The 60,948-nt window shown below is 36.3% G+C and overlaps 4 protein-coding genes across 6 annotated transcripts; 3 read left to right on the top strand and 1 right to left on the bottom strand.

Moving 5' to 3' along the window:
* The first annotated feature begins 257 nt into the window (after window positions 1-257).
* On the top strand, window positions 258-5,876 carry LOC133822451 (sphingosine-1-phosphate lyase). The gene is made up of 15 exons (XM_062254790.1): window positions 258-597; window positions 672-717; window positions 1,474-1,625; window positions 1,727-1,786; window positions 2,275-2,499; window positions 2,576-2,717; window positions 2,938-2,988; window positions 3,081-3,172; window positions 3,458-3,584; window positions 3,808-3,823; window positions 4,562-4,669; window positions 4,788-4,842; window positions 4,931-5,077; window positions 5,192-5,270; window positions 5,616-5,876. Exons 1-15 carry the CDS (start codon window positions 392-394, stop codon window positions 5,736-5,738), a joined length of 1,629 nt encoding a protein of 542 aa, XP_062110774.1. The 5' UTR covers window positions 258-391; the 3' UTR covers window positions 5,739-5,876.
* Window positions 5,877-9,432: 3,556 nt separating this feature from the next.
* Window positions 9,433-12,498, top strand: LOC133821035 (uncharacterized). Of its 3 annotated transcripts, none has more exons than XR_009887271.1 (3): window positions 9,433-10,540; window positions 10,658-11,478; window positions 11,577-12,498. XR_009887271.1 is itself a non-coding variant. In XM_062253568.1 (2 exons), exons 1-2 carry the CDS (start codon window positions 10,415-10,417, stop codon window positions 11,085-11,087), a joined length of 579 nt encoding a protein of 192 aa, XP_062109552.1. In that variant the 5' UTR covers window positions 9,437-10,414; the 3' UTR covers window positions 11,088-12,498. The 3 variants fall into 3 exon arrangements, 1 of the variants encoding a protein (XP_062109552.1); XR_009887270.1 differs by having other exon boundaries at window positions 9,437-10,540; window positions 10,635-11,478; XM_062253568.1 differs by having other exon boundaries at window positions 9,437-10,540; window positions 10,635-12,498.
* Window positions 12,499-53,075: 40,577 nt separating this feature from the next.
* On the top strand, window positions 53,076-56,413 carry LOC133822449 (pentatricopeptide repeat-containing protein At1g71490). The gene is made up of 4 exons (XM_062254788.1): window positions 53,076-53,295; window positions 53,444-55,728; window positions 55,875-55,953; window positions 56,103-56,413. The coding sequence occupies exons 2-3, from the start codon at window positions 53,589-53,591 to the stop codon at window positions 55,889-55,891; spliced, it is 2,157 nt and encodes a 718-aa protein (XP_062110772.1). The 5' UTR covers window positions 53,076-53,295; window positions 53,444-53,588; the 3' UTR covers window positions 55,892-55,953; window positions 56,103-56,413.
* A 200-nt stretch (window positions 56,414-56,613) lies between these two features.
* LOC133822450 (protein LAZY 1-like) lies at window positions 56,614-59,344 on the bottom strand. The gene is made up of 5 exons (XM_062254789.1): window positions 59,194-59,344; window positions 59,052-59,118; window positions 57,556-58,337; window positions 57,177-57,465; window positions 56,614-57,004 (listed from the first exon to the last, which is right to left on the bottom strand). Exons 1-5 carry the CDS (start codon window positions 59,197-59,199, stop codon window positions 56,985-56,987), a joined length of 1,164 nt encoding a protein of 387 aa, XP_062110773.1. The 5' UTR covers window positions 59,200-59,344; the 3' UTR covers window positions 56,614-56,984.
* Between the last annotated feature and the right edge of the window lie 1,604 nt (window positions 59,345-60,948).

Raw genomic sequence — 60,948 nt, 5'->3', positions numbered from 1 at the left:
ATTAATTGATCATATATTACCGTTGAAAATTGACCATTAATTAAATTTAATTAAAGAAAACTAAATAAACATTTTAATTAATAATATTGTTTTTTTTGTGAACCGACTCAGATCTCAACATTGTGTGAAAAGACAATGAGCCATATGGTGATATTTTAATACAAAAAAACAAAACTAATTATTGGGTAAAGATTACAATTGATACAAAATGTTAAAAATATAATAAAGTTCATATAACTTATACGCTACGACTTCTAGTCTTCTGCTATTATATTCATTTTCGCAAACACTTTCTCTTCATTTCTAAATTCAATTCAATCACCATCGTTATCATCGTTTTCCCTTTTTCCATTTTTATGTATGTTCTGATTCCGCACTCACAGAGCTAGCTATGGATTATTATGATTCTCTGAATTCTCTATGGATTCGTTTTACAACTCTTGCGAATTCGTACTTATCGCAATATGAGCCTTTGGTTCTGGTTTCGGCTCCTCTCTTTGCTCTCTTCCTAGCTTCTGTACTCCAATCGCTTATTTGCGTTGTCCATGGGAAAGGACTCAAAGCTACCGTCTTATCTCTTTTCATGAACACCATCAAGTAAGCTTTTTATTTTATTTTATTTATTGGAATTATGAGTTTTGGTCATTTTGGTTCAATTTTGTATGAAACAGATTGGTACCAGGTGTAAAGGGTTATATCGATGCCGAGAAACAGAAGGTTGGATTTCAATTCCCTGGAATTGTGCATTAGTCTTATAATATTTCCTTTCATTGTAGAATGTTGTTCGAATTTATGATTTTACGTATGTACTTCTGATTATGAGTACTGAGTGAGACTGTATGAGAAGCATTCATTGCGTATAAGCAACCGTCCCAGTATTTGCACAACCTATTATTTGTGTTTCCCCACATTATTCAATGCTCTTTGTTCAGAGGTTGATGTGGGTCTAGGTCTTGGAGTATTTATTTATTAATTTAAATGAGGAATTTAAAGAACTCTTAAATCAAAGGCTCAAATGGAGTGAAAAGGTTCCAGCGGTCTGATGGGCCCCTCTCTATCAGCTTTACTTTGATGACAGTGATTGACACTCAATTGGACTTTGAATTTGAAGCACTAGAATGGGCAAAAGTGAAGTCTGTGCTGAAAAATTGGAATAGTGGCTTATTACTCCAGGAAAATAGTTTACTTTCATTCATATTAAGCTTTCAATCATGTTTTAGTGACATTGCTTAGTAGATAATTTATTTTAATGACAATTTTTGTGGATGACCCATTACTTTATAATTTTTTTTATTGGTTATTGGGAAGCTATGTGAATTCCAAAATGTTTGCTTGAATCAGTCAAAGGGTTAATCAATTTACATTTGTAATTTTGTGTACATATATTCTTTCCCCAAATTTTCAGTTAGATTGATTTAATTGCTTCCTAAGATTGCATTAATTTTCTGGAATTTGTCCTCAATGAACAAACAGGTTGTAGATAAATTAAATTCGGGTGGTAAATCTAAAAGACAAGGTTGGAGGACTGAGTTGCCAAGTGTGGGGATGGGAGCAGGAGTCATAGACAGAATGAATGATGAGAAAAGAAAAGATGTAGCTTGGCAAGGAAAATGCTCTGGTACAGTGTATGTTTAGTAATGGTTTGCGAACTTGTACTTTTAAATAAATTGAAGTATATTACGCCTTTTGCTGCCGTGATCATCAACATTTTTTTGTTGTTTTGCAGCTATATTGGCGGAAGTGAAAGTGAAGGGCACTTTTCTCTGATTAATGAGGCATGCTCAATGTTAGTAAGCCTAGCACATCCATTATATAAAATATTCTTCTGAATATTCTAATATTGTTACACGTGTTTCAGTTCTTTAACATCAGCTCATTTTTTTCCTCCTAATGATGAGAGTAGTTTAGGAGGAATTTTGTTATGTCTACTGGATATACTTAGGACTCAAGGGAAAAAGATACATATAGATACTTTATAGAAAATTGATATGTATAATTGGTCCCTTTGTTATTGGTTCTTATTTAGAAAATATAAGGGGTTTAGATATGTCAATTTGGACTTGCAGTTTTCCAATTCAAAACCTTTGGAATTAAATAGAAATCCTGTTGTGTATTGGCAACTTGGTATGCTGTTTGTGGAGCATTAGTGAGCCAATAAAGTTCGTCAGTGGTGCTTTTTCTATCTTCACAACAATAGTTGCTGGCTTTTAGTATAGCTTCTCTCGTCCATATACATGTTTTTCTTTTGTCTGAACTTGTTCATGCTTCATTCAGGTTTGCACATACAAATCCATTACATTTGGAGGTATTCCAAAGTGTTGTACGGTTTGAAGCTGAAGTGGTTGCCATGACTGCTGCATTTCTTGGCAGTAAAGAAAAATCTTCTGGAGGGCAAATATGTGGAAACATGACTTCAGGAGGAACTGAGAGTATCATATTAGCTGTGAAATCATCACGTGACTATATGAAAGCTAAGAAAGGAATATCGAGACCAGAAATGTATGTCTACAATCATAAATTAAAGTTCCATTTTTGTTTCAGTATTTTACATGGTTTGAATTTTTTTCAAGCTCAGGATAATACCTGAATCTGCACATTCAGCATATGACAAGGCCGCGCAATATTTTAACATCAAGTTGTGGCGTGTTCCTGTAAATAAAGAATTTCAAGCAGATGTCAAAGCAATTAGAAGATATATCAGTAGAAACACTGTTTTGGTATACATTGAAGATTCAGACTTTTTGTTATCTTATTTCATTTATTTTTCCATATTTTCGTGCATTGTTTTCCTAAGGATCATTATACTTTTATACCCACTTTCACAAAAATAGATAAGGAACCATGGATGCCTCTTGTGTAGTCACTAGTGTAGATGATTTCCCATCTAATAATATCATGTTTATCAGTTGAATTTGAGCTAATTCTTTTATACTGCAGATTGTTGGATCTGCACCTGGTTTCCCTCATGGAATAATTGACCCTATTGAGGTGAGTGACAATATGGTTTTGCACTTTTGTGGGAAAGTTATTTCATTTTTGGATACAATAATAATTAAGAAAGTCTGGAAACAACTTTGCAGGAACTTGGTGAATTAGCTTCTAGCTATGGGATATGTCTACACGTGGACCTCTGTCTTGGTGGATTTGTATTGCCTTTTGCTCGTAGACTAGGGTACATATTCTGAATCTTTTATTACCTGACTCTAGCTGTTAAGTTTAATTTTGGTATAGTAAATTTTCTTGTTACCAAAATTCATTATTTTTCATATCTAGCTTTGTAGGAGATTTTTTCATTATTGTCTCTTGGTGATATCTGCATGTCTACCATATATCCTCGTAACAAGATCAACATGTACTTGCAGTCATAATTATGATATTTTATTGCATATCTACATGTATATCTGCTGCTGGAAATTCTCCTCACTGGAACTGATGGTGATAGCTATTTCTTTTCCAGGTATCCTATCCCCCCTTTTGATTTTTCCGTCAAAGGAGTGACCTCAGCATCAGTTGATGTGCACAAGTATGGATTGGCTCCTAAGGGAACTAGTGTGGTTCTGTATAAAAATCATGATATCAGAAAGGTAAGACTCTTGGTTTTGGTAGAAATGTCCATCAAAATTTACAGATGATGAATTGGAGGCTGGTGTTGTGTCACTCGTAATGTCTCAAAATATATTACAATTATGTTGCTTTTAGTTTTCTTCGTATGCTGTTTTGTACAAATAGATTCTAATGTCCTTTTTCTATTCATGGCATCTTGGTTGCTGGGAATGTTGGCTTTATTGGGTTTCTACTTTTGAGCAGCATCAATTTGTTGCCGGTAAGTTACTTTGATCAATTTAAATTTCATTGAATGTGACTTCCTTTTAGTCCTCTTCACCCTGAATATAGTCACATTGCTCAAAAGATTGAACTTGTCATTTGCTATCTATCCTTTGTATCATAATGTCAAAGTTATATTTGAATTTGCCAACCCAGTCCTTATTTCATAGTTGTTCCTGTATATATTCACTAAAATCTGATAGACCTCCTATCACATGTGTACACAAGGAGAGGTAAGGGTGAGAGAGTGACACGTGGCTGAGAGTTAGTCATGTGGGAGGGGTTTGTATGGGAGTAGGGTGCATGGCTTATGATGTACCAAGAGAATTAGTAATTAAGTGGTGTGAGTTAGTAGAGGAGGCGTGAAGAATTTTAGTAGCCGTAACCAGCTTTGGGAGGGATTCCTGGCTCTTGAAATCCAGGGTAGCTAATACTAGAGTTCTTTCATTATTTTGTTCTTCCATTTTTGCGGGAGAAATTCCTAACAAAATCATGTGTTATGTAAGAATGGAGTTGAATTTGGGAAATTACTCAGCAAAAACAACTGATATGAATGCTTAATACATTTGACTGGGGTGGGGCTACAGCCTGCATATTGTGGTACTAGAAACAATTCCTGATTTTTTTCTAATATTCTAGATACGAAGGCCAATGACAAGAACTTTTTTCTTTGATTTCTTGTCTCAGTTTACGGATTTTAACATATGCTCATGGTCTTATATCTGTCATGTTGCAGTAACGGAGTGGTCAGGTGGCCTCTACGTGTCTCCAACCATAGCTGGTAGCAGGCCGGGTGGTTTAATAGCTGGAGCTTGGGCAGCCATGATGTCTTTGGGGGAAGAAGGTGATAAACTCTTTTGTATTACTATTATTGCTAATTTAACATCAATGTATGTTTTTGCTATTTTACTTGCTTGGCAAGTGGGTTTCGTTGTAATCCTGTGCCATTCTAATATTCATAGGGTACTTAGAGAACACAAGACTAATCATGGATGTATCGAAGAGAATCCAGAAAGGGTACGCTTTTTCAGTTTTCCTCTCTATTCAAGAACTTATTTTTTTAAAGGGTGGGAAAGATGCAACTTCATTAATTTAATCGTTGCAGGATAAAAGAAATTCCAGAGTTGTTTATCGTTGGAAGGCCAGACATGACAATTGTTGCACTTGGATCTGATGTTTTGGACATATTCGAAGTAAATGATATAATGTCATCTAAAGGCTGGCATTTAAATGCACTTCAGAGACCCAACAGGTGCTCACAAACACACACTATACATTTTAACATGTTTGTTAACTTAAATGGATAAATATATACATTTTGTATGAGCAGAAATCTAATTATTTTTTGCTTTGATATTTAAACCAGCATTCATATATGCGTAACCCTTCAACATGTACCAGCTGTTGAGGACTTCCTTGGGGATTTGAAGGAATCAGTTAAAACAGTGAGTGATTTTTAGGCAAAATCAATAAATAAATGGAATATACCATTTGTTGTTTTACTTAATAATACATGTTTTAACCTTCTATTCGAGTCTAAGGTATTTTTTTTATTGTATAGTAAAACACTGGATACTAAATTGAGTATTATCAATAATATATGGTTAAAAATTAGTATTAAGTCAAAACATAGAGTACCAAAACAATATATTCCTACAGATAAATATCAAACAAATCCATTTCAGCATAAGTTTCAGCTTTTCCCAGGAAGATGGTGATTGGTTTCCAGGTTTATTTGGTGCCATCAATCTGAGTTTAAATTTTTTTGTTTCTTCTACTGATATTTTCAGGTGAAAGAGAATCCCGGTCCGATAAACGGCGGGCTAGCTCCCATCTATGGTGCAGCAGGGAGGATTCCAGACAGAACCATGGTTCAGGACTTGTTGGTAAACTACATGGATGGTGCATGCTAGTTCTAATGTGTGGGCATTCGTTTAGACTCTTGATTGGTTCCAAACGTTTTTTACTCGATTTTTAGCCTAAATTATTTGGTTTGAGGGCTGTAAAAGAAATACACTATTATTTATTTAGATTCATAAATCGTTGGATGATATGTGGTAAAATAAAAAAGTAATTCGCAATTTACTTAAAATTCAATCTCTATTATCTCAAAAATTATATAAAAAGAAAATATTAATTGTCAATCAAGCATAAGAAAGTTATAATCAATGTCAAAACATTCAAATCTAAGCACTAAAACAAAAACAGATTCAACACTAATGAAATACCAAATAACAACAGAAATCAAAATGACTTTACATAGAAGGGTATTTAATTATATTTATTTACATGTTTAGAAAACCATCAAATTCTGTTGGACAACTGTTTATCACTTCAATCGTCAAATATTTACATAGGATTTTAAGAAAATTCATAGTAAATAAAATTCGATACCTTCTATTTCAAATAATTAATAGATACTCTTTGTTTGTTTATTTGATTTTCAATTGTTTTTATTATTTTAAATATATTTTCAAAATTCATAAAATAAAATAAATGTTTAATTAAAACTTTAAAATAATTTTAATTAATTAAAAAAATTGAAAAATTAATTAAAATTTTATTAATTAACTTTAAATAAATCTAAATTTTAATTTAGTTAATAAATCAATTCAACTTTGAAACAACAAAAAAATGTAGGTGAGAATGGGAAGGTGGGGAACTCAGATGGTGAGGGTAGGATTGGGTGAAATATGAGTTTTTTTTTATTAATTAAATTAAAATTTAGGTTTAATTAAAGTTAACTAATAAGATTTTAATTAATTTTTAATGTTTTAATTCCAATTTTTTTTTATTTTTACTTAATTAAATTTTTTATTAAAAATATTTTAGAGTTTTAACTAAACATTTATTTTATTTTATGAATTTTGAAAATATATTTAAATCATTTAAAAATAATAAAATAATTGAAAATCAAATAAATCACTAAAATTAGGGGTAATTTGGGAATATTAAAAATTTAATCACACAAATAGTACCAAACTATGTAATTTTTACAAATAAAGAATATCAATTAATAATTATTATAAATAAATATTACAAAATTTATATATCGATAAAACATGTCATATTAAATATAAACACATGACAATACCTGTTATCTAGGCTGGGTATATGTATTTATAAGTACGCCACATTAATTAATTTAATTTTTAAATTTTATGATTCCTTTTCTTTTTAGAACAGATAAGGAAGTTCTCTTTCACTTTATTTATATATATTTGATAAATAATATTAGAGTAATTGGTGAAAAAAAAAGACCATTTTTCAATGATTGTAAAATATATTTTTAAATATAATTTTTCAAAAAAATAAAAAAATTTCTAGATATGTGTCAATAATTTTGGACTGAATATTGAGGTGACAACGGTTAGTCTTCTTCATCATTTAAAATATATCATAGAAACCCCAATTTTTTTTTATTTTATATTATACCATACATTAAATATTTTATATTTTATCATTTTCATAATATATTTTTTATACATATATGTTTACCGAGATTTTCGGAAACTATATTAAAGAATATTATTTAAGAGTAATGATAAGAAAAGTAGAAGATTAACACGGGATTTTTACGTGGTTGGACCTTAATGAGCCTTAGTCCACGAGTCAGTAGTATTAGAGCTTGGAAAACTTTTTACAATAGAGTTTCTCTCTATATTTTGACAGAGTAACTGTATACTAGTTGAAGAGAGATCATTTTTCCAGTGTTCTATAGCCTGTATTTATAGGCTTATGGGAACACTGGGTCTGGGCCGGGTATGACCCGGGCCCATCAGAGATATGGATACTCTTGGCCTTTCTAGTGGGAGCCCAATATAAAAGATAAAACATACATGAATTCCAGACCAGTTAAGGCCCAATAAGTTGGCCCAAGAACTATATTTCGCCCGACAAAACGGTGCTTTTGGTCTGTACACTTCGAGTTACGAGGCAGATTCAGGGGACAAGACCAGTCAGAGTACTTGGCAGCGCAGATCTGAAACAACGGCGTGCGATCTCGAGGTGGCCTTTTCCGCAGGTGAAAAGTAGGGACAACGCCCACGCGGAGTGGGGCGGCTTCAGGGTCCTGGACGCTTGGTCCCACCAACCAGGGACGATGTGATCCGGGTTCGTTTACCTTTGTCCCTCTTCATTTACCACAGGCCCGGACCGTTACCAGGGTGCGGGACCAGGACGCGTATGTCGTGGCAGGTTCGAACTGTCTGCACGTCTCCCGGATGACTGTCCCGGATGACCATACCGGACCTCCTTGTGGGCCCAGAAGTGCACCCAGGTTCGTGCCCCTCTTGGACATTCCCGTACCAAGAGGCCTTGGGCCGGGCCCACATGTTGAATAGCCCCTGACCATGGGCCTGGACGAATGTCCCGGGTCCACGCAGGAAATGGGGATAACAATATATATTATACAATAATAAAATATGAATAAACTAACATTAAAATATTTTTCAAGTATGAATAGTATTTGGGAAATTTCAGGACATATGCCATTTAACATAGTTAATTTTTTAAAATGTCAACATAAGTTACTATCTCAAATATATGACGTTTCCAATTTTTTGGACAAAAACACCCCTAGCATTCAAACAGTTTCCCTCTCTCTCAGCCCAAACTCTTTCTCTCAAACGAAACATCTCTCATTTCTCTCTCAGGCGAAACTCTTTATCTCTCTCTCTCTCTCTCTCTCTCTCTCTCTCTCTCGTAGACCCCTCACATTTTTAGTCTCTCTCTCCTCGTCACAGCCAGCACGATGTTGTCGCCACCATCTTCTCCGTCAACGGCAACGGTAAGCTCGTTTTTTGTTTTTTTCTTAAATTTGAATCGTAATGTATAAAATCGATGAAATGGGTTTGATTTTAATCCTAATGTAGGATTTTAATCTCTATTTTGCAAAAACATAGCTTGAAATGGGTTTGATTCTATGTGCATTGTTTTGGAAGATTGGGTTTAAATTCTGCAAAATTTTGATCGGACGATGTTCATTCGATGCCATTTTAATGCTTAAACAATGGTAATTCGATGACATCCAGTGCATGTGTATATTTTTTAATAATCGATGTTGTGTCATCAATGCTCAATCGATGAATTTTTTATGGATCATTAAATAAAAGCGATAATAAATTGATGCTATATCGATGAAATATTTATGCCATTTTGATGCTTGCATAGTTTTTCAGTTTTCATTTTGTATAAAATTGATGAAATTTTGATGCTGATTCGATGGTTTTTTAGTATTAGTTGTTATTTGTTAAATGTCTATCGATGCAATTTCAATTCTAGTTTGATGGTACTTCAATGCTTTCTTGGTTTTAGAGTTCTTTTTATATATCTAATAATTTCGATGCCATTTCAATGGTTGTTCGATCCCATTCATTTAAATGGTGATGCATCGATGCTATGTCAATGCGATGTCGATGGATTTTATATATTACTTGTTTGAAAGAAATTTGATGCATAATCGATGTTATTTCGATGGAATATCGATAAATTGTCTCTTGATTTTATTTTGTATATAATCGATGCAATCTCGATGCTGATTCAAGGGTGGCTTAGTTCAGTTGTTATTTGTTAAATGTATATCGATGCAATTTCGATGCCATTTTGATGACATATCGATAATTTGTTTGTTGATTTGTAAAATCAATTTTGATGGTATATCGATGGTATTTAGATGCATACTTGTCTATGTTGATTTTTTCTTTTTGCTTGCCAAATCGATGGTAATTTGATGGCGTTTTGATGACAACAATAGACTGATTATTTATTTTTTTGTAAATTTAACTAATTCTCTCTCTTTTTTTTGGATATTTTGCATATGCTACTCAAACGTATCTCACTGCTTGAGATCCCCATAGAGGATCATTATGTCGGTCGTATGACCTATAGGGGTTCCGATAGGTTAACTAAATTGAAGAAAAGGTTTGAGGAGTAGGGATTGTTGGGGAGGGTGAATGAGTCTATTTTTGGGTCATTCTTCACAATCCCTGCCTTTTCGTTCTCTGGGGAATTGGTGCATACACTGCTTTTGAAGAAGGTGAAGTCTCCGCGTGATGATGAGGTGCACTTCTTGATGGGCCCAAACTTATGTAAGTTTGGGGTGCACGAGTTTGCCATTATGACTGGCCTAAGCTGCTCCTGTCCACCACTTGCCGCTGACATTCAACCTCACCTTACATCCTCCCGCCTACTCGATACATATTTCAATGTGGAACCCGAGAAAGACATTAAGTTATGTATGTTGGAACGAGCTTTTAGTATGTGCGATGCACCTAATGATTTGTACAAGCTCGGTTTGGTTTACTTTGTGAAGGGGATACTATTGGTCATTGAGAACGACAATGCTATTTGACGAGATTCATTGTCGATGGTCGAGGATTTAGAGTATTTTGAGAAGTATCCATGGGGATCTCTTTCATTCGATACAACTATGAAACAATTCAGTAGAGATATGAAAGCGATTGGTGCTACAATACATGGTAAGAAGGCGTAGAAGACCACTGAGGTGGAGTCTTCTAAGGGTGTTTAGGTGGAGGCAAAGTACACCTGCAAGGGGTATCCACCAACCTTGCAATATTGGGCATACAAGATGATTCTTGATTTGCACAAGGAATACCCCAAGCCCTGTGGATTTAAGTTCCCTAAGATCCTACAGTGGGAGAGCACAGGCCACCCGAACCATTCGCATGTGAAGGATATACTTGCGAGGAGACGTGTAAGTTATTTTAAATTTAAAAAATCCAAAATTTTTTGCCTTATACCTATCAACTTATGTCGTTTGTAATTTGCCTGTTTTGTTTCCATTATAGTTGTCATGCATGTATATCCTAAGGCCTCGACCAGACGAGCGAGATTTCTTCGACATCATATATCAGAGGACAGAGGGGGATGCTCCTAGGTATGTGATGCTGCATAATATGATCCAGCATGCGCCAGAGGATGGAAGACCTTATGATCTTGAGGTAGAGGCTGTTGCGGTGGCTGAGATAGCCATAGAGGCTGGCATATTTGTGGATGATGCCCCAACGGACGAGGTTAAGGCTGCTCCAAATACTAGTGCAGAACCTACTTCTGCTTCTGCTCCTGGGGCTTATGAGGCTATGTTGGGTAAGATGTCCAGACTATCAGGTGCAGTGGACGAGGTTAAGGCCACTCTAGGTGTCCTCCTTAAGAATCAAGAAGTTATATTGGAGAAGATGGCAGCACTTGGTGGTATCCTCCCCACTCCAACTCTTGCACCCACTCTAGCAGAGAACGTATAGAACGATGTCCTCCCCACATGTTACGAGCCTCCTGTTGAAGAAGCCACCCCTCCTCAGCCAGTGTAGATGACCTTAAGTACTACTAATCCATGAGTTACTACATTTTTTAAAAATGAAATAGATTGTTTACTAATTGCTCCTGTTATAGGTAAGCGCACTAGACAGAGACCAGTAAGGTACAAGGACTATACGTCAGCAGTTAAGAAACCAAAGTTCAAGGACCCAATTATGATCCATCCTTTAAAGGTGTTGGATCAAGATATGTTGAAAAATTTTAACCGATGGGTACTCGATGAGATTGACAACAGCAGACCGAGGAAGTTGGAAGGTTGTGATGGCACCCTTGTTTGGTTCCTGAAGTTGAAGGTGGTAAAAGAATGGTTGGCAGACTGTAAGTCTTTTTGTATTCATTGTTAACACATTCATCTCATTTTAACAATACTCTATTTTAACGATACTCTATTTTAACGATACTTTGTTTATTTGCAGCATCTTGACGCTGCAAATGATCTTATACGGAGTCTAATTTTTAGTTTCTAAATTGTACCCCGTGAAAGCCACCGTACTTGATTTATCATTTGCACAATATTCCTGCTAGATATGAAGACTTCAAGAACAAGAGCAGAACTAACCAATGGGATGAGGATATTCTTAATTTCACGAAAGGAGATGCTAAAAATACAAGAAGCCTTGGGGTGATTGCAATGAGATCTACTTCCACTGGTGCCTGGAAAATCGTCATTGGGTCCTTTGCAAGATAAATTTGACTGATTGGATGATCACTGTATTTGACTAAGATCATTCCAACTTTAGTCATGATAAGTTGACTGAGTTGATGGAGCCTTGGACTAGGATGCTTCCATCTTTACTCAGTGCTTCCGGTATGTTTAAAGGACACCCCAAGTTGAAAATAGCTAGACCGAAGATCATCGTTCCAAACTTTGATTGGTGGCGCATGTCCACTGATATTTTCCCACAATCTAGAATTAGATATTTAGACGTACTAACTTCATTTTGTCATAATCATGTTCTCCTTTAATTTTCAATAAACTCACAAATGTTATTTCTTGATTTCAGCGAAGATTGCGACATATTCGCCATCAAGCACTTGGAGTTTATTCTTGGAGAGATTCCATTATCGTATGCCATCGAGGACCACATTCAGTACTTCAGGAATAAATTATGCATAGACATTTTTTACAAGAATGTGTACCCTTGACTTTTTCTATCTGTTAGAACATTTATTTTGATGTCTCATTAGTTTTTGTATATAAACAATGTCGCATCGATATCATTTCGATGGTAACTCGATATTATATTTTTTGTAATTAAAACTGTTATGTGATATTTCAATGCCACATCGACGCCATTTCAATGGCATATCAATGGAACACCTCCATTAAAAATTTCATATTTCCATTTCAATGCCACGTCGTTGCTTATGGCTAAATGATTAAAGAACAGTGCATTTAGACATGTCGATGCCACATCAATGCCTTTTCAATGGCATATCGATGGTAGACCTCCATTAAAAATTGCATATTTCCATTTCAATGCCACATCGATGGTATATCGATGCCACATTGATGCTTATGGATAAATGATTAAAGAACAGTGCATTTAGACATGTCAACGCCACATCAATTCCGTTTCGATGGCATATCGATGGTAGACCTCCATTAAAAATTTCATATTTCCATTTCGATGCCACATCGATGGTATATTGATGACACATCGATGCTTATGGATAAATGATTAAAAAGATTAACAAAATCCATTAGTACACAAATAAAAAGTCTAACATCGATGCCATAAATTTCAAACTCGAACTTTACAATTTGCCCTATTATGGCCTAGACATCCACATGTGATGCACTTGCATTCTACAACCATTTTTTCTCCATTGGAAGGATGGCGTTTCTTCTTAGGCCTACCTTGTTTCTTCTGGACGACCAACCAGATTTTTTTGCGTAGGTGTTCTCATTTTCATTGTCATAATGTCATGTGGAACAATACACTCTTCCTCGTTACCAGTAGGGGATATAGATTATGTGTAAGAGGACCTCCATGTCTCAATTTTATAGTAATCTGAACACATAGAATAAAAGTCCACCCATCTCTTAAGGGATCCAGATAGTGCATGAACACATGGAGTGCCAATAAGTTGAAACATGCCACATGTGCATGTCTTATTCAGGAGGTCGACTTCACCATTCAACTCACCATCTAACACATGGAACTCATGCCTCCCTATTGCATAAGGGATCAAGAACGAGCTTTCTCAGCCATATCCACCAAATCTTTCTCGTAGGTCGGTGCAAGAATTGTAGTAGTCTTCTCGCTAGCTTTTCTCCTATCACAAAACCAGGACTGAAGTATGAAGTGAATAAATTCAATGAATGTAGTTATCGGAAAGCTCCCAGCAGTCTTATTGTTGAAACTTTCAGTGTAATTGCGTGTCATTATATTGTACCTAGTTTCCAAGAAAACTAACATTTAATAGTAATGTACATTTACAAGATTTCATAAATTAAATTAGAATTCACAATGGCATACCTATTTCCAAGAAAGTAAGCATGAGACCACTTATCAAAACCCATGACTTCTAGGTACTATGCGATAGCTAGGTCTTTGATTTGATTTTTTCGAAGTGAGCGTGGAACTCAGATTTCCTAAAAGCATATGTCGCATTATACATCAACATATGACAATGATCAGTCTTGAATTTAGCAATCACATTCATACTAATGTGGTGGTAGCAAGCACCGTGATAGGGATCAGGGAAAATAGTTTCCAAGGCTTGTGTTGTAACACCCCACGTCACTATGGATGCTTCCTAGAATGATGACTGGCCCTGCAAAGCAACACGAGTCTTTCCAGCGTGCTTTGTCCTCACTCGCACGCTTCCTAGGAAAACTTCCCAGTAGGTCACCCATCATGAGACTACTCCAGGTCAAGCACGCTTAACTTTGGAGTTTTCAAGTGATGGTATACCGAAAAGAAGATGCATCTTGTTGGCATAGGTAGCCCTCATCAATCCATTTAAGCCATCTTCAACTGTGTAGTCCCATACCTACACAGTCTTAGAATCATCACACTTGACCTTCCCTAAGCGATGTGGGATTGCACAATTTTTACCCGGTCTTTCCCCCTGCGGATCGCAGGATTCTATCTGTCACAATCACCCCCCCTCGCTTAGGGGTCTGACGTCCCCGTCGGCCACACTTCCGACTGGGTCAAGGCTCTGATACCATTTGGAATGCCCCACATCACTATGGTTGCTTCCTGGAATGATGACTGGCCCTGCAAACCAGCATGAGTCTTTCCAAGAAGCAACCATAGTGACGTGGGGCATTACATGTGTAATACTTACATGACTGTCAAATACAAATGCTAGGTACTCAACTTCCCCAATCGCTTCCTTTAGCTTTGACATGAAATACTTCCATGAATCATGATTCTCATTATCCACAATACCAAATGCAACTGGATATAGATGGTTATTTGCATCCAGCACGACTGCACATAACATCTGCCCACCGTATTTTGTCTTTAAAAAAGTGTCGTCCACACATAACACATGACTCTTCAGCTTTTGCAGCCCTAATGGCATCATTATAATATTTTTCATTAAACAGAGTTCTAAACTCTTCCCAATCCAAGGTATTAATGTTTATGGTTTGGGATATCACCTCCCACCAAATTTGGGCATCCTCCCGAAACATATATGTGGCATAGGCCACCCTCTCATTACCAACAACCCTCATAAAATCCAGGATAGTGGTAACCATGCTCATCCACTGTTTGACCTTAGTCGGATTTGCACTACCCTCAAAGACTAGAAGGTGTTATTTCCTGAACCTTTCATAAAGAGGTTCCCATCTATTCCTAACCTCTGGCGGCTGATCTATTGTTGGCACCATCACAAGTGGTGCCACTAGAAAAATGTTCCCTGTTGGAACCTGTTGCTGTCTCAGGAGGCGGATCTCTTCTTCCTGCCTCAATAACATGGCTTGCAAATCAGCAAGCACTTGCTGCCAGTTCTTAGGAGCTGGTGGAGGGGTTTGACCCTAATTATCATTCTGACCCTGTCTATCATTCTGGCCCTGATCTTCCTAGCCAGCTGATGAATGTATCTGCCTTGGAAGCATACTTCCAAGTTTATACCATGCTACAATAATCAATTCGACCAGTTAGGTAGTGATAACTAAACCTCTTGTCACCTTACAGTCCAAGACCAAGCACAGAATCATTCACATTCAACAGTCATGCTAATAAGCATGTCGATTCATATTTATATCCAAGCATGGTGCTAATAAGCACATTCTAACAGTTATAACAAATAGTGATGATAATAAGCATTTTCTGACATTCATAACCAAATAACAATGTTAATAAACATTTTACAGCATACATGTTTCTATGACAACGCTAATGAGCGTGTCCTGACCTACATGTCCATATAACAACGCTAATGAGTGTTTCCTTTGCATTCACAAGAATATAAGTGCTAATAAGCACATCCTTTTAAATCATGTAGGAGTCAAGGGTCAGGCCCTATTAGAATATCTCATGTTATCTAATAAGCCAGGCAAATAAGGCATTTATATCCTATTTAAGCAGTTAAACACATAACCACATAAATAGTTACCAAACTTTGTGGAGTCTGTCTTTAGTGGCAAGTGTACATGCCCAACCTGTCTTCAGGAACCCCTAAACTTGACACACTCTGTTATATTATTTCATATAATATAATGTTAGATTAAATAATGTGACAAAATGTGATTTGTCACACCTTGTAACATATTATTGAGAGTCACAAAAATTAGACACATGTGTGTGCCCAAATGTGACATATTTTGGAGTTACAAAATCAGTTACAAATTTGTAACTCCCAAATATTACTCAATAATGTGTATATTATATGTTACACATTTGAGATTGAATTTCACAAATCCATGATGAAATATGGTTGTTGGAGACATGTTTTTAACTCCCAATAGGTGTTTGGAGGTTACAAAATCATGTGGGAAAGGATTTTGGACGTTTTGGAAAAAATGACTTTTTTGTGTTGAAAATGGCCTGTGGCCGCAACCACTGACTTTCAGTGGTCGCGGCCTGGGGGATAGAAGCCAGTGGCAGCGGCCACTGAAAAGTCCTGGGCGCGGCCAGTGAGGCTGACAGCCTATTTGGTTTTTCAGTTTTTTCCAAATTGAACGGTTCTAACATCTCAAATAACTCTCAAATCTCCATTTTAATTCCATAAATATCCAATTAAACATTGGTAACAACCATGGGGGTTGGTGGAATTTGAAATTCAAAAGGGTATCTCAAACTCTATAAATAGGAGCCTAATGCTCACTTGTAAGACACACCATTTTCCATCCACAAAGCACTTGGCTGGAAAATACACCTTGAGGCTTGATTATTCCAGAAAGCATTTCCAAAAAATCTGTGAGAGATCCCTTAGTGCTTGAGTTAGGGGGAAATAAGCTTTTGGACAAAGGTTTTAAACCTTGTTCAAGTTGGTGATCCCCAACCCTCTTCACTTAGGTTGTGTAAGTGAGAGTTTACTATTGTTTTGTTCTTACATTTTTCTCTATTGCTTTTCTTCTTATTTTCATTTTCTATTTACTTGTAACTTTTGTTTAGAGTTGTATTCTTCTTTTCTTTTGTTTCAAACACCTTTCTTTACTTGTAATCTTCTGTTTAGAGTTGTATCTTTCACCATTCTCTTCTTCTCCTTCTTCTTCTTCCTTTTCTTTGTTTGTTTGTATTTTCAGTTATAGAGTTGTAACACTCTTTTTAATCAATCATCTTGTCCATTGTATTTTTTGCATAGAGTTGTAATATTTTTTACCATTTCCATTGAAATAAAATATTTTCTCTAACACACTCTGATACCAAGTTGTAACACCTTGGCTAGCCAAGACCGTTACACTGTGTATTTTAAATAGTGCTAAACTCGTTAAATGAGTCATTTGGCCATAAACGTGCAACTAAATATAATTAACGGTCCAGGGTTAAAAATTTCGGTCAAAAGGGATAGATATTTCATTAAAACATTAAGCTGTACATGGGATCCCATAATAAACGTTTACAATGTTGTTTACAGTTCCAAAAGGGTAATTACAACTCAAAAGTTACAACTCGTCGACCTAAGCAGCAAAAATAGGGTTTAATCCTAGTTCCTCTGAGAAACCTTGGCCATGGTGGTCAAGTGACCGCATATGTACACGTCGCCCCCTAAGTTGTCCAACTCTGGCTGGTCCAACTTTTTTTCCCCTTACCTGCACCACATAGCACCCGTGAGCCAAGGCCTAGCAAGAAAACTTAAACATGCTCATAAGCAGTTAATAATACGTTACCAAGCCATAATAAGCCTGCCTAGCAGTAATAACCCTACTCATGCATGTATACTATTCATATAAATGACTACAACGTCATATGGGGCCAGTTTCCCTAATTAAATGATTAATGAATCATATTGGGGCCCGTTGCCCAAAACACATGATTAATAAATCACACTGGGCCCCAGCCCTAGGATATGGGACTAATAAGTCACCCTAGGGCCCACTGTCCTATCCTTTGTATAGCCAGTCTTGGAGCTAGCCCAGCGTACCTGGCGTTTACTTTTCTACGACCATTGGATCGGACAAGCGTATGATGCGCTCCTGATTAGGCCTAACCATATCAACCCGCACTCAGTGCGCTATTACCGCCCTTGACTAATAAGTCAATGCTTTTTTACCAGCACTCATCACTATTGTCGTCCTTGATTGATAAGTCAAGCCTTTCTTAATCAGATAATGCAGACATACATATATCATATACCAAATATCCAGATATAGAGCATTCAACATGCTTAATTAACAATCATAGACATAACAATAATCATGCACATATACAGGGCCCATGCCCTAATCAAAACTGTAACACCCTACTTCCTTAGAGCTGTTACTAAGTGAGTTAAAAATGTGCCACTAGCTTGCTAATCGAGGTTTCAGGTTAAAAGTGTGATTAAAGTAAAACAAAACTCGTTTAATAACATTATTAATTATAAAACCTGGATATTCATTGAAATTTTGGAAAAGTTACACAGTTGGGATCCCAAAATACTGTTTAGGAAATACTTTACAACCCAAAAATACAAGTATGGTCGACCTAGGCTACAAAACAACCAATACATAACATTTTCCCAAAATCACCCTGGTTGTGGCAGCTAGGCAGGTCGAACATGTACCCGCCGCTCCACGCTCTCCGTACTCATGGTTGGTCGACCTTTCCCTCGCCCTTACTTGCACCATAGAGCATCCGTGAGCCGAAGCCCAGTAAGAAAACTCAACATAAAGCATATAATCCATACATGACAATTCACAGTATATAACAAAACAGCCACCAAGCTAAGCACATAGCGGCCAATGCTGTCTCAAACGCTATACTAGGCCATGGGTTCGCGGTCTTTACCGAGAGGGTGACTGCAGCACCCTAGGAGGGTTTTGCCACAACGACCTGCGCTCTACATGCTCAACGCCGATCCCGGCCCCTTGCCGTTCCTACCTCTTTGCCATTCTCAGCCCCTTAGCCGCTCTTGGCCTTCGCTGTTCCCAGCCTTCGCCGTTCACTCACACACATGCGTCATATAGCATAACTTTGACAAATGTATAAACACATACTAAATATAACAAAATAGGGCTATGCCCCTCAATTCAAACAATATGGCCACACCCTGCAATACAAATAATAGGGCCACGCCTTGCTCTACGGGTACAACAGTTTTCTTACCTTTAATCCGAGTGCTAGTAGTCAGGCAAGCAATCACAACTTCCGAGAACGATCTTCTCCTGAGTCCCAGTGATAACCTAGTCACACTCCACAAGTAAGGTTCTCGCTACTACCCGATTTTATAATTGATCCCGAAACCAATCCTTTGCTCTCGGGACCTCCCATTTCCCCACATGGGGTGGTGAAATCATCCCTCGAGCCCCTTGGGCCTAAGCCCTAAAAACACAAATTTAAGGGCCCTGAAAATGGCCTAGCGTCACAGCTTAGCCATATAGGCACCACGACACCCAGCTAGGGCCCCCTGCCCTGGATCATCCCAACGTCGTGGCCCGGAAGAACAGTGTCACGACGCTCCTATGCGAACCCGGAAATTTGGGGTTTTTCACCATTTTTCCCAAGCCAAAACTCACCCAAGCCATGCCCCAAGTGTACCCAAGTCCCAAAGGGTCCCAGAACTCCAAATAATGTTAGAGAATATATTTTTATACTCAATGGAAATATGGAAAAACCAAAATACAACTCTATGCAAAAATACAATAGACAAGATAATATTAATTAAAGAAATATTACAACTCAATTGCTCAAAATACAAGTAAATAGAAAAATGTAGAAGAAGAAGATTACAAATTCAAAACAATAATAATACAAATAAATAAGATCAACAAGATCAAAAGAATGAAAATAAAACCAATAAAAAGAACAAACTCTCACACAACCAAAGTGTAGAGTAGTGGGGACACCAACTTGAACAAGTTTCAAAACCTTTGTCCAAAAACTTATTTCCCCCTATTCTCTAAGCACTAAGGGATCTCTCTAGGAAATAACTTTTTGGAATTATCAAGCCTCTATGGTGTATTTTCCAGCCAAGTGCTTTGTGGATGGAAAATTGTGTGTCTTACAAGTGAGCATTAGGCTCCTATTTATAGAGTTTTGAAACACCATTTGAATTTCAAATTCCACCAACCCCCGTGGCTGTTACCAATGATTAATTGGATGTTTATGGAATTAAAATAGAGATTTGAGAGTTACTTGGTTGTTGGAAACGTTCAAAATTGGATAAAATCGAACTTTGGAAAATGTTGTCAGCCGCTCAGGTCATGGCCTGAAAAACATGAGCCGCGACCCACGATGTTTTCTGCCTCTTGGGCCGCGGCTTGAAAAACATAGGCAGCGGCCCAAGTCATTTTTTCAGCAACCAATTTTCCAAATTTGCCAAAACGTTCCAAATTCATTCCCACTTGATTTTGTAACTTCCATACACATTATGTGAGTTAAAATCACATCTCTAACAACCATATCTCTTATGGCTTTTGAGAAATTCAAATCAAAATGTGTAATATCAAAACTACACATTATTGGATAATATTTGGGAATTACAAGTTTGTTTTTTTTGTAACTCCAAAATATGTCACATTTGCCACACACATGTGTCCAATTTTTGTGACTCTCAATAATATGTTACAAGGTGTGAAAAATCACATTTGTATGACAAATCACATTATGTCACATTATTTAATCTAACATTATATTATTTAAAATAATATAACATTCTCCCACTTAGATTAAATAATCACTTTTTGTAACACTTATTTAATCATTCAAAACATTATAATAAAATATAATATTCCTCCACTTGATTAAATAATCACTCTCTATAGAAACATTTGCATTCGTGCATAAAGTAAAATGTCTTTTGACTTGAATTTTACCTTAGTGTAATTACCACAAAGTTTGTTGAAATTTTGGTTGCTGAAGCATTGAACCACTATCCCTTGATAACAAACCGGTGATAACACACACCTTTGCTATGTTCACTTGAGACCTCAATGTCTCGCTTTTGCACCGTTAATGGACATGTGCACATTCTATTAATAGACTTTTCTTGAGAATGACTCTCAATTCTCATGAGGGGCGGCACCACCCCTAGGTCTATATAGGTAGAACTTTTATAGTATTTTGTTACCCTAAAATACTTGTCTTTTCAAGACTGAGTTCTATTAAAAACACCTTTCGGTAACACTCTAGTACTCATATCTCAGATAGGAAAAAAATTTGAGTACTACTACTATTCACTTGATTAACTTGTTATTACCTATTGAACCTAATACTAGTTTGGTTACTAGTATTAAGATAGGTTACCATCAACCGTGAATCTCTTTAGGGAGTCTAAGTCTCATCATCCCTTCAGATGTAGAAATGATTCCATTTGAATAATTTCTTTTCTCATGTATGCATACTTAGACACTCTCATTATTTTATTCAAACTTTTTTGCTAGCCATAGTTTGATTAAAATAGTTATCTCTTTAAAATAGTAATTTTGACCATAGTCAACACCCCCACTATTTATAGTTTAATATCCAAGATAAACATTTGAATATTAATTCTAGAAACCTTTTTGTTTCTAGAATTCTCCTTTCTGTTTTAAATTGATTCCTTCTTGAATCAAAATATTACAAAACAATAACTTTAGACACCAAGCATGTCTAAATTTGTTCATTCTATACATATGTAGCCAATATGATTTAGAATGTGGAATTCCAAATCACATATTTGATAGGATGACCAAATTAATCAATTGTTATCAACAAAATATAATGATTAACTTTGGAGCATCACCCCCACATTTCTCCCATAGTGATAATAAAATATCATTTTTTTTAAATAGAAATCTTTTCATTTCTATTAAGTCTCTTTTCCTCGAAGATAAATCTAGACTTATAATTCTCAAAGTTCATTATGAGTCATCTAAGACACATGATAAACTCTCAATAGATCAAGATAAAAACCTCAATGTTTTATCTTGATTTATTTGCTTTCTAAAGTAATGCACATTTCTTTCAAACCAACTTTCACTTAGTTTCTTTCTTTTATGTATTTCACAAAATAAAAATGTGAACACAAATGTAATGTGAGAATTTCTCAAACAAATAATCACAAATTTTCAATTTTAGTTGTCTAAATAATCTCAAAATCACTTAAACAACTTTTGTGTATTTCTTAAGAGTCTCTTTGAGGTTCTTTTGAAAACACCAATTTGACATCCATTGTTTTTCTCATCAAAATCAAAATGAAGATGTCAATTTTAAAACTCTTTAAATCAAAGAAAATAAACCCTCATTGATTTATTTAAACACTTTGATTTCTTTTGTTTAAAATTATCTCCTCATTGAGAATAATTTAAACATATCACCATCTTTTACCAAAATGAATAAAGTTCTCTTTAATTCATCATTGGTGTAAAAATTGTTTCTCCAATTTTGAAATGTCTCCTCATTGAATATTCAAGAATTATTGTCACTAAATAATTCTCAAATATATTTCATTTGACCACACTCTAGACTATAAGTCTATTGAGTCAATATGTCATCCCACAATTAATGAATCTACCTTGATCCATTTTTCTTGCAATGGCAAGACACAACCATTACAAGATGTAACCTCCTTAGGTTCATCTTTTCTTATCTCATAAAACGAGATGGTCAACACAAATGAGAAATTTAATTTCTCAAATAATTCTCTTTATTTACCAAATAAATGGCAACTCATCACATTTCAATAATATATGATAAACATATTTACATTATTATCACCTTAATAATCATATTATATGGCATATCATAATAATCATGATAATTCTCATTTTTAATTCAATATACATTTATATATTAACATAATTATGTCTCAAAGAAATTTCACACATTTGTCAACATATATCCATCATATTAGCATGCATTGTTAATCTCATAATAATATTGTAAATATATCACAAATATCATACAATAATTCACATATCCACATATTGATATATTCCATTGATTCACAAAATCAATATATAGGCATGTCATATAAAACTCATAAAATTGTCATCTTAATACTTTATCATTATCTCATAATAAGACAAATTCTATAACATGCTAGCATATTACCCAATAATCTACTAGATTATTTACACAATATGTTAATTAATCACATATAGCAACAACTCAAGATGTTGAATTATCTTCTAATCTAACCACTATATTTGAAAAACAAAGGAGATTAGAAAACAATGAACCTCATTTATAAAATTTTCTTCTTCTCATTTCTATCACTATATAAAAACCATTAGATCTTCTAAGAAAACTAAAGAAGAACATTACCTTATCTTACCATCTTTTCAAAGTTGGATCCTCACAAGATCTCTATGGTTTCTCCTTCCATTGAAAAGGAAAATAAGCTTTTTATTGTTAGAGAATATATTTTTATACTCAATGGAAATATGGAAAAACCAAAATACAATTCTATGCAAAAATACAATAGACAAGATAATATTGATTAAAGAAATATTATAACTCAATTGCTCAAAATACAAGTAAATAGAAAGATATAGAAGAAGAAGAAGATTACAAATTCAAAACAATAATAATACAAATAAATAAGATCAAAAGAATGAAAATAAAACCAATAAAAAGAACAAACTCTCACACAACCAAAGTGTAGAGTAGTGGGGATCACCAACTCGAACAAGGTTCAAAACCTTTGTCCAAAAGCTTATTTCCCCCTATTCTCTAAGCACTAAGGGATCTCTCTAGGAAATAGCTCTCTGGAATTATCAAGCCTCTATGGTGTATTTTCCAGCCAAATTCTTTGTGGATGGAAAATGGTGTGTCTTACAAGTGAGCATCAGGCTCCTATTTATAGAGTTTTGAGACACCCTTTGAATTTCAAATTCCACCAATCCCCATGGCTGTTACCAATGATTAATTTGATGTTTATGGAATTAAAATAGAGATTTGAGAGTTACTTGGCTGTTGGAAACGTTCAAAATTGGATAAAATCGAAGTTTGGAAAATGCTGTCAGCCGCTCAAGGCGCGGCCTGAAAAACATGAGCCGTGACCCACGATGTTTTTTGCCTCTTGGGCCGCGGCCTGAAAAACATAGGCAGCGGCCCAAGTCATTTTTTTAGCAACTAATTTTCCAAATTTTCCAAAACGTTCCAAATTCATTCCCACTTGATTTTGTAACTTCCATACACATTATGGGAGTTAAAATCACATCTCTAACAGCCATATCTCCTATGGCTTTTGAGAAATTCAAATCAAAATGTGTAATATCAAATCTATACATTATTGGGTAATATTTGGGAGTTACAAGTTTTTTTTTTTTGTAACTCCAAAATATGTCACATTTTCCACACACATGTGTCCAATTTTTGTGACTCTCAATAATATGTTACAAGGTGTGTCAAATCACATTATGTCACATTATTTAATCTAACATTATATTATTTAAAATAATATAACAAATAACACCATATACAAAAAATATATGCATTAAAACCCAATCCAAACTCATAGCTAAACTCAATCTCAATCAATGGTTTAAGATTCTACAAAAACTTAAACCAAACTAGAAACTTTTCAAAACTTGATGGAATCCTTACCTTTGGAATAGATTTTCAACCCTAGGCTACCTCCAATGCCACTCCAAGTTTTAATACTCAAACTCCCAAGCTCAAGTTCCCCAAAACTTCATCTCAAAACCCAAATTCAGAAATAAAAAATCATATTCCTCAAGAACAACATAAAAAGACCAAAACCACAGAAATGAAATCCTTACCTCCTCTTAAATTTCGAGATTTCTAAGTGTGAATGGCTGCTACTCCCTATCCACAACTTGAACTTCACTTCCAATTCCTCAAAACCCAGAATCCTCAAGCTTGTTGTTGGTTTTTCTCCTTCTAGAGCCCCTAAGAACCAAATGAGTATCAATGGGAGAGTGTTAAACAGTTATGGCTTTCCCTCAGCCAAAGGTTATCTAATTACTGCCCAAGAGACCATTCTACCCTTCCCCCTAACTTAGTTCTAGGCTAACCCACAAGGGTATCTAGGTCCTTTCACCCTTGTGCAAAACTGCCACCTTTAACTTATTATTTCAGTAACAACACCAATTCTAAGGTTACTAGCAGTTGCCAATCTCTCAACTAAACACCAATTCTGTGACTCTCTGCTAACACCGCGGGACAAGATCTCCTCATGCCGGAAACACCGTGCAAAGCGCAAAATCACACACTCAACAGGTTCAAATTACAAGTATGCCCCTAATAGCCAAATGGGGCCCACATGCATATTTAATTCACCTAAACATACATTTCTAATCACATAGTCATTAAATTCACATATTAACATAATTAAATCAAGTATTGCCCTCCCGGCACACTAATCAAGGCCTTAAGCCTTGTTAGTAAATTTGGGACGCTACAAAAACTATATTCGACAACCGGGCCAAGCCCTAAGCATGTACATCACGTATTGGGTGCAGTTTTCTTACCTCATGTCCGAGTGTAATGTAAAATAAGAAGGACCCTCGAGCATGATCCTGATCCTGAGCCCCTAGCGATAACCTAATCACAACAAAGTATAGAAACTCATCAATAACGAGTAAATAAAGGCTTCCGGACTGAGTCCTAGCCTCTGGGACGTCGAATCCTACTAAACCGGGTAGTAGGATCGATCTCGAGCCCTTAGGTGTTAGTTCTCGCACTCAAAACCTCCCCAAGGCCCAAAATCCCTTAAGCATTGCGGCCCCAAGCATTTGAGCCACAACCCACTCAAGTCAGAGGCCCAAAATCATCAAAACCCAAGTTACAAACAAATCAAAAACTAATCAAAACCATAAAATCCAATCAAAGCTTAAGAACTCAAAAACTCATAACTCATAACTTAAAGCTTAGATTACCTTTTGATTACGTTGTTTTCTAGCTAAATCTTCAGGCTATCAAGTTTCTAATCTTGCCAAGAATCGTTATGACTCTAACCTCGCCTGAATCTGAAGTCTAAAACTCAAGTTTCCTTCGAAAATGCTATTGAGCCCCAAAAAGAGAGAACGGGAGAGAGAACCAGAGATTTTGAATGTGTTTCTATTTCTATCAGGTTACTTCGAGCTCAAGTAACCTTAAGCAAATCCCAAGGCTCAGGGTACCCAAAACGCCCCCGAGGGTAAACCAGTCAAAATCCCCAGAACTCTCTCCTAATCTCACTAACTTCAAATATATCCTCAATTATTCAATCCCATTACTCAATATCTCAATAATTTGCTAAATACCCAAAGTACCACTTGACTTACCTTGTAACGCCCTAGATAACCCAAGATCTCCTTATTGTGTTCTTTAAATAGTGCTTAACTCGCTAAACGAGTCATTAGGTTATAAACGTGCATCTAGGTTTCATTAATACGCCAGGGTGAAAATCTCGGTCAAAAGGAATGGATATATTTTATTTAAAACATTAAATTGTACATGGGCCCATAAAAACATTTACACAGTTATCTACAGTCCAAAATGGTCATTACATTATAAAAGTTACAACCCGCCGACCTAAGTGACAAAAATAGGGTTAAACCCTAGTTCCCCTGAGAAACACCTTGGCCGTGGTGGTCAAGTGGTCGCATATGTACACATCGCCACCTAAGCTCTCCACTCAAGGCTGAGTGAGTTTTTCTTTCCCTTTACCTGCACCACATAGCACCCATGAGCCAAGGCTCAACAAGAAAACTTATTACTGCATGTATATAATATCAATAAATGAACATGTAATTATTCTGGGGCTTGCAGCCCTAACCAAATAGGTGACTAATGAGTCACACTCTAGGGCTTCGCACCCTAAGCCATGTGACGTTACAATCACCCGAGCCTTTTGGCTCTGGCTCTAAGTAACTAACCTTTAGACTAGACCAGCGCTTTAGTTTTCTTCGACCTTAGGGTCGGTCAAGCATTTAAGGCTCATGTTGATTGGCTGAGGATACTTATTCTTGATTGTTAACTTATTCAGTTCTCTATAATCAATACACATCCTCAGAGAACCATCTTTCTTCTTCACAAACAGTACTGGTGCATCCCTTGGTGAGAAACTAGGCCCAATAAAACCTAAGTCTAACAGCTCCTACAGTTGTACTTTCAGTTCTTTTAATTATGTTGGGGTCATTCTGTAAGGCACTCTAGATACTGGCTCCATCCCTGGTGCCATTTCAATCACAAATTCAATCTCTCTGTGTGGTGGCAACCCTGGCAAATCTTATGGAAACACATCCAGAAACTCAGAGACTAGTCAAGTCTTCTCTGGTCCCACTGGCATGACCTGAATGGTATCCACTATTGGTTTTTATTGATCAAATCAGAGATTATACGCAGCGGAACAACAATTGAATTGTTAGTTTAATCCCATAATATTTCTAGATCTACTTCTTCACATGCATATATATATTGAATCAAAGACATGAATAGAAACATTACCTCAGGTCCTTCCTTGCTGCTATCTTTTTGTATGGCTAAATCCTTGAGAACTCACACCAAGATCTTCCAAAATGTTCTCAGCACACAAAGAACGAGTGTGGGCTCGCTATACAAACAATATGCAAAAAACTATTTATCAGATGTTCTCAACACATGAGTTCTGATAAAGTTTGGACCTAGGTTTTGTGAAGAACGGTGACTTTGGTTTGTGTCACTGTTCTCTTTCTCTGAGAGATATTTCTAGATATTTTTCTATCCCTGAAAAGTTACGTTCTGTAAAACTGATATCCTATATTTAATATATCCCATATATTAAAATAAAATCTTAGTTATTTTAAACAATTTGAAAATAACTAATAAGTTATCATATTTTTGTTTAAATAATAATATTTTAATCATATTACAATTTCTCATTATTTATTTAATATTTAAATAACTAAAATTATGGAACCTAGAAATTGCTCACAGTCTCTTATGCGTGTAGCACAGTGACTGTGCACTGTGCTACACATGTACCACATGCCAGTGATGGCATGTGATTTTTCCCAATTTTTATTATTATTTAAATCCCAAAAATAAATTAATTCAAAATTAATTATATTTTTGTTAAATTAATTAATTACACATAATTATACAATAATTATGTTTGATACTTAGAAAAATATTTTACTTATCACATAAGTCCTTTTTGCTCATTTTTGTATTTACCTTTGTCATTGTTTGTTTGAGCCATTTCGGGGACCATGGACCTATAACATTAAGCTCCAATAAATTGAAACTAAATAATTAAACTCTTTAATTATAATAGTTAATTTATTAATTATGATATTTCTCCACTATAAATTCAGAATTGCACTCTTTATGTTAGAGATATACTTTTACAGAAATCTTATCTTAAGTCGTCCATTGATATAACCATCTTTCAATAGTTCAACCCTCTAATTAATTAGTTCATAAATTAGAATGGAAGAATTACCATTTTATATTTCTAATTTACTTCTTATTCCTTAAGTACCATTAATTCACTAGTGAATAATTAATCTATAATCTAATTATAGATTTGAGCTCAAAATCATTCAGTTCCAGAATTAACCCTTAAGGGAACTAATATACGATCCGTTAGGAAAGATTATATTCTGCATTGTTGATACATGTTCCCAACCATCCATGATATTAAATCTCCAAAACAAAAGTCATTAGCCTCATTCTTTAAAGAAACCTTAACGAATGAATCAAAAGATTTAATAAACATGTACAGAAGTTCATGAACACTCAGGATTTAGGTTGATCTATAAATGATCATCAGTTATGATATGAATTACAAGTCTTTATTATTAAATGGTTTTTGGATAAAGACTTTAATTCATATCGATCCATGTCATATATAATCATATTATATAAAGCACCTTTACCGAGATGTCTTTCCACATCAATAATCTGAATCTAGATTATTTGTATCATTATGATACTCAGTAAACCGTTCTTACAACTCCAATTAAAGAATTCCATAACTTTAATTTGTTGTTGTTGACTATTTTTATTCATTCGTGTGATCTTAATTCTCTCGTACTAATACAAGATCACATCCTCAATAATGAATATGGAATTTTTCTGATATTTACAAAATTATTCAAACAATAAATTAACAATCTAAATATAACAATAATAATAAACCATCGTATTTATTTATTCACGGAAAAAAAATTGTCTTTTACATGCTTTTAGGACACACTCCTAACAATCTCCCACTTATACTTAAAGCAAGTGAGGCATTTCTGTAATGCCCTGAAATCCCCAATGCGGTTTAATGATTGGATTAATAGGCCGGGAGGGCCATAACTGTTTAATTATGCCATTAAATGATAATATGCATGTTTATGTGAATTATATTATAATATGATGTTAAATGCATGCATGTGGGTCCACATTTCATGACAGGGGTATTTTGGTAATTTGGCCCGTTGAGGGCGTAATTGTATATTTGTATGCATGTTGGTGATATATTGTTGAGGCCACATTATAATGTGGATTTGTTCGAGCTATTCAACATGAGAAGATCTTTGAATATTAAGTAACGGTTTAGTCATAACAGGATTAAGTTCGAGGCTCGGGGTGGGTCTCGGGATGTTTAAATGATTAGAGTGTTGCCGGGAATAAAAGGGTAACGGGATATGAATTATTGGTATTTGGGAATATCGAGAATATCGGGAATTTGGAGAGCGTTAATTATGATTAACAAAATAGGTGAAAGATGATGATTTTACCCTTGGGGAGACTTTAGAAGCTTTAAATGACCTAGGGGCATTAGGGTCAATTGGCTTAGGATATATATGATTTTGGTTGGCTGTAGAAACATACAGAACAAAAAACAGAGCAAGGTTTCCTCTCCTGTACATCATCTTCCCTCTATTTTCCTTTGAAGTTTTTGGTCCCAAATTGAAGAATCAAGCTACGAAATCAAAGCTTGGAAGTTATAGACTTAGTTCATCTACTAAGGAGGATTAAAAACCAGCTTGAGGTAAGAAATTGTCCATGAATTCCAAGTATTACTCTGTTTTTCTTTTAGTTTTCAGCCTATAGATTTTAATGTGGATAGTTGGAATCAATGGGAGTTTTGTGTAACATTGATTGGGTTTTGGTGATGGGGTGATGTAGATGAGGTTTAGGGGTTGAATTGGATGTTTTGGTAAGGTTTGGGATTGGTTTGGAAGGTTGGTTTCAAGGAGAATCGCAAGGAGGGAAAATCAGAGGAGTTATTGGTCTGAAGTTGGTGCCCCAACGCCAGTCCTAGCGCCCCAGCGCTATGCAGGGCAGAGATTAGCCCTCTCTTTTTTTGGGGCAGCGCCCCAGCACTGGTTGGCGGCACCTAGGCGCTAGGTCAGTTTCAGGGAATGTTATTTTTAGGGCTCGGGATGGTTTTTAAGGCTCGGGGGTTGGTTCCTTTACCCCTTTTGAGTAGATTGAGAGTCCCGAGAGTGAGGGATTGATCCCGGAAGTGTGGTTTAGATTGTGAACCATTCATTGATTTACTTTATTGATGGTTTCTAATTGGTTATGATTAGGTAACCGCTAAGGAATCTAAAGGTTGATCGTTCTCAAGGGTCGTTCTTATATTATTTCTTGCTCGAACCCGAGGTAAGAAAACTGCACCCTGTGTATATGACATGCATGATTGTTGTTGAGGTATGTTGGTTGATAAATGTGGACATTGATTGCATATTAAATGCTAGCGAATATTGTTTACTTGTATATGGTACTGACTAGTCAGGGATACTGACCTAAGAGTCAGAAACGGCATAAGCGTCCTGAACGCAGGGCCGAATGAAGATTAGATCTAATCGATATCAGTGTTGAATGACTCTAAGGCATTAACGTTGGACCGACCCTAAGGTCGATGAATCTTATAAGCGCTTGGCTAGTTTAGGACTAGTTACTCAGAGCCAGGGCCAAAGGCCTAGGTGACTGTTTGTCACATGGCTAGGGAACTGTGTTCCATGGTTATGACTAGGGCTGAGTATTGGGCGGGTTGGTCGGGTTACAAGGCATTTTTACCCGTCCAATGTCATAATCGGGTTAGCAAAAGTGACCTGTAACTTGCCTAATTAAGAAAAAAAAAATTTTAACCCGTCCAATAATTTGGGCGGGTTGGTCGGGTTAACCCACCCAAACCGAAATTGTATTTTTTTTTTGGCGGGTTGGGCGGGTTGACCGGTCAACCTGCCCAAACAAATTGGTATTTTTTTTTTAACATTTTTGTAATTTTTTTCTTTTAAATACTAGTACTAATAGTGTGAAGTTTATATTTTTAAGCTTAAAACAATATTTTAAATTTATAGTAAAAAAATTAAAACAAAACTTAATTAATTTATATATTTATTTGAATATATTAAAAATAATAAATTCTTAATTGGGCGGGTTGGGTTATATTGGGCGGGTTGATAATTATTTTCAACCCGCCCAATGTAACAATTGGGCGGTTTAAATTTTGGTCGGTTTATTCGGGTTGCGTTTTTTGGCGATTTTTTCGGGTTGGTTTGGGCGGTTTATTCGGGTTGGGCGGGTTGTAAAATTTTTTGCACAGCCCTAGTTATGACTCTATGGTCATGAGGTAGGTTATGTTGATGACTAGACATCATGCACCTAACATGTTTAAGCTAGTGAAATGATCACTTATCTTTAAAGCCCCGGTGACCCTATCATCACATGGCTATCGGGAATTGAACCCACTTTAGTGACTTTTCCAATTGTCACTCCTCTATATGGACTGAAAGTCCTAAATGATTATTGTGATCATTGTTGATATTATATCATGTTATATTGTGTTTTCTTGCTGGGCCTTGGCTCATGGGTGCTATGTGGTGCAGGTAAAGGGAAAGAAAAGCTCATCCAGCCTTGAGTGGAGAGCTTAGGTGGTGATGTGTACATATGCAGCCGCTTGACCACCACGGCCAAGGAGTTCTCAGAGGAACTAGGGGGTTTACCCTATTTTTGCCGCTTAGGATGGCGGGTTTGTAAATTTGGAATAGTAATGACCATTTTGAGTTGTAAATAACTTGTAAAAGATTTTATGGGCCCATGAACAGTTTTATGTACTTAATAAAATGTATCCTTTCCTTTTTATTGGTTTTTCCACCTTAGTCTGTTAATAACACTTAGATGCACGTTTTTAACCAGAGGACTCGGGTAGCGAGTCAAATTTCCGGTTTATCGTTCACCGTAACTGTTCAGGGGTAACCAGGGCGTTACAATTTCTCTCAATCCCATATTACGTACATGACCCTCAAATTGCTGTACAAGAAGCATCTTCGTAAACGGGTCTTCTAGAATGTGTTCTGATACGACTTCAGAATGGACACATCTCCTCTATGTACTATTTCTATGACTAACTGGTATTTGCGCTCTATATGCTTTCCCCTCTTGTGGCTTCTTTGGTTCTTTAGAATTAGTCACTGCTCCACTGTTGTCACAATAAAGAATAAGTGGTTTCTCCACTTCTGGAACAACTTTCAGATCGGAGTAGAACGCTTTGAGTCACAAAGCCTCCTTAGCTACTTCACAAGCCGTTATATACTCGGCTTTCATGGTGGAGACTGCAATGCTGGTTTGCTTAATGCTTCTCCAAACTAATGCTCCTCATCCAACAATAAACACTGATCCAGAAGTTGATTTTCGACTATCTCTGTCTGATTGAAAATCAGAATCAGTGTAACCAGTGGGGTTCAGGTCTCTACTTGAATATACAAGCATATGATCTCTAGTATTTCTAAGATGCTTGAGAATATTCTTCACTGCAATCCAATGACTCAATCCAAGATTGGATTGATAACGGCTGACTATCCCTACTGCATAACAAATGTCAGGTCTTGTACACACATGGCGTACATCAAACTGCCTACTGCTGAGGCAAAAGGATATTGTCTCATGTCTTCCTTTTCCTGAGGTGTTTTGAGACACTACTTCTGGGAAAGGAATACTCCAGAATGGGTTGGCATATCACCTTTTTTGGAGTTTTTCTTATTAAAGCGTTTTAGCACCTTATCAATATAAGTTGCTTGAGATAGTGCCTAAGTTTTGTTCTGTCTATCTCTAAGAATCTTAATGCCCAGAACATACTTGGCTTCTCCTAAATCTTTCATTTGGAATTTGTTAGCCAACCATTTCTTTACATTTGATAATGTCTCTACATCATTCCCAATGAGTAGGATATCATCAACATAAAGAACGAGGAATACTACTATACCATCTTTGATTTGTTTATAGACACAAGGATCGTCAACATTTTGTTCAACAACCAAATGTTTTTCTTGTGTCATCAGATCTAAGATTCCAAGATCTAGAAGCTTGTTTGGGTCCATGAATGGACCTAAGAAGCTTGCAAACCTTTTGCTCTTGATCTTTTAATTCGAACCCTTCTGGTTGAGACATGTAAATGATTTTGTCAAGGTAGCCATTCAGAAAAGATGTTTTGACATCCATTTGCCAGATCTCGTAATCCATGCATGCAGCTATGGACAAGAGTATACGAATGGATTTTAGCATGGCTAATGGAGAAAAGGTTTCTTCATAGTCAACCCCTTCTTACAGGAGAAAATGTTTCTTCATAGTCAATCCCTTCTTTCTGTGTGTAACCTTTAGCTACAAGCCTTGCTTTGAAAGTCTCTACTTTCCCATCCGCTCCTCTTTTCTTCTTGAATATCCACTTGCAACCAATGGGTTTGATATTCTTAGGTGGATCTTCAAGAACCCAAACAGAATTGGAATACATCGATTCCATTTCTTGGTTCAAGGCTTCTTGCCATTTTTCCTTGTCAGAATGATTCATTGCATCTTCAAATGTCAATGGATCGTCTTTGTAATGCCCCAAATTTCCTAATAAGGTTTAGGACCTTGATTAGGAGGCCGGGAGGGCCATAATTGATTTATTATGATATTTAATGACTATATGCATGTTTATGTGAATTATATTATTATATGATGGTGAATGCATGCATATGGGCACATATTCTAAATGCAAGGGCATTTTGGTAATTTGGCCGTTGGGGGCATGATTGTGTAATTTTATGCATATGGGTGAATTATAATTTTACCACATTATATGTGGATTGGTTCAAGATTTTCGACATGAGACGATCATGAGATGTAAGTGTTCGGTCTAGTCATAACGGGATTAAGTTTGGGGCTCGGGGTGAGTCTCGGGGTGAATTTAATGATTAGAGCATTACCGGGAATTAAAGGGGTAATGGGATATGATTTATTGGTGTTTGAGGATATTGAGATTAGCGGGAATTGGGAAGCGTTAATTATGATTAACGGGTTAAGCAAAAAGTACCAATTTTACCCCTAGAATGGTTTAAGAAGCTTTAGATGACTTAGGGTTATTTTGGTCATTTAGGTTTGGATATATATGACATAAGTTGGCTGCTGGCTGTAGAAGCTTGTGGATTAAAAACAGAACCAAAACAGAGAGACTTTTACCTTCACGTACACTACCTTTCTTCATTTCCTTCTTTGGTGTTCTTGAGCTCTAAAAGGGGTTTCAAGTTAGAAAATCCAAGGGTTGAGTTGGTGGACTTAGTTCAGCCATTGAAGGAGGTTTAAACTTGGGTTTAAGGTGAGCTTTATCCACTAACTTTCTGGTTATACCCTGTTTTAGTGTTAGTTTTCAGCTTGTGTTTTATGGTGGCTTGTTTGAATTGATGGAAGTTTTAATTGGGGTTTGTCTTGGGTTTTGCTAAGGGTGTGATATAGAACAAGTTTAAGGATTGTATTAGAGGTTTGAGTGGTGTTTAAATTGAAATTTAAGGGTTGGTTTTAAGAGAAATCGTAGGGGAGGAAAAACAGGGGTTTTGGCTGAACTGGAGGTTGCGCCGCGGCATGGCCAGGGAGAGCCGCGGCCCTTGGAGGATGCTGGGTTTGGGCGCCTCTGTCTGAGGGGCGGGCCGCGGCATGGCCAAGGAGGGCCGCGGCCCTTAGTGACCTTTTAGCCCAAAATGGTGTTTTAAGCTTGGGGATTCAAGCCTTAAGCCTCGGGGTTGTACCTAGTACCCGGTTAAGTGGGGGTTGATGTCCCGGAGGCTAGATATTGATTTGGGAACTTAAGTTGATCATTTTTATTGATGTTACCTTATGTTTGGTTATGACTAGGTGACCGCTAAAGGACTAAAAGCTGATCGTTCTCAAAGGTCGTTTCTTTTATTAATTCTCGCTCGAACCCAAGGTAAGAAAACTGCACCTTGTGTATATGTGACATGCATGGCTATTATGGATGCATGTTGGTTGATTATTGAGCATGACATGCATGGCTAGTATGATGCATGTTGGTTGGCTATTGAGTATGACATGCATGGCTATTCTTGATGGATGTTGGATGTTTAAATGTAAACATTGATAGCATAATGAATGCCTGGCAATCTTGCCCATTAGCATATAATTATTATTGAGGCATGCTGGATGATTAAGTGTGATGCATGTGATGCATGAGAAACATGTGATTAGGGCATGCCATGAATGATGAATATGAGATTGGTCAGAGCTTGAGTCTCTGGGTTTGTACATGATCATGATTATGCTAGCAACTGTTTAGTAAGCATGTTGAATGCCCTATTCTTGGATAACTGGCATATGATACATATTGATAGCATTGCTTACTTGTGCATGGTACTGACTAATTAGTCAGATTTGGCAAAGGGGCTAGTATCAACTGTGAAGCTGTGACTCATTAGTCAGGTTCGGCAGTGGTACTGGGCACTGGTCACGTTGCACTGACTCATCAGTCAGAATTGGCAAAGGTGTTGGTATCAGCTGTGAAGCTGTGACTTATGAGTCAGGTTCGACAGTGATACTGGACACTGGTCACATAGCATTGACTCATTAGTCAGAACGGCATTAGCGTGGATCACGCAAGCTAGCAGAGATTAGATCTAATCGACTATTAGCATTGAATGACTCAAAGAGCATTAATGCAAGACCGACCTCCAGGGTCGATGAATGAAATAAGTGCTTGGAGGCTAGCGGCTTACCTAGCAGCCACTCTCCCTCTTGAATCATGTGATGTTCACTCATTGGTTTGAAAGTTTTACGCTCAGTATGGTTATAATGATAATCATGAGATAATGTTTATGAGAAGTATTATGTTTTCTTGCTGGGCTTCGGCTCACGGGTGCTATGTGGTGTAGGTAAAGGCAAGAGGAAGCTAGACCATCCTTGAGTTGGAGGGCTTAGGTGATGACGTGTACATATGCAGCTGCTCGTCCGCCACGGCCGAGGTTTAAAGTGGAACTAGGGTTGAACCCTGTTTTGCCGCTTAGAACGGCCTGTTGTAAATATTTTCTGTAATAAACTCTGAAATTTATATTTTCGGGATCCCAATGTATATATTAAACGTTCTAGTGAAACGTTACATCTTAACCAAAATGTTTGATCCCTAAACTGCTAATCATACTTAGTTCACAATTTTGGCCAAATGACTCGATTAGCGAGTTTAGCACTGTTTACATGGCACACCGTAACAGTCCCTGGAGTTGGGGCGTTACAGTCTTTGTTTGTGTCAAACATAAGCATTTGAACTTCGTGTTCACAGTACGTGGGTTACTTACTAACCCTCCCACTACAATGAGGTTCTCTACTATTCTGACTAGAACTAGCAGTTTCCTCTTGCCGTTTTTCATTGGTTATTGCTAGTGACTTTGCAACTTCATTCGATACCATCTCCTCCAGTACAACCTTACTGCGAGGTTTGTGGTTATTAACATAGTCATATTCAAGAAAATTTTGCATTTGTCAATACAAATTTTTTATTTTCTTTTGGATTATAGAAAATTCCACCTCTAGTCTCTTTGGAATATCGCACAAACATACACCCTTCAGAGTGCGTTTCCAACTTCCCGGTCTTCCTTTTAAGCACGTATGCATGACACCCCCAAATTCTAAAATGGTGTAAACTAAGTTTACAACCATTCCATAATTCTATGGATGTCTTTTGGATAGACTTAGGTGGAACATTATTCAAAATGTTTAGAACACATTGAATCGCATATCCCCTAAATGACAATGGTAATGATGAGAAACTCATCATTCATCTAATCATATCTAATAACGTTCTATTCCGTCTTTCTGAAACACCATTATACTATATCGTTTCAGGTGTAGTGAGTTGGAATTGAATGCCATGCTCACGTTGATGGTTCTTGAATTCACAGTCCAAGTACTCTCTTCCTCGATCAGATCGAAGTGCCTATTTAGTGATTTACCTAATTGCTTTTCAGCCTCTACTTGAAATTCTTTGAACTTTCCAAAAGTTTCAGATTTTCTTTGCATTAAGTATAGGTAACCATATCTTGAATAATCATCAATGAAAGTGACGAAATATTCATAACCTCCTCTTGCTTGTACATTAAGTGGATTGCAACATCCGTATGTACTAGCTAAAGTGGTTCTGTGGCTCTTGAACCTTTAGCAGAGAAAGGTCTTTTGGTCAGATTGCCTTCTAGACAGGATTTACAGGCAGGAAGAGATCCAATAGATGGTTCTCTTAAAAGACTATTCTTTACAAGCCTATTATTCCGTCTAGACCAATATGGCCCAATCTCAAGTGCTACAGATATGTTTCACTATCGGAATCAGTTTAATAGATTTAGGATTAGTTGTTTTTGAATAATTCAAAATTATAAAAAAATTGTCATTCATTATAAGTATGTAAACTTTGTTTATCCCAAAACATTTGCATAACAAGTAAATAGATAAGTTCTTTAAATAATAACTACTTTATTAATAAAGAAATAAATGTTATGCAAAAATAGAAATAAGTTTCCAAACATTAATAATCAAAATTACTAACAATAAACTAAATTTCTAGACTGTAGTTTTCTTTGTTTTAAAGAAATCTAAAATTTCTAAAACAAAATAAAGAAATTTAAATTGTTCAACTATCAATAAAATTACTAAATAAAAACTACTCTCCAACTTCTCCAGCTCCTTACTTGCTACCAAAATCCCCATCAGTCTCTTCCTCCTTTTCAGGGTTCTGATTCTGCAAAAGGAAAGACAAAAGAAAAATATATTAGTGACATATATTTTTGAATCTACTATCCAAAAGTTTGAATATGATATTCATAGTATTTGAATCTATTATTCAAAGTTGAAAAATATATGTAAATCTTATTTACCTTTTTCGTTTGATATAAACGATGACACTCAGCAAAGACTTCCTCTGTCATTGCTCGCCACATCTCATGTGCTGAGTCATAGTGTATATATTTTTCCTTTGTTTCGTCAGACATGGTTGAAAGCATGCAATAACGTGTCAACCGATCGGATTTCATCCAATTTGCATATTTTTCTTCTGCTTCATAGCTAGTAGCCAGAGGTGGTTCTATTGGAGGTTTTTCATAGACATTTGACATCATCTTCTTATAAGAAAAAATAGTCAACATGCCTCGAAACCAGTGTTGCATATTTTCAAGTTCAAAAACCAAAGATTTTAGAAAGGCATCGGTGTGTAATCCCCCATTAGACATTTTTGCTGGCAATAAATAAATACAAATAAATATTATTATATTTATAAAAATAAATATCAAAGTTTCGGAAATTAAACGTGATGCATGAGCACAATTAAAACACATAAAATAAAGATTAATTTCCACGATAAAATTTTCTAACAATTAAAGTGCCGCCTTTGGATCGGCCAAATTAATTTTAGAGAATTTATAAGGCATTCTTATCTTTATTGTTTAAAACTTAAATTAACTCTTTATTTTCTCTTTCAAACATTAAAGTACCGCTTAGTTTGGTCAAGTTATGATTATCCACTGCAAAAGCTTAATCATAGCTTTGTGAGTGTAACCCATTATTTCGGAGTTCATGACGTAACTTAGGACATGCCACCTTAGGGTCGGTCAAGCCTAAAATACATCATTAGTTCCTATCTATGTAAGAAATACAACCTTGCTATTGATATGTCCAGACACCTTCCTTAGGGGGACGAAAACAAAGCCGTCGCGAGGCGCTATTCATATCTCACGGTGTTATATTAATAATGGAGACCATGGGTTATGTTTGAGATATCAACCCTCTCCCACTCACTATTTTGAAATAAGTGTTTTTAACCTAATTAATTCCAAATTAATTATAACATCTTTAAACCTTATGAATATAATTAAAATTGGAAAGAAAACGAGTTTCTAGGTCCATATCCAATTTTAAATTACCAATCATGTTCATCTAAACTTTACTAAAAAAACACTTTTACAATAAAGTTGGTTTAAAGAAAATAAGTCATAAAGACTTAAAAATTGGTGTGATATTTTACCAAGTTTTCAAAATAAAACTAAGTAATTTACATGCAATTGATTTCACAAAACAATTCATATAAACATATAGGACAATCCTAATAATCATGTTTCTACAAATGAGATGCATGATTATGACTGTGTGGGTTTTTATGTATGACATACAATGCATGAACATGTTATCAATCACATGAAAATAATTATTTAAATAAATAAACAATAAATGTTGAACCGGGTGCTTTTGTGTATTTTTAATTTTACAACCACTTTATAAAATTAAAAAATAAAATAAAACCACCTTGATCTCCATCGGCCTTCTTTACTTTACTGTCGGTAGGATATGTGTCGTTGTTGGTTTAGAATAACAATAAGAAAACAATTTTCTAATTATTTTAGATTAATTAAAACAAACTTTTAAATAATCATTATTTTTGTTTTTCTTTTTAATTAAAACAACTTTTAATTAAAATTAGAAATTGAAATAATTAAATAAAATCTGTTATTTTTAAAATTAAAATTTGAAATTAGATTTTTAAAAAAAATTGTTTGTTCACATTATTTAAATATCAAATTTCTAATAAATAGGATATTTAACATTTAATTTTTTTTAAAATAACAGAATAATTTTAGAAAATTAAAAAAAAATTCTGGACCAGCAGGACGGGGACACGTGGCGTCAAACGGGGCTGCCGGGGCTGGGATGTACGGAACCATACGGTCTGTACGACATCCTGGCAGCGGCTCGGAGGGCGGCCTAAGAGGAGCGGTGGCTGAATTTTGAATCCCGGGCTCCTTCTGACTTTTGTGTGATCGGAATTACCATTTTATGGTGTCAAAAACCAAATAAAATTACATAAATCTTATGCCCTTTAATGGCTTACACAATGATCTAATCATAAACAAATCCTAACCCAAAAACAACATACAATTAACGATTCAACATTCTCATGCATTCAATCACATTAAGCCATCCATTCATTCATCAAAATAAATAAATGCATAAAAGTAAACCCACACAGATTCAATATATATATATATGTGTGTGTGTGTGTGTGTAAAGATGGTTCTGGTACCATTTGTTGGTTTTTATTGATCAAATGAGAGATTATACGCAGCGGAACATCAATCAAATTATTAGTTTAATCCCATAAGATTTCTAGATCTAGTTCTTCACATGCATATATATATATATTGAATCAAAGACATGAATAGAAAAATTACCTTAGGTCCTTCCTTGCTGCTATCTTTTTGTATGGCTAAATCCTTGAGATCTCACACCAAGATCCTCCAAAATGTTCTCAGCACACAAAGAGCGAGTGTGGGCTCGCTATACAAACAATAGGCAAAAAATTATTTATCAGATGTTCTCAACACATGAGATCTGATAAAGTTTGGACCTAGGTTTTGTGAAGAACGGTGACTTTTGTTTGTGTCACTGTTCTCTTTCTCTGAGAGATATTTCTAGATATTTTTCTATCCCTGAAAAGTTACGTTCTGTAAAACTGATATCCTATATGTAATATATCTCATATATTAAAATAAAATCTTAGTTATTTTAAACAATTTGAAAATAACTAATCAGTTATCAGATTTTTGTTTAAATAATAATATTTTAATCATATTACAATATCTCATTATTTATTTAATATTTAAATAACTAAAATTGTGCAACCTAGAAACTGCTCATAATCTCTTATGTGTGTAGCACATTGACTGTGCACTGTGCTACACATGTACCACATGCCAGTGATGGCATGTGATTTTTCCCAATTTTTATTATTATTTAAATACCAAAAATCCCAAAAATAAATTAATTCAAAATTAATTATATTTTTGTTAAATCAAATAATTAATTAATTCTTAATTAATTAATTACACATAATTATACAATAATTATGTTTGATACATAGAAAAATATTTTACTTATCACATAAGTCCTTTTTGCTCATTTTTGTATTTACCTTTGTCAGTGTTTGTTTGAGCAATTTCGGGGACCATGGACCTATAACATTAAGCTCCAATAAATTGAAACTAAATAATTAAACTCTTTAATTATAATAGTTAATTTATTAATTCTGATATTTCTCCACTATAAATTCATAATTGCACTCTTTATGTTAGAGATATACTTTTACAGAAATCTTATCTTAAGTCGTCCATTGATATAATCATCTTTCAATAGTTCAACCCTCTAATTAATTAGTTCATAAATTAGAATGGAAGAATTACCATTTTACCTTTCTAATTTACTTCTTATTTCTTAAGTACTATTAATTCACTGGTGAATAATTAATCTATAATCTAATTATATATTTGAGCTCAAAATCATTAAGTTCCATAATTAACCCTTAAGGGAACTAATATACGATCCGTTAGGAAAGATTAGATTCCATATTGTTGATACATGTTCCCAGCCATCCATGATATTAAATCTCCAAAACAAAAGTCATTAGCCTCATTCTTTGAAGAGACCTTAACGAATGAATCAAAAGATTTAATAAACATGAACAAGAGTTCATGAACACTCAGGATTTAGGTTGATCTATAAATGATCATCAGTTATGATATGAATTACAAGTTTTTATTGTTAAATGGTTTTTGGATAAAGACTTTAATTCATATCGGTCCATGTCATATATAATTATACTATATAAAGCACCTTTACCGAGATGTCTTTCCACATCAATAATCTGAATCTAGATTATTTGTATCATTATGATACTCAGTAAACCGTACTTACAACTCCAATTAAAGAATTTCATAACTTTAATTTTTTGTTGTTGACTATTTTTATTCATTCATGTGATCTTAATTCTCTCGTACTAATACAAGATCACATCCTCAATAATGAATATGGAATTTTTCTGATATTTACAAAATTATTCAAACAATAAATTAACAATTTAAATATAACAATAATAATAAACCATTGTATTTATTTATTCACAGAAAAAACAAATTGTCTTTTACATGCTTTTAGGACACACTCCTAACATCCACCACACTGGCTAAGAATCCTATGCAACCTCCTTGCAATATATCTCTAGCCCTCAAAACATATATCATAGGTATACGGGGTCCATGCACAGTTCTAACAAACACAAAAGGATCCTCACCTTTAGGCTCGAAGGTTATCATATTCCTTCTGCAATCTATGGTTGCCACATACTTCACTAACCAATCCATACCCATAATCATGTCAAAGTCAGTCATAACTAACTCTATCAAATCAGCTGACAACTCTTTGCCCTCTACTGTCACTGGCAGTGATCTGACCCATCTCCTAGATACTACCAGCTCCGCAGTAGGTAACAAGGTCCCGAACTCCAAAACATAATAATCACATGGTCTACACAGTCTATCAATAATTCTACAAGCAACAAAAGAATGTGTAGCACTAGAATCAATCAAAACAGTATAATGGGTTCCAGCACTAAAAATTTGACCTGTAACTACTGAGGGTGACGCCTCAGCTTCTGCTTGAGTCAATACGAACACTCGAGCTGGGGCCGAGCTGTCCGCCTTTTTGGGTTCTTCCTTTCTTGCTTTCGGGCAATCTCTCTTGAAATGTCCCACTGCCCCACATAAGAAGCAAGCTTTTTCCCTACACTCCCCCATATGGTGCCTCTTGCACCTAGGGCACCCAGGATAAGTCCTCCAGGCTTCACTGCCACCCTAGCGGCCCATTAAAATACCACGTGGTCGCCTATCACGGCCTGGAGCTCGGAAAGCATCAAGAGCCTTCCTCTTCTGATCACTGGGGCCTCCATCCCTACCTGAACCCACAAATGGAGGTCCCGTCCTCCTAAAATCTCTTCTGGCTGCATTGTTTTGCTAGATATTGTTCTCCGCACTCTCATCTGTGAGCGCCTTCTCAACCACCTGTGCATAAGTAGTAACTCCAGCCACAGTAGTAATACGAACATCATGGGCTATTCTAGGTTGTAGCCCCTGGAGAAACATCTTCCTTTTGGTCCCATCAGTGGCACCAGCTCTATGGAAAAATTTGCCAATCTATCAAATTGCAGAGCATATTCAATCACTGATGTGTTGCCCTGAAGTAATCTGCTGGAATCTTCAGCCTTTGCAGCCCTGATGGCATCATAATAATACTTTTCATTGAACAGAGTCTGAAACTCTTCCCAACTTAGGGCATTGACATTTCTGGTCTGGGATATCATTTTCCACCAAATTCGGGCATCCTCCTGAAACATATATGTGGCACAAGCCACCCTATCATTACCAGACACCCTCATAAAGTCAAGGATGGTGGTAACCATGCTCATCCATTGCTCAACCTTAGCTGGATCTGCATTGCCCTAAAAAACTGGAGGTTGCTATTTTCTGAACCTTTCATAAAGAGGTTCCCATTTACTTCCAGCCCCTGGCAACTGCTCCACTGTTGGCACCGTTACAGGTGGTGCCTCTGGTAAAAGTTCCCTGGAGGAACCTGTTGTTGTCTCAAAAGGCGAATTTATTCTTTCTGCCTCGTAACTCTGGCCTGTAAATCAACAAGCAACTGTTGCTAGTTGGCTGTAAAATTTGACTCTGGTCATTCTCTTGACCTTGTCTATCATTCTGGTCCTGATCTTCCTGGCCAGCTGGTGAATCTATATGCCTTGGAAGCATATTATCAACTTAAACCTTGCTACAATAATCAATACTGCCAGTTAGGTAGTGATAACTAAACCTCTTGCTACCTCACGATCCAAGATCAAGCATTCATCCATGTTCCACAATCATATCAATAAACATGTTAATTCATGATCATATCATTTAGCATTTAACACTTATCAGTTAATAATTCAACAATTAACAATACTAATAAGCATGTTCTGGTAATATCAATGCTAATAAGCACGCTCTTGCTTATAATGCAGCAGTCAAGGCCTAGCCTTATTAATTTCTCTCATGTAGGCAGGTAAAGTATTTATATTCTATTTCAGCAGTTAAACACATAACCACATAAATAATTACCAAACCATGAGTCGAGCTTGTCTTCAGTGACGAGTGTACATGCCCAGCCAGTCTACAGGAACCCTAAACCTTGGCATGCTCTGATACCAAATTGTAATGCCCTGGATAACCCAAGATCGCCACATTGTGTTCTTTAAATAGTGCTTAACTCACTAAATGAGTCTTTAGGTTATAAACGTACATCTAGGTGTCATTAATAGGCCAGGGTGAAAATCTCGGTCAAAAGGAATGGATATATTTTATTTAAAACATTAAATTGTACATGGGCCCATAAAAACGTTTACAAAGTTATCTACAGTCCAAAATGGTCATTACATTATAAAAGTTACAACCCGCCGACCTAAGCGGCAAAAATAGGGTTAAATCCTTGTTCTCTTGAGAAACACCTTGGCTGTGGTGGTCAAGCATCCGCATATGTAAACATCGCCACCTAAGCTCTCCACTCAAGACTGTATGAGCTTTTCTTTCCTTTACCTGCACCACATAGCACCCGTGAGCCAAGGCTCAACAAGAAAACTTATTACTGCATGTATATAATATCAATAAATGATCATGTAATTATTCTGGGGCTTGCAACCCTAATCAAATAGGTGACTAATGAGTCACACTCTGGGGCTTCACACCCTAAGCCATTTGACGTTACAATCACCTGAGCCTTTTGGCCCTGGCTCCAAGTAACTAGCCTTTAGACTAGACCAGCGCTTTAGTTTTCTTCGACCTTAGGGTCGGTCAAGCATTTAATGCTCATGTTGATTAGATCTAATCATTTCGGCTTGCGTTGAACATTTTAATGCCGTTCTTGACTCATAAGCCAATACCATACGACCAGTGCTCAGTACTACTGCCAATCATGACTGATAAGTCAAGACTTCACGACCAGTACTAACACCAATGTTGTTTCTGACTAATAAGTCAGTGCCATTCACAAATAAGCAAAGCTGCTAGGCATTTACAATGCAATCAATGTCCATATATAGAGCACTCAACATGCCTCATCAATAACCATGCATGTCACATACTGGGTGCAGTTTTCTTACCTCTTGTTCGACCGTGAAATAATGAAAGAATGATCCTTGAGAACGATCAGTCCTTAAGTCCTTTAGCGGTCACCTAGTCATAACCAAATATGAAATCCCATCAATAAAATAAGTAATAAAAGGTTCATGGTCTAAAACCTCGCTCCCAGGACCTCGAAACCTACTAAAACGGTTAATAGATTCGATCCCGAGCCTTAAGAAATGAAACCCCGAGCCTAAAACTCTTGAAACCCCATCCTGGCATAAAAAGGATGTGCGGGTCGCGACTTGACCCAGTGGGTCATGGCGCCCCCCCAAGACAGAGAGCCTCTATCTGGGGTACCACCGCGACTTGATCCAGTGGGTCGTGGCGTGCCTGCTACACAGACCCCAGGGGAGGCTCTGGAATGGGTCCAGGTCGCGACTCGCATGAACTCAGTCGCGACTTGACCCTACGAACTCAGCTCCCCTGCCTTTCTCTCAATTCAAAACTAGCCAAAACCTTAACAAATCAATCCTACAATTAAAACTAAGCATCAACACAAGATATCCACCAGTTTAACAGCAAAACCTAAGCCTTAAACCACTCAAAACATCAACACATACCCAATTCCATGATCAAAACCTCAAGCTTTAAACTAACCTTAGAAACAGAGTAAAGACTTGAAACTTCAGCTAGGAACCTTACCTCAAACTTGAATTGAACCCTTTCCAATGGTTGAACCAAGGTCCTAAGCTCATAAGCCTTAATCGCCTAGCTTGAATCCTCAAGTTTCCTTCAAAATCTCAACCCGAGAGAGAGAGAGAGAGATAAATGATCGTGAGTGAGGAAGAGAGCTACTCTGTTTTTGCCTTAACCTTCTACATCATTCTAACCTTAAACATATCCCATGGTCAAAATACCAAAATGCCCCTAGGGTCAATTAATTCCTTTACAACCACCCAAGGGCAAAACAGTCATTTCCTATCTATCCTGTTAATAATAATTAACGTCATTCAATTCCCGTTACTCCCAATATTCTCAAATAGTAATTAAATCATATCCTATTACCCGTTCATTCCCAGTAATTTACTAAGCATCAAATTACCCCCAGACTCACCCCGAGTCCGACAATAAAACCCCGTTATGACCAAACCGCTAATCTTGCAGCCTAAGATCGTCTCATACCGAATAGCTCAAACATATCCACATAACAATGTGGTCACACCCATAAATCACCAACATGCACATAAATATACAAATATTCCCTAAACGGGCCAAATTACAAAAATGCCTTTCTAATAAGAAGTGGACCCACTGTTAGGAAAATATAAATTGCCTCAATGGAAATGGTAAGATAATGTTACAACTCTATGCAAAATATTACAATGGACAAGGTTGATTAAATAAAGTGTTACAACTCTATAACTGAAAATACAAATAAAACAAAGGAAATGAAGATAATGATGAAGAAGAAGAGAATAGCAAAATACAACTCAAAGCAAAAGTTACAAATAAAATAAAGTATTTGGACCAAATGAAAAGATTACAAATCTTAAACAAAATATAAAAGTAAATAGAACAAGAGAATAAGAAGAAGAACAATAGAATAAAAAGAAGAACAGAAACACAAGTAAACTCTCACTTACACAACCTAAGTGAAGAGGGTTGGGGATCACCAACTTGAACAAGGTATAAAAACTTTGTCCAAAAGCTTATTTCCCCCTAACTCAAGCACTAAGGGATCTCTCTCAGATATTGGAAAAGCTTTCTGGAATTATCAAGCCTCAAGGTGTTTCTAGCCAAGTGCTCTAATGGATAGAAATGTTGTGTCTTACAAGTGAGCATTAGGCTCCTATTTATAGAGTTTAGAGACACCCTTTGAATTTCAAATTCCACCAACCCCCATGGCTGTTACCAATGATTAATTAGATGTTTTATGGAATTAAAATAGAGATTTGGGAGTTACTTGGCTTTTGGAAACGTTCAAAATTGGATAAAAACCAAAATTGGAAGAGGCTGTTAGGCACTAGGGCCGCGGCACTTGCTACCAGGCGCCGCGGCCCTCAGTCAGTTCCAGCAATGATTTTTTCAGTTTTTTTTCAAAACGTTCCAAATTATTCCCACTGATTTTGTAACTTCCATACACAATATGGGAGTTAAAATCACATCTCTATCAGCCATTTCTCACATGGCTTTAAGAAATTCATCTCAATATTGTGTAACAACAAATCTACACAATAATGGGTGATATTTAGGAGTTACAAATTTGTGATGAATTTGTAACACCAAATATGTTACATGTTTGGATATTTTACATATATCCAAATAATGTAACTCTCTATTATATGTAACAATATGTGACACTCTATGTCACATTTATTTAATATAAAACATTATATTATAAAATAATATAATATTACATTATATTATAAAATAATATAACACCCACATGCATGCAATTATCATCATATAATAATATAACTCACATAATCATGCATATAATCACATAATTGCATAATAAATCAATTATGGCCCTTTTGGCCCCCTAATCCAGGCATTAAGCCACATTAGGGAATTTGGGACATTACACACCCTGAGTCAAGAATTGGTCCCGTTGTGACTTTCTCGCTAACTTGCTCCCTAGGATCTGCTTGTGTCGAGTAACCCAAATATATCTACATAATAATGTGGTGCCACACATATATCACATAAATGCACATATACTCCAAATATACCTATAACGGGCCAAATTACGAAAATTGCCCTTCTGATAAGAAACGAGCTCACATGCATATTTAATACACCTAAACATGCATATTAAGTCATATTATAATATAACTCACATAATCATACAATGATACACATAATTTTCCATAGTTTTCCATCCTAGCCCCCTAATCAAGGCTCTAAGCCTTATTAGGTAATTTGGGACGTTACACTCGGCATCTCCAAGGTGTGAACCTAGGGGTAATCATTCTTAATGTCTTCTCGTATGTTGTTTGTCATGTACGCATTCGATCCAGTCTAATATTTTTTCTTTATGCAATGACCAATAATCCAAGGTGCAGCTTGGCGATGACCTTTATGTCAGAGGTCAAGTGAGCAAGTGTGTTTATTGGTGAAATGCGTTATCTTGAACATATCAGATTTATGCATTCTCTTCCCCCTAAATCTCCACCCACAATCAAGATCCTTGCAAGTGATATACCAAACTTCAGTACCTGACTTCTTCACCACAAACTCGAAGTTCTGCTTCATTGCATACAAGAATGCCTTCGTCTTCAACTCTAACTTGTTCTAAAAAATCTTCCCAACTTTTATAACTCCATAACTCACTCCAAATAATGCGGGGATAACATAAGAGGGGCATGGGATATCTTCAACAGTATATGCTGGAGAACTCCATCTATTTCTATTGTCTTGTGTAGTTGGACGATTGCTCTCTGAGCTAGGAGTTTTGTGTCCTTAGCTTTCTTGACGTCTTGGCAAGGGTTGTACATTTAAATTATCCACTTGCTCCACGTGTAGCATCAACAACCGATCCTTGGAGTTATCATCAAAACTACTGCACCCCTCAACTCTTTCATCATCATCACCCAAATGGGCAACTAGATCGTCAATGACATAAGGCTCATACTCATACCCATCATCATGCGAGATATTTGTTTGGGGAAAACGTTTCATTTTTACTAGGACCTCCCATGCATACACTTGGTGTCAGGGGGGTGTAACTGATTATGAGTGCATTATGTGTTTAATTATGAATGATAATGTGATTATGTGAATTTAACTATGTTTAAAGTCCCATGCTTGGTAACCATGGGCGTTTTCGTAAATTAACCCGTTGAGGGTACGTATGTTGATTATATTGTGTTATGTGTTCTCGGCATCAGTGGATCCCATCTCATGATTTTAGCGGAAAGTCACAAGTAAGGATATTTGGTAGTTAGTGGTATTTTGGTATCATGGGTAACCATTTGTAACACTTGAGAGTAGGTGATATTGATGGGAAATTAAGTGGAAAAATGGCATTTTTGCAAGAGAAGGAGTAAAATACTAGGATGCCTTTGAGGTTAGTATATGAGTTTAATTAGAGGGAGGGGAAAAGTGGTAATTTGGCGTGAGGGTAGATGGGTTTTGGCTGAGAACCTTGTGTATGTTCTAAGCCTTTTCTTTCCTTTCTCTCTAGTCTTAACACTTAGGCATTTTAGGGAAAACCAGAAACCAAGGTAAAAAGGAGCTGATTTTTTAGGATCAAGGGAGGAATTCAAGCTAAGATTTGGAGCCAAGAAGTTTGAGGTCAGGATTCAACTCTTAAATTCTGAGTTTTAATGCTTATAGTTAAGGTTTTTTTTTTTATGTTTTAGCTTAGGTGTGAATTTTGAGGTTTGAGGTAATTTTTCAGCTAGTTTATAGGTTATAAATGTTGTATATGCTGCTGTGAGCTTGTTTGGGGTTTGATTTTGGGGAAAACGAGGGTTTTAGTAGCAATTTTTTAGGATTTTTAGGTTGAAGATGCTGGGAAATTTCTAGGTTTCGAGTTCGAGCCATGACGCTGTTCTTCAAGCGTCGCAACTCGTGTATGTGAAATGGCTTTGGCAGTTTTTGAAATCGCCTAAGCGTCGCGACACTGGTTGGGGTGCGTCGCGGCACATGTCTCCCTAAAGAGAGCCTCGTGCTATCTGATTTGTAGCGTGCCGTAGCCCTATGGGCCGAGCCGCGACACTAATTGAGAAAAATAGCCAAATAGGTTTTGAGTCGTTGGAACTCAAACTTATGGGCTCGGGAAGGATTCTACTACCCGATTTAGTAGAATTCGAGGTCTCGGAGGCTAGAACTAGGTTCGAAAGTCTTTATTTACCTGAGATTGATGGACGTTCCATATTATTGTGACTTAGGGATAATCTAGGCGTTTGATGGGGATTGTATCTAGGCCATTTACCCAGAGCTTGCAGAGTTCAGGTAAGAAAACTGTCTGTGCACGTAGAGCAGGGCATGGCCCGATTATCTGTGCTTGTATTATGCTTAGTGTTATGTGTAAATGTTTGTAACTGCTATGTCATATATGTGTTTGTGACTGAGCCGCAAGGGCCAGGATCGACAATAGGCATGCTGAATGCAGGCCGCCATGATAGGGCCATTTAAGGGTGTTGTACTCACCCGCTCGGTTAGGACCGTGAACTTGGTGCCTAGTAACACACCTTGAGCAACTTAGGCCATTGTTGTGAATTGTAATGGATGCATATGGATTGTCTGTTGTGTTTGTTTAGTTATGCACTTATTGAAATGAATTGTTATATGCTATGCTGGTGAGGTTTTCTTGCTGGGTCTTGGCTCACGAGTGCTCTACGATGCAGGTAAGGGCAAGGAAAAGGCCGACCAAGCATGAGTTGGAGGACATGGAGCGGTGCATACATGTTTGGCTACCTGGCCGCCACGGTTTGGGTACTTTTGAGGAACGCAGTGTAAATTTTCAATTTTTTCTCCTAGGTCGACTGTACAATGACTTTTGAGTTGTAAATATGTCTTAAACAACATTTCGGGATCCCAATGTAACTTTTCTATGATCTTAATGAATGTTTAAACCTTTTATATAGAAGTTTTATTAAATAAGTCTTTACTTTAATTTAATCACACTTTTGAGTCTAACACCTCGATTAGTGAGTCAAATACACATTTTAAAACCACATGGCAACTGTTGACTGCCATTTTCGATGTCAACCTTAAAACGAAAGATTAAAGAAATAATTAACAAGAACACAAAATGATTTTATGTGGTTCAGGCTATGAAAGAGCCATAGTTCACGAGTCTATGGTATTAAGAGGATTGAAAGCTAGTTAATGCAAGCTCCAATGGTATATTCTCAGGCAGCGTTTAGATTGCTCTGAGTACAATGTGTTTTTCTCTCTAAAAAACCGAACCCTTTACAATGAGACTCCCAACCCTCTTTATAGAGGTCGGGGTTATTAGTTCTAATCATCTGTAATTAATACACATTTTTCTCATTATTGGAGAATTAATACCAATTCAATGCATTGGGCTGCATTGAATAGAGACCACGTCCTAGGCGAGGTCTGTGGGGCCCACTGCAGAAAGGTACCAACTTTATGGGGAACATGTTCCAGGTCAGGGTGTGTTGTACGTATCTCCATGTCAGACTGCATAGTGGGAGTGCGAATTGTCGAGTTGTACACTCGACAACACTGTGGATGGATCACCAAAATGGTTGTCAAACGATCCTCTGGCGCTGTAAACCCGCATTGACTGACACCTGGCGCCTATCTTAGGTTTGAGAACCAGAACCTCGAACTTGGGGGACGATTGAGGAAGGAGAGCCATTGCTGTCGTTGCTTCACCTGGAGAACCTACAACTTCGAGGGCAAACATCGGAAGGTAATTTACCTTTAAGGCACTGCCTTCCAACTAGCACAAATAGGTGGTCTCACCTGGAAGAATCCTCACCCCAAGGAGAAACCTCGGGGGGTAACACGCCCCGAAGATGTCTACGAATGTCCGAGCCGGTCACTGTGAGTTGCCATGTGTTGGGAGATGAAAATACGGACAATAGTAACGACTCTAGGGTAGTAGGGCGTTACACTTGGCCTATGAGCTATTTGTGGAACAACCGTGCATGATTGATTATGATTTTCCTCATTAACACTCGCTCTAGGAGATGGATCAAGAAGATCAATGTTCTTTGCAATCGAACTAACACATAAAGGAACCCAATGTTTTAAAGACTTCGAACTTTCAAGAATAAGAGCACTCACTCCTTCATCATCTGTGATTTCAATGGGATCTAAGCTAAAATCATTGCATGTAAACAACACTTCCAACTTTAAGTCAAACAATGACCTATCTACTTTCAGCTTCGAATACAACTTCTCCAATAATTCTATGTAATCAACATCAATTGGTATGTGTATTATAGTGTTCAACCACCTTTGAAATTCCATTTCTCTCATTTCCGTTCCCAAACACCGTTGTACGAAATAATTATATTAGCTTTAGAACCTGCAAATTTACAAAAAAAAAAGCATAAGAAAATTATAAAAATAAAGTAAAATCGATGATGAATTGATGCAACATCGATGAAAAATCGATGCCTATATAACTCCATTCGTATTGCAATGCAACATCGATGAAATTTCGATGCATAATCAATGCTGATGGTCGCCATCTGTAAGCGATTCTATTTGGATGGTATATCGATGCCATATCGATGCTGAGTCACATCAACATACATGGCATCGATAGACCATCGATAGACCATCGATATTATATCGAAAATAACATTTAAATTATATGTTCGCCTCAACATCGAAATAGCATCGATGAGACGTCGGTAGGGCATTGATGTACCATTGAAATGCCATCGATTTAGTGTTAATTTACCATCGATTTTGATTGGCAGTCCACCAATTTCCAGATCTTCCATATCCGAAGAACATATCAAAAAATGCAGAAAAAAATACCACACTCAACACCAGAACAGTTCGAAACTAATATATAACCATGACATTTCATATTCACAAGTAGATAGAATGCGATGATACTTATCCATGATTTTTTCTCTTCAAAAATGCCAAGAATGATAATTTCTTCACACGAAATGAAACTTCTAGATCCGAGCGGTCTAAATATTATAGCTCGGTTCAGTATATTCGACTAATTCAAGTTGGGTTGCTGTAAAAATGGCGGTGAGTGATGGAGGAGAGAGAGAGAGAGAGAAATAGAGATAGAAATATGTGAAGTGTTAAATATGAGATTTTTAACTAAAAGGGGTATTTTTGTCCAAAATATGATAAATAACATATTAGTGGGACGAATTTTAATGATGATATATTAAAAAAATTCTCTATATGAAATTTCGCCAGTATTTAGAGAAATACTATTGCATTCTCCATTATACTACTTATTTTTTTTTTACATTTCTCCTTCCTTAGCATAAAAAAAGAGCTTTTTTAAAGAAGGTACTGTGAGTGCTGTCTAAAGTATTTACAAAACTATTCTACAAATAAGTCTCAAATCGAGAACTATTATAAAAAAAAAACCAATTTTACCCAACACCTAGTAATATTAATTGAAATGTTTTATATTTTAAATATTGCAAATATAATCAATAAAATTAAAATCCACGTTGCAAATAATAAGAAGAAAGAGAGAGTGGAAACTAACACACTTTCTTTCACTTGTAAAATCCTTCGAACAGGCTAAACTCGAAACTCTACGCTAAACCCCTAAAACCTCACTTGTAAAGCCCTTCCTTCGCCATGACTGATGCTCCATTTCTCTCAAGTCCTCTATTTTCCCCTTTTACTTGTTGCTCTGTTTGGTTCTCGAGAAACATGGGAGCAGCCCTATCGTACAAGTACAACCTGGATTAGGGGTAAGCAAGCCCAGTTCCAATTTCAAACGATTTTGATCCCTGTTCTTTGTTTGTTTGATTGTGAAATGAACAAGTTTAATCATCTATGAATTATTTACCAGTTTTGTTGCTGATTGATTTCGGTTGTAATTTATATCTGTTTTTCCAGGAAAATTGTTGTCCTTTTTTCTCTGTCTTTGGAAAAGCGAAATTGGGTTACCGATTTGGGTAGAGAATATCCAGAGCCATGCAGTCAGTTCATGTTTACCATGGTATCTGGAACAGTATACACAATTATTATACATACATAGTATATGCCATCTTCTTCATTTCATTTCAACCTTCGGGGCCTCTCTGTATCTCACATTCAAAAATTTATTCCTAGAAAATGGAAAGAAACGAATTCAAACATTGATATTTCTATGATAGATTCTCTTCTTATAGCCATTAAGAACTTCACAAGCCAGGGACATTTATCAAAAGCATTCAAAACTTACTCTCTTGTCCAAAATCATGTCTCTTCTTCTACTGGTTGTTCCCACGACATTATCTTATTACGACCCATTTCTTCTCTTATTACATCCTGCACCAGTCTTAAATCACTTTCTGAAGGTAAACAACTTCATGCCCACATTATTGTGTTGGGATTTGAACAATATCCTAGCTTGGTTCCAAAGCTGGTCACTTTTTACACAAGCTTCAACCTTCTTGTTGATGCTCATGTTTTTACTGAGAAATCTAAGATATTGCATCCTTTGCCTTGGAATCTGCTCATATTTTCATACGTTAAAAATGGGTTTTTTTGTGAGGCTCTATCTGCCTACAAACAAATGGTACATAGAGGGATTAGACCAGATAACTTCACTTACCCGGCTGTGCTAAAGGCTTGTGGCGAAAAGATGGACGTTGCTTTTGGAAGAGAGGTACACATGTCCATTGAGCACCGCTCTATGGAGTGGAGCTTGTTTGTGCATAATGCATTGGTCGCCATGTATGGGAAGTTTGGGCTTTTAGACATCGCTCATCACTTGTTTGATAAAATGCCAAAGAGGGATGCAGTATCTTGGAATGCAATGATCTCTGTCTATGCCTCTAGGGGAATGTGGAATGAAGCATTTGAATTGTTTGAAAGCATGTGGATGGAGAGTAATGAAGTAAATGTCATCACTTGGAACACCATTGCTGGAGGGTGTGTGCGTACAGGCAATTTCATGGGAGCACTTAAGTTGCTTTCTCAAATGAGTGCTAGTGGTAATCATTTGGACTCAGTGGGGTTGATTATTGGCTTGAATGCGTGTTCCCACATGGGAGTCATTAAGTTGGGGAAGGAAATTCATGGTTTTGCAGTTCGCAGTGGTATTTATGAGTTTGAAAATTTAAAAAATGCATTAATTACTATGTATTCCAGGTGTGAAGACCTTAGGCATGCATATACTATGTTTCAATTGATAGAAGAGAAAAATATAATTACTTGGAATTCTATGATTTCTGGCTACACTCGTATGGATCGAGCTGAGGAAGCCTCTTTCTTATTTAGAGAAATGTTGCTTTCTGGCTTTGAACCAAATTATGTCACAATTGCCAGCATCCTTCCTCTCTGTGCCCGGGTAGCAAATCTCCAACATGGAAAGGAGTTCCATTGCTACATAATAAAGCGGAAAGAATTTGGGAATTATTTATTATTGTGGAATGCAGTTGTGGATATGTATGCAAGGTCAGGCAAGATTTTCAAGGCTAAAAAAGTATTTGATTCATTAACCAAGAGAGATAAAGTAACATATACTTCTATGATGTCCGGATATGGGATGCAGGGAGAGGGCCAAGCTGCTCTGAAGTTATTTGAAGAGATGACCAGGCATGGGATCAAACCAGATCACGTGACCATGGTCGCTATTCTATCAGCATGTAGCCATTCGGGTCTTGTGATGCAAGGTAAAATGCTGTTTGAGAAGATGTCAAGCGTTTTTGATATATGTCCCCGTTTGGAGCACTATGCTTGCATGGTTGATCTTTATGGGAGGGCTGGTCTAATAAAGCAAGCGAAGGAGACTATCACAAGGATGCCATACAACTACAGACCAACTCCTGCCATGTGGGCCACTCTGATTGGGGCCTGTCGAATTCATGGAAATGTAGAAATAGGGGAATGGGCAGCCGAGAACCTACTGGAAATGAGGACTGAAAATTCAGGTTACTATGTGTTAATTGCAAATATGTATGCTGCTGCTGGGAATTGGAACAAGCTAGCAAGGGTTAGGACGTTCATGAGAGACTTGGGTGTGAGGAAATCCCCTGGCTGTGCTTGGGTTGACGTGGGCAATGGATTCTCTCCATTTCTGGTTGGGGACACGTCAAAACCTGACATTTACCTTGTCTCTGATGGATTGACCGAGTTAATGAAAGATGCTGGTTATACTGCCCCTGAGGATTTTGATCCAACTGAAGATATTTGTTGTGAGTAGAATAGAAAACAGGGATCATTATCTATTTATTTTATCATGGTTGTTAACCTAAATGAATGCAGAAATATTTATATTTTATGAACAGACTTCATTTGTTTCTAATAAACTATTTTTCACTCTCTTTGTAATTTAAACCAGCATCCATATATGCGTAGCCCTTCGACATGTATCAGCTGTTGAGGACTTCCTTGGGGATTTGAGGGAATCAGTTAAAATGGTAAGTGGTTTTTTAAACTAGACCAAACAAGTAAATTGCTTTTTCTCACTATGAAAGAGCAATATTTCACAGGAAGATGGTGATTGGTTTCCAGGCTTATTTGGTGCCATCAATCTGAGTTTACATTTATTTTATATGTCTATTTTCAGGTGAAAGACAATCCGGGTCCGATAGATAAACGGTGGGCTAGCTCCCGTATATGGTGCTGCAGGGAAGATCTCAGACATAGCCATGGTTCAGGACTAGTTGGTAAACTACTTGGATGGTGCATGCTAGTGCTGGTGGGCATTCGTTTAGACTTCTGATTGTTACTCCAAACGTTTTTACCCTATTATTTGAGCTGAAGGCTGTACAAGAAATACACTATCATTTATTTAGATTCATACGTGGGTGGATATGATATTTGCTGTAAAATAAAAAGTTCACAATTTACTTAATCTTTTGTATCTTGACTTGACAAGACTATTTGCAAGATTATTTTATTTATGCAGACGAGATCGTGAAGCTCATTCAAGCCTTCGGCCAAAATTCGTTTGTCGACTTGTGTAAGAATCTACCACTCCCAACAACTCAATATTTTTGTCAAATTTTAAAATTAAAAAAAAGAAAGAAAAAAAAGCCCCTCTTGATGCAAATGTAGCAAAAAAAAAAAAAGTTAAAGAAAAGGTGAAATCAAAATTATTACATAGATGACTTAAGAATGGGGAAAGCCTTTAAATATCAATTGATCCATAAATGTCCTTCATAGATGACTTTGAAAGTTCATATCCAAATTATGCTTGGATAATAGTGCATCTACGACTAAAAGAAGGGACATATATATACCCTGCACTATTACATGGCCACTCTTAGAAGTATCTTTAATAAGAGGAGTAGTACCTCTTTTTATTAATCTCTTTCACTCATTCTCACACATACTCGTACTAGGAACAGAAATGTTCTAAACAAATTTTTTACATGCATGATATTTCTTTTTTTTATCAATCAAGCTCTCACAATATAGTGGTCAACTTTAGTTGCCCTGCACCATTTCAGAGCTCCAGGACAAGATCTGCAATAGACATAATGAAAACAAAAATATATGAATCAGCATAGTTACTAATTACTACATCATAAATCTGTACATTTTGATTTATGGTAGTGAATGGAATACTAGATTATGAGGTTCTGAAAAGAAAAAAATAACTTTAAAGAAGAGAGGAAGCTATGATAAGGTGTCTTACAGTCTGCATCTGTTTTGATCCACTGCTCCCTGTTTCCCATCGAATCCATGCTGCCGTATGTGAATTGGGGTGGGTTGGACTGGCTCCTGTAGCGCCGTATTTTCTGCTTTAGAAAGAGAGCTCTCTGTGGACATAAGGTGATATCTTCGTCTGGGAGAATCTGACCTCCACAGTTGCCAGTGCCAACATGGGTAGTTTTCTTTCTGTTTTCATTCTTTGGAACCTTACAAGTCTTATGAGTAGCTGCTGAGGTTTCAGGGTGAACTTTCCTGTGGAACATATGAAGAATCTACAACCAAACATATATAGAGGATTAATTTAAATAGCTTATTACTCATGTATATATAAATATATATATATATATGTATAGTAGCCGTACCTTGTGCAGTTTTGTTTCTGTTGGAGCAGAAGAGTCCACAGGTCCACCACTACTACCAGGACCTGCCCCAGAGTTTCGAGAAGAGGCATGGAGCATTTTTTTCTTGAGCTTCTTTTTCATCAGGTTCATGGCAGATTTATCTGCTTCTTTCTCTGATCGCTTTTCCTCCCGCTCACTTTTTCCCCCACCATTATTCTCCTCTGTAATCTTACTCTTTTGGAATAGTTCACCAAGAGATGTTCTGTGTTCCTTCTTCGCAGCTGCTGTTGTTGTTGTTTCAGACAATTCAATTGCAGAGCCAAAAAGATAACCCTGGAGTGGGCAGACTGTAGTCCCATTTCCATCTTCAGGCTTTCCACTGAGTGTAATGATGCTTCCATGGCTGCTTCTTCCATTACTAACATGGCTGTTTCTCCCAGATGAGTCATTAAAACCGTCATCTGGTGCTTCAGCTCCCAAAACTTTCTCCAACTCATCATTGATGAGCTTCAACTCATTCTCAGTAACCTCAGTTTCTTTCTCAGTTATATTGTCCACTGATATGGCAAATGTTGGTGTTGCAGGATCAGTCATCATTTGGTCTGATCCAAGTGTACCAATAGCAAGAAAGCCATGGAAGAGCTCAGAGATTGCAGCTGATGATTCTTCTTCATAGTAATCTTCTTCTTCTAGACCGGTGAAGGACTTCCGAAGATTGTTGTCTCTCTGGGATTGTTTGAACGGTCTAGCACCATAGTTTGATTTTGTGTAGTATTGTTGTTGATCATCCAGCGATGACTGTCCTGAAAGACCAAACCCCCCATGTAGCGGCCAAGCCAACAAAAAATATAAGTCACCAGAGGGATTTTTTTAATTATATTTTTTTTTCTCAAATTTTGATTGAAAAATTATTTTGGATAAATATTTCAATATTATATATTTATATTCGTCATTTTTAATTTTTTTTATATAGAGATAAAGCTAATTAAAAGCATAAAAAGAAAGTAATACTTAAAATTCAATTTCTATTATCACAACAATTAAATAAAAATAAAATATATATCATCAACTAAGCATAACCAAAACAAAATCAGTTTCAACAATATTTAATACCAAATCTTTACAAAAAGAAAAAACAGCAAATATCAAAATGACTTTTACATAGAAGGATTTTTAATTATATTTATAATGAATGTTTAAAAATATATATATATATATATTTATTTTGTCCCCCCTAAGCTGTATGTTGCATACCTTTATTAATTATTTGTTGAGCTCTTAAGTGGATAAAACATTGTTTATATATAATAATAATAATAAAAAAGGTCTATTCAGGATTGATGCTGTTATATATTCCCAAAGAGCAATGGCATATATATATATATATATATATATATTACGTAGTGTTCACACACACATATATATAAACTTATACTTTGATGGCCATTGTTTCCTATGATCTTCACTATTAAATATTAGCAAAGTAAGAAGAAGTATATCTGAGAGCTCAGACTTACCAATGACAAGAGCTTTAAGAGCTTCATTGGTATTTTGGCGAAACTTACGATGCATCCAACAAAGTAACTGCAAGAAAAGACCACATGATCATGATGAAACTATCCCACGAAAAAAATGGAAAAATGTAATCTAACTACTTACCTTCATCTTTTGATTGTATCTCAGAACGTGCTTTCCTTTGCTTGATCACTTAGTTTTAGTTTGGTGATGAGAAGGAAGGAATTATAGTTGTTGTGAGTGAGATGTGAGGTAGCTTAATAGCTTCTCTTTTTCTTAGTTTATCAGTATGGAAATATATATGAAATATAGTGTAGTCAAATGCTTCCTAAAAGTGCCAAGAAAAGGTAGCTGGGCCAAAGCATGAAGATAGTTACAACAGGATCAAGTCAAGTGGCCAAAATGGCAGGTAGGTCCCTCGGACCACCCCACAATTTTTTTTTTTTGATGAATTCCCATCAGAGTCACAGGGAGTCACAGTAGTGTCGTATATATAGTATATATTACTTTTAGTCTGAGGTTGAGTGCAGGTGGTTGGAGATAATTTCTTGGATAATTTAGTATTAATAATCATTATGTGCAATCGTAAATTAACACGTTTCCTTATTACCTCTCAGGTTCTGTGTGGTGCAGTGTGAACTTCACAGTGAATTGTTGTTGTTGTTCTTCTTCTTCTTCCATTTTGATAACATGTTCACGCACATGTACTTTCTGCAGAAGATCATGAGATGTGTTCCATTAATGCTTGTAACTTTTCTAAGTATTTGGTAGGGTAACCCCACATACAATAGTGAGAGGTGTAGTAGGGAATATTTTGTCATAATCCAATGGGGTCAAACATAACAGGACAACCATGCAGATCTTTTCTAATTAGAAACTCATGGACTTAAAAAGTCCTCAATTTCGGTTGGTCCATGATCTTTGATGAATTATTTTTAGTCCAAGGAGACCTTATCTAATTGATTATATATCTAGCCCATTTGATTAATTATATCTTGTAGTTTTTACTAATTTCTCTTCTCAATAAATATCTTAGTATTTGGCCTTTATTATCATAATTTAATAATTAAGCCTATCATTTTCTTAGATCTTCACACTCAAAATGGTCCTCTCCAACACACCAGCTGTAATAATGGTACCCGATACCATGCATGTATTGAACAGGTTAAACTACACCTTTTAACTTTTTGGTGAAGATTGCTGTCATGCATTTTGCCTTGATTTTCATCTGATCTCAAATAGTTACAACATATTTATACTTAGTAATGTACTATTTTAGCCAAAACACCTATGTAGTTTATTACCACATATATACATCATTTATATATGTTTCAGTATCTTTCCGACATGAGAAGAAAGTCAGTGTATAGTACTGCTGTGTTAAACTTGAACAAATAACAGGTACCTTTCATGGTGTTTTCTGTTGTGTGAATCAGAAGTTGCCACATGGGGTTGGACTAATTCTTCCTTGTTCTAAGCCTCTCATAAATTATTATCATTTTTTCATATATAAACAGAAAAGGGTTGCGAGTCATTGTCATTAGGATGTAGTTTTTCTCACAGAACAGTCTATATTTTGATCAGAGGCTGTTGGCTTAGGGAAACTTTAGGTGCCCCACGAGCATCTTCACCAAATAAGAAGTTGTTGGGAAAAGGGTTGTGCGCTTAGAGACAAAGAGGGAGACATTGTATTTGATGAGATCAAACTATTTCAAGACAACAATTTTTTTTTTTACTTATTGATTTATCATATATGAATATAAGACTGATGATGATAAGAGTAGTCATTAGGGAATTAATAATTGATATGATATTTGGATTTATAATAAAACATTAGGGAGTTAATAATTGATCTGATATTTGGATTTATAATAAAAGTGTATGTATCTTAAAGGCAGC

This window comes from Humulus lupulus, chromosome 3, assembly GCF_963169125.1.
Source record: "Humulus lupulus chromosome 3, drHumLupu1.1, whole genome shotgun sequence".
Lineage (NCBI taxonomy): Eukaryota > Viridiplantae > Streptophyta > Magnoliopsida > Rosales > Cannabaceae > Humulus > Humulus lupulus.
The sequence above is the reverse complement of the archived record's forward strand: the minus strand, read 5'-3'. Positions and strand labels throughout refer to the sequence as shown.

Coding starts and splice junctions, on each gene's coding strand:
- LOC133822451 (XM_062254790.1), top strand. CDS start 392: ATGGATTATTATGATTCTCTGAATTCTCTATGGATTCGTTTTACAACT. Junction 2,500..2,575: donor GGAATATCGAGACCAGAAAT/GTATGTCTACAA, acceptor TTTCAAGCTCAG/GATAATACCTGAATCTGCAC. Junction 4,843..4,930: donor TCGAAGAGAATCCAGAAAGG/GTACGCTTTTTC, acceptor TAATCGTTGCAG/GATAAAAGAAATTCCAGAGT.
- LOC133821035 (XM_062253568.1), top strand. CDS start 10,415: ATGATTCTTGATTTGCACAAGGAATACCCCAAGCCCTGTGGATTTAAG. Junction 10,541..10,634: donor ATATACTTGCGAGGAGACGT/GTAAGTTATTTT, acceptor TTTCCATTATAG/TTGTCATGCATGTATATCCT.
- LOC133822449 (XM_062254788.1), top strand. CDS start 53,589: ATGCCATCTTCTTCATTTCATTTCAACCTTCGGGGCCTCTCTGTATCT.
- LOC133822450 (XM_062254789.1), bottom strand. Junction 58,338..59,051: donor TCTTAAAGCTCTTGTCATTG/GTAAGTCTGAGC, acceptor TTGGTCTTTCAG/GACAGTCATCGCTGGATGAT. Junction 57,466..57,555: donor CAGAAACAAAACTGCACAAG/GTACGGCTACTA, acceptor GTTTGGTTGTAG/ATTCTTCATATGTTCCACAG.